Source organism: Corylus avellana, chromosome 2 (assembly GCF_965113065.1).
Source record: "Corylus avellana chromosome 2, dhCorAvel1.hap1.2, whole genome shotgun sequence".
Taxonomy (NCBI): Eukaryota; Viridiplantae; Streptophyta; class Magnoliopsida; order Fagales; family Betulaceae; genus Corylus; species Corylus avellana.
The window spans coordinates 12,706,461-12,767,408 of NC_142491.1; the positions used below are offsets into that span (position 1 = coordinate 12,706,461).

At 36.1% G+C, this 60,948-nt stretch overlaps 2 protein-coding genes across 2 annotated transcripts in view; both read right to left on the bottom strand.

The window, feature by feature from the left end:
* Positions 1-3,793, bottom strand: part of LOC148587360 (putative disease resistance protein RGA1) — a 4,931-nt gene extending 1,138 nt beyond the window's left edge. Inside the window, exons 1-2 of the mRNA XM_088512558.1 lie at positions 892-3,793; positions 451-808 (exon numbers count right to left, since the gene is read on the bottom strand). Coding sequence (XP_088368684.1) covers positions 451-808; positions 892-3,793 — 3,260 coding nt within the window. The remainder of the gene's footprint in view (positions 1-450; positions 809-891) is intronic.
* Positions 3,794-29,876: 26,083 nt separating this feature from the next.
* LOC148587361 (uncharacterized) lies at positions 29,877-59,272 on the bottom strand. The gene is made up of 7 exons (XM_088512560.1): positions 58,972-59,272; positions 56,549-57,043; positions 56,284-56,433; positions 50,318-50,404; positions 38,153-38,215; positions 37,593-38,020; positions 29,877-30,485 (listed from the first exon to the last, which is right to left on the bottom strand). Exons 1-7 carry the CDS (start codon positions 59,270-59,272, stop codon positions 29,877-29,879), a joined length of 2,133 nt encoding a protein of 710 aa, XP_088368686.1.
* Positions 59,273-60,948: the final 1,676 nt, after the last annotated feature.

Below are 60,948 nucleotides of genomic sequence, written 5' to 3' on the forward strand. Positions count from 1 at the left end.
TGCCTGAGTTTCACCAAGTGCCAATTTTCACTCCGTTTAACACAATGAGAAATGAAGCACCCATAATACATCCCCTCATCAACTGTGTTCACACAAAACTATATATCATTAGAAACGAAGAAACAAATTTTTAAATAAAAAATAATAAAAAAATTATTCTACTAACTATTGCTCCAGATATGCAAACAATCACGTATGCAGTGCCCCAGATTTTGAAAATGCTCAAAATATTTGTCCCCTATTTCTTTTGTGCTTTCAACTGATTCTACTGCTTCTACATCTGAAATTTCAAAACCAAGAAATACTGAGAGAGAAAAATAGAGAAATGAAGGTGAAGAAGGTTGGGTACTTCAATTGCTATGCAGGATTCAAATAAAACCGTGAGTAACATACCTGAATCAGTCGAAGATGCAGGGTGCTTGAATATTTTTTTCTTACTAAAGCGGATACCGCAAGTCTAACTCTGGAATTTTAGCAATCTTGACCCAATCCTCACCTATGCCTTTCTCGCATCTTTGCAATAAGATGGGAGAATCCACAATTGTTAGCCTCTGTAAAGACTTTAGCCTACGCATTCCTTCGGGCAGTGATGCCAAACTCATGCAGTGACGAATGTCAAGAACTTGAAGTGAGTTGCAATAGTGGATCCACTCTGGTATAGCCGTCAAACATTCACAATATGAAATCTCAAGTGTTTCTAGAGCTGTAGCATGTTGAAGCATCGAGGGGAGAGACACCAATTTCGGAAGTCTTGAGATGTGAAGAGAGAGGAGCCCAGTGAGGCATTGCCTTTGCATCCCATCCTCATCTGTGACAATCATATATCGTAAGGCTCAAGCTCAAAACAGTAATCAAGAATCAAGTTTTGAAGGGCAGTGAGATGTTGTATACCTGGGGAGATAGACTTCAATCTACTGCAATTAGATATCGTCAAGGACTCAAGAGAAGTGAGGTTCTGTAACGGCAACGTTTCTAGATCCTTAATGAAATTCAGTTTTATATACTTCAATTTTGAGAGAGGAGTGGATGACGAGGAGGCTGCCATATTCATCATCATCGTCTGCTGTAGTGGCTTCGAGCTAGCATAGGCTAGGTCCAACTTTTCAAGACATGGAAACATTGGCATGGAAATCAACATAGGGCAGTTAGAGATCTGTAATGTAGAAAGATTAGAAAATGAAGGACGTAAATGATGACTATCACTATTGGCCTCCGCAGATGAATGCCTCGACCACCACCCCTCAAGATTAGGGCAACCACAAAGCCGAATTTCCCTGAGGGATGGGAAAAAGACTCCTTGTATCAATGAAGATGAAGATAACTCATCGCTATTTGATATGTACTCCATAGCATACAAACATCCAAGAGAAAGATACTTGAGGGAATGTAGTTGACTCAATTGTGGCAGAGATTTGCAATTCTTACACAACCATAATTCAAATCTAACAAGATTGTAGAGGGCAAAAAGCCAATTCGGAAACCGTGAACCTCGATAGTATAGTAACGAAAGTTGTTTCAGATTTTGGTGTGGTTGGAAGCCTTTCAATGACGCTTCATCTTTAGCAGAGTCCGAATCATTGGAATCTCCTTGAGTATCCCAGAATAAATGCAAAGCATGAAGATGTCGTTTCTCCTTTAACTTCGCACCCTCACATTCTGACTGGGCATCTTTCAAATCTCTCAAATTGAAGATCTGTAACTTTCCTCTCAGGTTACGTAGTTGATCTAGTTCGCTTAACTTACCACCATCTCTATGGACTACAAATCTTGATAACGTCTGAAGTTTAGTCAGTTGCCCCAATCCACGTGGCATATAAGTCAAAGCACGACATCCATCTATCTCAAGATGCCTAAGGTTCACTAATCTTGTAATGCCACTAGGCAATTCTTTGAGTGATGAACACTTGGAGAGCTTTAGTGTTTGCAAATTTTGCAACCTAGATATAGAATCTGGAAGCTTCTTGATATCGTTGTTACCAGAAAGATCAAGATATTTTAAATACTTCAACCTCCCAATAGAGCTCGGTATAGGATCTAGATCTTTGCAATGCACATTCAACACACGCAAGAATTTGGAACTTGAAAAAATTTTAGGCTCAAAGTAATGGCCCAAGAAAAGAAATGTTCGAATCCTACTTGCTTTATATAATGAGGTTGGAGAAATTTTTACATCGTTACCAACTAATACATGACGAGTTTTCTTATCAATGTGTCCCTTCTTATGATCTAATGTGGCGATTGATGATCCAGCCACCAATTTTGCAAGCTCATGCATGAGGCCATCCATTTTGAAAAGAATTATGTTACCAAACTCATCCACTTTAGTTCCTTGAAAGAATGATCTAAAGAGTAAATCCATAAAATACTCATTACCAATATCTTCCAAGCATTCATTTTGATCATAAGATGATTGGATAAACCCTTGTGCTATCCAAAGCTTAATCAGTGTTGATCTATCAATCTCGCAATCCTTTGGAAACAAACTACAATAAGCAAAGCATAGCTTCAAATGTGAAGGAAGATGATCGTAACTCAGCTTCAAGGTTGCTAAGATGCCATTTTCGTTCTGAGGTATTTTTGAAAGTTCATTGTTCTTAAAAGACAACCACTCTATTTCTGTATTTTTGGTGGAGCCCAGTAAACGTCCGATTGTCGCTATGGCCAGAGGGACGCCTGAACACGTTTTTACTATCTCCTTCCCAAGTGCGACGATGCTTGAATGCTGCTCTGGCTCTCGTCCTTTCTCAAAGGCCATTTGCTCAAATAAAGACCATGACGCATCTTCATCTAAAACCTTCAAGGGATATGATTCAACGGTCCCAATAATCCCTGCAACGCTTTTCTGGCGGATGGTCACTGCAACGATTTCAGTGCGGGTAGTCACCAATATTCTACTGCCTCTTGCACCACCCATCAGCACAGATCTCAAGTCAGACCATTCTCTTTTATCTTCATTCCACAGATCATCCAACACGAGAAAGTATTTTTTTCCATCGATATTTTTTTGAAGTTCACCTACCAACATAACCATTTCACGGGCTTTTGGTTTCTCCATTGTTGCAGATTCTATGATTTTTGAAACAATATTTTTAACATCGAAGATATCAGAGACACGTACCCACATTTTGAGGTCAAAGTGCTTTTGGATTTGCTCATCATTGAAAACAAGTTGAGCGAGTGTAGTCTTTCCCAATCCACCAATGCCAACAATTGGAAGGACCGAAACATTCTCTTCAACGTTGGAGTCCATCAGAAGGTCTATAACAGCCTTCTTATCATCCTCTCGACCAATAATTGTTTCCGCATGTACGAAAGAACAAGTGTTCTCCCTCTTCCTAACTCGTGTCTCTTCAACCTGGCGTACCTCCAAATGGAACCTCCGCCTCTCGGCGTCGATGGCAGCTAACCTTCGTGTCATGGCTTTAATCTTGTGGGCTATTTTACAACGAAAGGCAAGCTGGTTTGATTCGGAAAAGAAAATGTGTACCTTTTTGGCCTTCTTATCACGGGTCATTAGTTCTCTTTGCAGAGCTTCAGTTGAAACCTCATCCAGCAAGTCATCAGCATCATACATGGCCTTTTCTAGCTTTTCCAGCCAACCTTTGACATCATAGTTCCCTGCAGCATATTTCTTCTCTGCATCCAGAAGCACAGCTTTAATTGGTGAAACGGTGCTCATGAGGCTTTTAACCTCATCTTTGACACCCCATAGCAGTCCGATCTCTTTGGCAGCCAGTGAGTTCAGAGTCCCAATGATTCTCTCGGCAACAACGGAGAGAATCAGTTCCGCCATTTCCTGATGGTGAGCGAAAGAATGCTCAACCTCTTGAACAAGCAGTTGAAGGGTAGAATGAAGAAAAGGTTTTACAACATAAGATATGTTTTGACAAGGGGCCGGATATCGACAAGAAATAAGACTGGTTAAGAAATAAGATATGTTTTAACAAGATATTTCTGTGATGCCGTCGATGAGATAGGCCACATTCAATGAGCATAATTAATTGATTGACCGCGACACACCACCTACTCACCCACAAGACCATTTCAAACCAGACGGCTAGTTAATGGCATTTCGAACGAAAGAAAATTGTTGACGTCAACAAGACAGTAATTAATTGACAACCCATCTTTTTAAAGGAATAGAATCCTCTCCGGTCCAACGATGGAGAGGTCAACTTTTTTTTTTTTTTTTTTAAAGTACATTTTTTTTTTATTTAAAAAAAAAAAAATTAATATGTGCCACGTGTCGACGTCTGGTTAGTTTACGTGTCAGTCCTAACGGTCAACTAACGGATGGACTAATTTGGTCACTTATCAAAACTACAGGGACCTCCTGTAATAAAAATAAAACCACAAAGAGGAAAAAATAAAGTTATAAAACTCTAAAAGGGTATAAAGTATTTAACGCTTTTTTTTTAGCAGATGTGGGAATGGAAAATTTGAAGGGAGTTTGTCTATCGGAAGATTAACGTGGGTTGTTTCTGTTTTGTTTTTTTTTTTTTTTTTTTTTTTTTTTTAATTAAGATAGTAATGTATCATATTTTTGGCCTTTAATTTTTGTAGAGAAATCTAAACCCTTGAATTTTAGACTGGAAATGATCCCAATCCAATGTGACGAGGATTGACATTTTCAAAGTATTAAAGATGCATTTACTTACTATGGTTTGCCAACGGTCTCCTAAATAATACAAATCCTTCTCAGCTTCGTCAGAAAACTATGGAAAGCAACACTAATATGATATGTCTTTGTTAATCGATCACATTTCTTAAAAAATAAATAGAAAAACAATATAATTGAGAGGGAGAAATACATTCCATCTCCTATGTCAGGTTATAAAATGAGTAAGGTTTGTAATTTGTGCTTCTAAATCACTAATTATTTTAAAAACTTAAATTTTTTTTTTAAAAAAAAAAAATCGTTTTAATTAGTTTCCTCACACTTTAGTCCCATTTACACAAATTCAGGACACAATGTAAGATTGTAATAAGTTTTTTAAAAAAAGCTGGTACTATTTATTTTGTAAGGTACAACATTAAATGTAATTAGATACAAAGTAAATTATTATATTTCTTTTTCATCAAGTAATATTTACTGTATTGTAGCTTTTTTTTAATGAATGTATAGTTGATAAAGTGAGGGAATATATAAAAAAATATTTAGTAACATGATTTTTTTTTTCTTAAAAAAATTATTTATGAGGTAATATGCAACTTATATGTTGACTTAACGTTATAAACTAAACTTCAAGATTTTTGTTGTTATTATTTTACAACCCAAATATTAAGACAAATAGGTAAATTGCATAGAACTTTTATTTATTTATTTATTTATCATAGATAAATGAAAACCCACTTCAGCATGGGATTAACTGCGCCTGTCTTTCTCCTCCATTTCCACCTACACTCTTACTTTATATATATATATATATATATGGCAAAAGCCTTTTCTTTTTTTCTTCCAACTTGTCTCATTGAACCGTTTTTAGTTGAATAATTTTAAGTGATCTATTTGTATTTTAATTGTGTCTTATTAAAATAATGTGGTTATTAAAATCATCATTTAATCAAAATTTAATAATAATCAATCACAAGCCTAATAATAATTTTAATAATCACATCATTATTAGTATAACACAAATAAATCACTTAGAATTACTCTTTCAAGCTGTTTCGGTTCATTTTAATCTTACTATATATATTAAAAGTTTCTCAATTTACGAGGTGAATATGACTGACCACCTAACTAGTTATAAACGAAAGTTAAGTGTAAATATTAATTACCTTCTCTTATGAATAGGAGTAATGCTATAAGTCTTTCTAGAGTTATTTTAAAATCATCACAAATATGATATAACTTTTAAAATCACTAATAAATTAAAAGTTAATAAATCACATCTCAAATTTAAAAATAATTTTAAAAATTATATCACATTTAAAAAACTTATAACGTTACTTTCGTAAAGATATTTCAAACTTTCTTCCCTTTTTGTTGGGGGCGCTATGAATAGGGTAGATGAATATAAGAAATTTTAACAAAATTGTGATTTATTAGTATTTTTTATTGTGTCAGAAATTGAAAGTTAAAACTTACAACTGCAAGCGAAGAGATTGCCACAGGCTAATAATTGCAAGACATCAGGCTGCGTCACCCACGTGAAAACATATCCTTCTTAAATTATTGTCAAGTGAAAATAATTAGAATATCTTCTCAAATTTTCAATTGAATATCCCTTCAAATTACTAAAAACAAATTATCAATGCCCTAGAAATTGAAATTTGAATTCAAACCCCTTTGGTCCTCTACAGCAGTTTCTAATTATTACGAGGCTCTCTGTAAATAGCTGGCAGTACTGTAAAGGAGTAGGGCCGGTAGGCAACGTCTGATGTAATTGTCAAACTCAGCGTGTCGTCATATCAAACAGTAATGCAGTTAAAAGAAATAATAAAGTTGAAAGCCCAAGAATGACAAAAATTTCTTTTAAATTGATTTAAAGAAAATATTCTTCCATTTACATAAAATGAGAACAAAATTCTTTTCAATCTATAATGGATTAAAAAATATCTAATTTATAATTAAAATTTCTTCTTAAAAATTTAATGACCACAAATGAGACACATATCTTACTAATAAAAATAATAATAAAATATTATTTTAAATTAAAAAAAAATTAATAAACAAATTAATAAAAAAAATAAGAAAAAAGAAGGCCGGCCACCCTCATTTTGGGTAAGCCACCCCCAATGGCCTGCCAGGGGGTGGCCAAACCACCCCCATAGGCCATGGGGGTGGTTCGGCCACCCTCTACCCAAAATGGGGGTGGCTTCCCCTTCTTTTTTCTTATTTTTTTATTAATTTTTTTTAATTTAAATTAATATTTTTTTATTATTTTTATTAGTGGGATATGTGTTTAATTTATGACCATATGATTTCTGAGAAGAAATCCTAGCCATGAATAGGATATTCTCCAGTCCATAATAGACTGGAGAGGATCCTCATTCCATAAAATAGTGCCAAGTGTCTAAGTATTTAATATGCACATTAAATATTAAAGGTTATTAATAGTAGTTTACTAACTAAGGTTAACCTTCTTTTTTTTTCTTCTTTTGGTTAAACATGAGACTAACGTTTTATTTTTTCACCAAGGTTAGAATTAACGTTAAAAATTGAAGACCTAACGTCAGATTAGATAAAAAACCAAAAAAAAAAAGTTAGAAAATTTTAGTAAACCTAAACAATAGGGATGTCAACCCAGTCCGGTTTCCCGGTTTTTGGCCAAAACCGAGACCGGAACCGAGGTACCCTGGTTCTTGGATTTGGGAAACCGGAACCGGGAACCGGTTCTGATTTACCGAGGTCCCGGTTCCCCTTTTTACCCAGTCCGGTAACCAGTTTTTTTAAAAAAATTGTTTTTTTTTTTTTTTTTTTGAAACCTCATGAAAACATTGTTTGCTGAAATGGAACCTCATGAAAAAATCGTAAGGTTTTATTTCAGAACCATTTAATCACCTTAATATCAAATTGACAAATACCCAAAGCTTAAAGGAAAGAGAATTTACCTTTGAAGAATTATCAATCCATTCGGCCAAACTCACTGATACAAAACTCACAAAGAAAATCATCAAGCACAAAAAGTAAATCTTCAAAAAATGAAGCACACAAAAGTAAACTAACCAAAAAAAATCCATACCATATACAAAAAGTGGGGAGGAAGAAGAGAAACGGAGGAAATATGAGAAGAAGAGGGAGAAGAGAAGAAAATGGAAAAAGAAAAAATGAGGAGAGAGAGGAGGCTCTCGGAGGATGAAGAGGAAGAAAAAAAAAAAAGAAGACGGAAAATAGAAATAATGAGAAGACACAAATAAACCTCTTAATTTAACCATGACAAAGAAAGAATAAAGTCTAACCGTAAATCTACACCATTATACAAAAAGTAAGTGAGATGAAATACCCAAAAACCCGGTCAAAGTAACTCAAATTCATTATTTCCACGCCTTTGTGTATTAAAAGACAAAATAACCCCAAATCAAATTCATTATTTCCTATACTTTTTTTTTTTTTTTTGGAAGCATTATTTCCTATACTAATTAAACTGAGTGAGCTTAATACCAAAGGGCAAAATAATAATTTAGCGCCATCAAAGAAAAATCATTGTTATAGAGGCATTGGCTCTTTTGTGTGTGTATATATATATATATATATATATATATATATATATATATATATATATATATAAAATATTAAAAAAAATTATTATTATATATAAATGCACCCGATTCCGGTTTCCCGGTTTTTACCTGGTGCCCAAAACCGGGGTTTTTGTTTTTTTTTTTACAACTGGAACCAGCTCCCCGATTTTCCGGTTTTTAGTTTCCCGGTTTCCTAGTTTCGGTTATGGTTCTCCGGTAATTTTTGACACCCCTAGTAAACAATGTGAATTCTGGCAAAAAAAAAAAAAAAAGAAAATCACATTTAAACAAGGTTAGAGAATTTTAGTAAACCTAAACAATATGAAGTTGATGAGTCATATCAGAAGCATACATTTTTTTTCCGTTCTTTGTTTCTCAAGTTTTCTGCATATGTGGCTGAAAGACTATTCCTTTAGGAGAAGAAGGAATTTTTTGGCATATACGTGAAAACTGCTATCATATTAAGGTACTCTTCTTGATATTTTAACAATTGAGTTTTTGTGTTTTGAATAATATTTTGATTAATTTTAATTTCTATTCAATTATCCCATTAACAGATAGTTATCTAACATTTTGAATTTTTTATTTTTTTTCCCTTCATTTTTTCTTGTCTTTTAATCTAACGTTGTTGTATTTTTTGTTACCCTTCAATTTTTCTTGTTTTTTCATAACTTCTATTTTTAATGGATTTTGAATTCCTACAGCCCACTCAAATTATTCCACTTAGTCCTCAATGTGGCACATGTGGGTCCTTAGAATGCAACTTATATATATATAATCCTTGTTTCCATTGGCTTAAGTTTTGTACTTTCTTTCCTCCATCTCTCTATCTCTCAGTTATAAACCAACCACCCCATCAGGTAACCTCGGTTGACCTCTTAGTCCCATCTTAAGCCTGAGTTTTGGCGTCTCTGGGCATGGTTAAGGGTTAGTTTTGGCTAAGGATATGTGATGTGAGTTCTTGGAGAAGAGCCTATGTCTAAAGAAAGTATTAGATTTTAGCTTTTGAAGATGTGGAGATCCAATTCTTCTGTTAGGTCTGGGTCTAGTTTACCACCCGATATTGTAAACGTTGAAAATTTCTCTGTTGAAGATGATAATTCGTTTAATTTCAATAAATGGAATATCCCTAAACTTTCCACTAAGGAAGTTTACACTACGTCTTGGATAAAACCCACTTGGAAAGTTGAATACTATGTTAAAACCGTTGAACAAACGTTTGCCATTGCCAATAATAATGAAAGATACCAATTGTTAAATAAAAAATTCATTAATGATTCCCTTGCTAAAAGTTTTAAATTTTTGCATATTGGGCCTGTTCAAGTTGCTGTTAAACTATTAACTAGATTTGGTATTAATGCCTCTCTTTTGTTATGCCTTCGTGATGCTCGATTTGTTAATTTCAAACATAGTATTCTTGGTATGATACAATCTTCTTTGTTTAATGGTCCCATCCATTTTGATGCTTTTCCTAATCTGACTATTGCTTTGAATGACATTCACATCGTTAAAGCTTTAACTTTGAATGTACTAACCTCTGGTTATGACATGGAAGAAGGTAGCAGATCCCTTGCTATCATCTACCGCATTTATTACAAATTATTAAAAACCAATCTGAATCCTCAAGCTATAATCAAAAACTCTGGTAGCTCTACTTTGTTAATTCAAAGTTATACTCAAGATGCTAATATACGTACTCCTAAAATGATTCGCTGGGATGAAATTGATCTTCCTAACGAATGGCTTTTGGAAAATGTATCTAAGCTTGCAAGAGTTGAAAATGACACCACTAATCTTGATTACATCCAACAGTATTTGGATGGATTTGTTAAGATCAGTTTTTCTGATTTAAATCTTTCTAACAAAATTGAAAGACCATTGTTGATCAATGAAAGAAGGAATTCTTTTGCTGGTTCAACCACCATAGAAGGACTCTAACGAAGAGATAAAGACATTGAAAAATTTCTTACTCATCCTGGTTTAAAATTAAAGAGTGTTTTTGTTGATTCTCAAATTTCTTATGCTTTTTACACTATTAAGCAAACTCCTCCTCCCACTCAAGTTGATGATGACGGAGGATCCCTTTCTTCTTCTGCTTCTGATTTTAACGGATCCCTTCCTCCTCCCCATCAATTAACTGTTATTCATGCCCCTATAAAAAATTTATTTTCCCAAATCAATTGGCTTGCTTTACAAAAAGATTTTTCCTCAAAAGAAAACCAACCATTAAGACATGCTTACCGTTCTAATTTTTTTGAAAAAGAAAGATCCCTTATCAAAGTCCGTTGGACTGAAAAAATGATTGAAGAACGAAAGCATATTTTGTTTTTTGATTTTCTTCAAAATCATTACCCCACCAACAATATTCTAAATGTTGTTAAAAAATCTTTTGTTAAAGAAAACAAAACCACTGTCAAAGCTTCTCATCCCCCTCTTGAAAATTTACAAGTCCGTACCTACGGAACGGATACTACTGTTAAAGCCTCCCCTTTTAAAACTCATGATCCTGCCCATAATGAAACTAGAAAGATCATTGAGCAAAATAATTTTGTCAACCAATCCCTTCATATCATTGGTCAACAATTGGACCGCATTGAATATAAAATTGATATTCCCATTATCCCTGGTTTTAAAACCAAAAAACCAATCATTTCTTTACCTGAAGAAAGAAAAAACCTTGGGCTAAGACCCACTAACCAAAAAAAATGTTGAAAAGATTGACAAAATGTTGTCAGAATTAAAAGCCACTCAAGCCAACACTTCTGGAAAAGCTTGTGTTAACAAAAAATTGATGAAACTTCTGATTCCGAAAATTCTGAATATTCTCAATATCCTTCTGACTTCAACATTAAAATGATGAAGAAAATTTTGAAAGCAATGATTTGGAGCAAAAACTCCAAAGAATTTTTGATAAAACCAAACCCATTAATATCACAAAAAACTGGTATTCAAAACCCACTCCTCCTGATTTACAGTTTGAAGAAAAAAAATTTAATCTCAGTTTTCCGTTTCAGCAGATAAACTCTATGAATGGAACATCGATGGCTTGTTTGAACAAGAAGTGTTAAATAAAATGAATCACATGTCTATGGTTGCTGATGCCTATGTTACTAATCACAATTTAAACCAATCAGAAATTGTTGATCTACTCTCTACTGGTTTCTCTGGAACTCTTCTGAATTTGTGGGACAAACACCTTACTCAAGAATCTCGAGAAACAATTAGGAAAGCTGTCAAGAAAGATGAAGATCATCTTCCAATATTTGATGAACAACGTGGCACAGGTGAACCTGATAGTGTTAACACATTGATTTATACCATCATTAAACATTTTATTAGAACACCTTCTAACATTACTTCTCACATCTCTAATTACCTAAATAATCTTCGTTGTCCTACTATGTCTGATTATAGATGGTATCAAGATGTTTTTTTTTTTCGTGTTATGGTTAGATCTGATAGTCAAAAACCTTATTGGAAAGAAAAATTTATTGATGGATTACTTTCATTATTTGCTCACAATGTTAAGGATGAACTTATTAACTTTAACACTTGATTAATTGAATATGAAAACTAAACTTATGGTGATTTGTTTTTTACCGTTAAAAAATTTGGCATAAAAATGTGCATCGACCAAAAAATGATAAGACAACAATTGAAGAATACTAAAAAAGCTAAATATGAAATGGGTAATTTCTGCGAACAATTTGGGTTACCTCCTGTGGCTCCCTTACGGAGAAATAGAAAAAAACCCGATAGAGTTTTCAAGAAGAGACATGCTCCATATTACAATAGTTACAAGAAAAGAAGATTTAATAAACCCGTCAAAAATTTTTTTGCTAAAAACCCAAAAAGAATACCTCTAAATTCAATAAATATTTTTCCAAAGGAAAATGTTTTAATTGCGAAAAATTAGGACATTTTGCTGACAAATCTCCAGAGCCCCCCAAAACATTGAAAAAGGAAATTAATGCTTTAAAAATTGATGACAATGAAAAAGAAAATCTTTTTAGAATTCTGCAATCCGTTAATTCTTCTAATTCATCTGATAATGAATTTTTAACAACCTCAAGTGACTCTGATTACCATTCTGCTAGTGAATTTCCTGACAATGATTTCAAAATTGGTTGTAATGATTCTTGCTGTAAAAATATCAAAACTTGCAATGTTCTCACAAAAACTGAAGAACAAGAAAATTTGCTAATCACTTTAATTTCAAGAATTGAAAATCCTGAATTAAAAGAAGATTACCTTAAAAAACTTAGGAATACGATGATTAAAAATGCTAATAAACCTAACAATGCAAAAATCTCTCTTGATGAAACTTTGGAACGATTTTCTAAACAAAAATGCAAAGAGATTACTATCTAGATTTGCAGCATGAGGTTAGTAATATCAAGAAAGAAATCATTGATTTAAAAAATGACTTGCACTCTGTTAAAACGGACAATAATGATTTAAAACAACAACTTTTAATATTGAAACTGATGTGCATAATATCTACCTAAATTAATAGGTAAATAATTCTACGTTTTACCTGCAAGTGCACAAGGTCAACATGGTAGTATATGGTGTAAGTACATGATCATTCCCACGAGGATTGCTGAATTTTCGTTTAAAAGTAAATTCCTTAAGTAAAATAAAGATTGATTGAGTTGATAATGATAAAAAGGTAAGGCTTTGATATCCACCACTAATTATATTAAGCTAATATATCAATATGCCAATGCTTTGATCAAGTTATGTCTATCTAATGTTTGTTAACCTAAGGGCATGGGTGTATACTCCTTAAGCTATAGATTTCCCTAAGCAACGAGTTAAATATGGTGTATACTCTAACTCTTTTCTTCCCTAAAGGATTTAGCATGGTATAAACTAAGTTGTTCTTTAGAAAAGCATATGTTCTATGGAAATCGACAAACACACAAGGCCTAGGGCATGTGTGTATACTCCTGATTCCCCATGTTGATTAACCCAAGAATCCGGCGTGGATATCTCTTTTTACTTATGTTAAACCCAGGACTCGGTCATCCAAATTGATTTAACTAACTAGTCCATACCACATGCATATGTTGATCAGGCACACACATATGAGGAATTCATGCAAGTAGGTATTAATCAAGTTAAATAGTATCACAAGATCATCACAAGGGCACCAATATTGAAATATTAACAAAACATAATTAGGGCTTCAATCTAGCCCTACTAAGTAAATTAGCTACACATAAAGTTGATGTTAAACATCTTCATAAAATAAAGAAAAAAAAAGAAAAGAATAAACCCGAGACTTGAACTTGAAAAGCTCCTATTCTTCTCTTTCTCCAAGCCTCCCTATTCTAAAGGCTTAAGAGTCTATTTATAGGCTTTAGAAGTCCTTGGAAAAGTAGTAAACCCTAGGAATTTCGTAGGGTTTCAATCATATTACAATTGGGAGTTGGAAAACCCTAATATGGAAATAGGGACATTCTGGCCGCCACTTGGTGTGTCTTCTGCGCACGAGTGCGATCGATCGCAACCCATGTGCCCTCGATCGTAGGTCTACGATCGATCCTTCTTCTGGCATGCATTCGATCGCTCTTGACCTGCTTTGTGTTATGTTCTCTCGGGTACTGCGCTCGATCGCAGGTACCCTGCGATTGATCGCAGTGTCAGGGAGTTCCAATTTTTCCGATCTTCTATCTTTGAGCCCAAATCACCTAGTTTTACTTTATTTTCTTCCAAAAGCCTGTACAAGCATGAAAAACACAAAAATGAATTAAAATGACGTAATTAACTAAAACCAAAGGATTAAAATATGCAAATTAAGGGCTGAAAATATGAATATTTTAGCATTTATCACACCCCCAAACTTACATATTACTAGTCCCTTAGCAATACACAACTAAAAACAAGAATGGAAAAATAGAAAATCAAAAGATAAATCCATTTTTCGTGGGATGTACGATTGCATTTAGCGTATGCAACAAGCCTTTTAAACCCCTAGGAATTCCTTAGTGGACGAGTGAAGTCTCGTGAGGGTTTTCCAGAAATGTTACCCACAAACATCATGCATAGTTCATGTTATTTCAAAAATTAAAGCATCACTTCAAGATTATGATTTTCATTCATAAGCAAGCTTAAAAAGATGAACTCCATCTTCACAATGAATTGGAATCTCAAAGTGCAATTATTTACAAAGAACATGCTAAATCATCACAAGTTTCAAATTTGTGTGCAGTGAATTAGTACAAAATTATGAGGCTTCCAAATCTTTCCAATATGCAATGTCTCTTTATTTCAGACTTCATTGAAATTCCTATTAGAATGACACAAGGGCATTTTTTTTTTTTTGGTCAGGTTGTGCAATGTTGGTTCCCTTAAGCTTTCTAATTGACCCTTATAGTGAGTGTTAAGTCAATGACTCCCAAACCAGATGGTTTTAGGGCATTAGGTGTAGAGACACCCCTAAGGACTTACTAACTAGAGTCAAAATGGCTACAAAACCAACTAACCATGACATTGATCAAATCCAAAATTTTCACCTTTTGACGTGAACACTCAGTGCTTTGAGGCAAGATGTCCAGTTACTCAGTGAAAAGCTATCAATGATCATTATTTCATATTTTCTCTTTTTCTTTTTTTATTTTGATATATATATATATATATGCCATAGTGTTATCTAATAAGTTATCCAATTTTATCCAAAATGCAGAAACACATATATCAGACCTCATGTCATACCTCACAGATTATGTGCTAATGTGCTTGTGTGATTAGATGAAACATGTGATTTTTCAACTGTCCTAAACAAGTAACCAAACTAACAGTTTCACTCATCAGATCATGTGTTCAAAATTTTAAGCTCACTGATGAATTTAAGCCACAATTCTGTTAGATCAACTCAAAATTTTAGGGCAATCATGAACATGCAATTTTTTTTTTTCTTTCAAATAAATGAACAACACACAAAACAAATAACATGAAATTGGGACAAAGTGTGTGTGAACATGTATGCCCATACCCCCAAACTTAAATGACACATTGTCCCCAATGTGTCTAAATTAAGGAAAGAGTGTACCCAGGAGATGGTCGACATCGTTCTAGAAAGCATGGCTCATAGCACACCCCCAAACTTGAATTGAAGCACACTTGTCCTTTAAGTGCTGTTCTCTTGGGTCCAAAGTCTCCTCCACACGCAAACTGATGACAATGCTGCAAAATGCTCTAATGCTCTTCTTCTAAGACACACCTTCTAATGATTTGATCAGGGCAAAATTTGAACAGATAGGGGTCATCCCAATGGTACTATCTAGATATAGACATCAACCTTTTCCTTTCGTGACTAGACATTCCTGGAGGAAAAACCTTGGCAGTTATATAATTTACAATGTCTGCATACCATGGAACTTGGACCTCTACTGCAAATAACTGCTCATCTGGAAACTTTTCACTTTATGGAAGCTCATCTTCTTCTTCCTCATGAAGTAGTCTGGATAGATGATCTGCAACCACATTCTCACTGGTCTTCTTATCTTTGATCTCAAGATCGAAGTCTTGCAGTAATAATACCCATCTGATCAATCTTGGCTTTGCATCCTTCTTGGCAAACAAGTATCTCAACGCAGCATGATTAGTGAATACAATGACCTTAGAGCCAATTAGGTACGATCTAAACTTCTCTAAAGCAAATATGACAGCTAATAATTCTTTCTCAGTGATAGAATAATTTAGCTGTGCATCATTCAATGTCCTAGAAGCATAATATATTGCATGAGGTACCTTATTGATTCTTTGACCCAAGACAGCTCCCAAGGCAAAGTCACTGGCATCACGCATGAGCTCAAAGGGAAGACTCCAATTAGGTGCTTGCATTATTGGTGCAGAAGTGAGTAGCTTTTTCAGTGTGTTGAAGGCAGTTATGCATTCTTTGGTCCATTCAAACTTGGCCTCCTTCCCTAGCAATGCATAGAGAGGTCTAGAGATCTTGGAGAAGTCCTTGATAAACCTTCTATAAAAACCAGCATGTCCAAGAAAACTTCTCACCCCCTTTACTGTCAGAGGTGGGGGAAGTTTGGAGATGACATCTATCTTGGCCTTATCCACTTCAATGCCCTTGCTTGAAATAGCATGACCCAATACAATGCCTTGTTGAACCATAAAGTGGCACTTTTCCCAATTGAGCACCAGGTTGCATTCTTCACACCTCTTGAGAACATTCTTCAAATGGTGGAGGCATTCATCAAAACTAGACCCAAAAACACTAAAGTCATCCATAAATACCTCAATGGTTTTCTCTACCATGTATGAAAAAATGCTCATCATGCATCTCTGGAATGTAGCTGGGGTATTGCATAGGCCAAATGGCATCCTTCTGTAAGTGAATGTGCCAAAAGGACATGTGAAGGTGGTCTTCTCCTGATCTTCTGGTGCTATTGCAATCTAATTATAGCCACTGTACCCATCCAAGAAGCAGTAGTGGCTATGGCCAGCTAACCTTTCTAGCATTTGGTCAATGAAGGGTAATGAAAAATGGTCTTTTCTGGTCACCTTGTTTAGTCTTCTGTAATCAATACATACCTTGTAATCAATACATACCTTGTTGGACTTACCTTGTAATCAATACATACCTTGTTTAGTCTTCTGTAATCAATACATGCCTTGTCAATAAGCTGGACATGCTCGTGAAAGCTATGACTAATCATAGCACTGCTCCTGTTCAACATGTTACACAAGTCGAGGTATGTGCCATATGTTCCCATATTGACCACACCACTAAGACTTGTCCTATGTTTTCAATTGCAGATCAGGAGACATCTCTCATCAATTAGTCTCAACATTATCATGAAGATGAGTCATCTTCAATCGATTGTCCTCAACAATACCAAGAAGAAGAAGAGTGTCAAAGTCAGTTTATGGCCAATCCTAATGAGCATTACATGGAGGAAGAATGCACCTACTATCATGCGCAAGCTGTCACATTAAGGAGTAAAGTGGTGGTTGAAAATCCAGTGGAAGAGGGAAAGGAAGAGCAAACTGAGGTTCTAGAGGAGCTACATCGGGAAAAGGAAGAGAGCACTAAGACTTCTTAAACATTAGCTCCTATTCCCGAATTAATAAGAATCCAAGAGAGAAATCTGTTAGGGCTATGTGATGAGCAAATTGAGGACATCAAGATAGATGAATTCCCTGAGTATTATTCAGTTCATGATTCCCTCCCGGATGAGAAACTGTTGGAGAAAACTCAAAGTGGTCCTCCCAGATCTATAAACACTAGGAAGCATCTTGCAACAGAAAAGATTCATTCCCTTTAGTGCAAGAGAAGGAAAGATTGGTACTTTAACTTTAAAGTACCAAAGTCTGGCTGAAGACGTTAAACTTAGCGCTCATGGGAGGCACCCCACATCATATCCTTTTTATTTCCTTGTTTATTTGTTTTTATTTTATTTATTTTTTAGTTCTTTTTGTTTTCCGTTGTTATTTAGTATTTTGTTTTGCAGGGACAAGTGTGCTTCAATTCAAGTTTGGGGGTGTGTTATGAGCCATGCTATTCCAAACAATTCCATCCATATCCCGGGTAAATTCTTTCCATGTTATAAACACATTGGAAACAATGTGTAATTTAAGTTTGGGGGTATGCGATACACTTTACATACACTTTGTCCCAGTTTCATATTGTTTGCTTTGTTTGTTTTGTTGTAAAAAAAGAAAAAAAAAAATTAAAAATTAAAAATAAAAAAAAAAAAAAAAAATTGCATGTTCATGTTTGTCTTAAAATTTTGGTTGATTTTAAAAATTGTGATTTGATTTCATTGGTGAGCTTAAAATTTTGAACCCATGATCCGATAATTGAGCTTTTCAATTTGGTTACTTGCTTAGAACAGTTGAGAATTCACATGTTTGATTTGATTTTACACAAGCACATTAGCACATAATTTGTGAGGTATGACATGAAGTCTGATGTATGTGTTTCTATGTCTTGGGTGAAACTGAATGATTTATTAGATGAATACTTTGGCATATATATATGTGTGTGTGTGTGTGTGTGTGTGTGTAATAAAAAGAAAAAAAGAAAAAAAATATATATATATAATCCTTGATAAGCTTTTCACTAAGTAACTAGACCTCTTGCCTCAAAGCATTGAGTGTTCACGTCAAAAGGTGAAAAGTTTTGATTTGGTTAATGTCATGGTTAGTTTGGTTTCGTAGCCTTTTTGACTTGAGTTAGTAAGTCCTAGGGGTGTCTCTACACCGAATGCCTTAAAACCATCTAGTTTGGAAGTCATTAACTTAATACTTGTTACATGGGTCAATTAGAAAGCTTAAGGGAACCAAGCATTGTACAACCTGACGAAGAAAAAAAAAAAAAAAAAAAGGACAAGAAAAGAAAAATATGTCATTGTTGTTCATTCTAATTGGGATTTCAGTGAACCATGAGATATTGAGACATTGCACATTGGAAATAATTGGAAGCTTCATAATTTTGTGCTAGTTCACTTTACACTGTTTTGAACTTATGATGCCTTAGCATGTCTTTTGTAAGTGGTTAAACTTTAAATTTTCAATTCATTGTGAAGATAGAGTTTATCTTTTTAAACTTGCTAATGAATCAAAATCATGGTTTTGAGTAATACCTTAATTTTTGGATAACATGGACTTTTGCATAATGTTTGTGGGTAACATTCCTAGAAAACCCTCTCGAGACTTCATTCGTCCTCTAGGGAATTCCTAGCGGTTTAAAAGGCTTGTTGCATATGCTAAATGCAATCGTACATCACACGAAAGATGGATTTATCTTTTTGTTTTTTCATTTTGTTTTTAGTTTCATATTGCTAAGGGATTAGCAATATGTAAGTTTGGGGGTGTGTTAAGTGCCAAAATATTCATATTTTAACCCTTAAACTTATATATGAAAATTTCTTAGTATTGTTAGTTTGTGTTATTTTACTTCATTTTTGTATTTTCTTCGTTTTATAGGTTTTTGGAAGAAAAGAAAGCGTTTCCGGAAAAGTTCCAAGCTTAAAGGGAAAATTGGGAAGACCTAGAAGATATGGTTAAGCTTAGCCAATTATGGTTAAGTTTAATCAAATAAAGGAAAGGGTTAAATCGAAATTTCTCAAATTGGAGTCAAATTCAGATTGGATTCAAAATTGGATTCTGCACATGTCTCAGTATTTTGATTATAACTTTCAACTCAAATATCAGATTGAGATGATTCAAGCGGTATTAGAAATCTAACTCAAAATACTACAAATCAATGTGAAATATAATTTTCCTAATTCAGAGCGCCATAATGCCAAAATCACCCCGCAAGATAGGAACTCAATTCTGGGCGAATCCTATTCCGATTTGGACTTAGGTTTTCTTTATCCTAATTGGACTACGACTTAAATATCCGAATTTCCTAGGATTACTAGGGCTTCTAGGACTCTCCTAATCCCTATATATTGACCTCTAAGCCTCACAAAACAAGACACAATTTCAAGGAGACAACTTTGGAGAGCGGAATTTGAGGTTACTTCAAGGAGTTGTTTTTGGTTCTTTTTTTCCCTTTTCATTTTAGTTTTATTTTCATTATGTGTAACTGATTCTTAAGGAGGGCTAGATTGAAGCCATAATTATGTTTATTTAATATTTCAATATTGGCGCCTTTGTGATAATCATATTGTGTTGCTTAACTTGATTAATTCCTGTTTTTTTGAATTCCTCATATGTATGTGATTGACCATTATATGCATGTGATATGAACTAGTTAATTAAATCAATTTGGATGACTGAGTCCTGGGTTTAATAAGAGTAACAAAAGAAATCCACACCGGGTTCTTGGGTTAATCAACATGGAAAATCGGGAGTAGACACCCATGCTAAATCCTTTAAGGAAGAAAAGAATTATAGTAGACACCTATGCCTAATTCGTTGCTTAGAGAAATCAATGGCTTAAGGAGTAGACACCCATACCCTCAGGTTGACAAACATTAAGTATTCATAATACGATTGGATCATTGGCATATTGTTATATTATCTAAATATGATTAGTGGTGGATATCAAAGTCTTGCCTTTACCTTTTTCATTTATCTTTATATCTTTTTATTTCTTTTTCAGAATATTAATTTAGTGACAAATTAATATTTTTGTCAATTCTAAAACAAAATCAACAATCATCGTGGGATCGATCTCGTACTTGTTGCACTATACTATCGTTTGATCTTGTACACTTGCGAGTAAAATGTACTAGATATTATCTATTAATTTAGGTAGTATTTGGCACAATATTTTGTTTTTGTTTCATTTTTAGTTGTTTTAGTGTTTTATTTTGTAGGGACAAGTGTGCTTCAGTTCAAGTTTGGGGGCGTTCTATGAGCCATGCTATTCCAGACAACTTCGTCCATATCCCGGGTAAATTCTTTCCATGTTATATACACATTGGGGACAATGTGTAATTTACGTTTGGGGGTATGGGAGACACTTTACACACACTTTGTTCCAGTTTTATTTTATTTTTATTTTTGCTGTTTATGTTAAGAAAAAAAAAAAATAAATTTATCCCAGTTTTATTGTATTTTTATTTTTGTTATTTGTAAAAAGAATATATATATAGGGATGTTCCATTTATCAAAACATAAATTATTATCAGATTCAACAGAAAAGTTTTCAAAGTTAACCACGTCCGGTGGTAAACTAGAATTAGAGCTAACAGAAGAATTAGATCTCCACATTATGACACACAAACTAAACTCAAAATCACTCACTGGGCAAAGTCTTATAGGAGCTCATCCTAGGTACTCACTCACTGGGCAAACTCTCTAAGCATGTCCTTCCTAGAGGTTAAACTATCCACACATACCGTTGGCCTAACACACAGTGCTACACATACCCTTGGCCTAGCCCACAGCTTCTTTTTCACGCCCTAACACCAACCCAGGCTTAAGCGGGACTTATAGATACCTCAACTTACTGTAGTGACGGGGTGGTAACAGACTGTATTGATGGGGTGGTGGACTACCGTCTAACACCTAGAAGCTCGACACAGAGAAAGGTTAACAGGGAGTAAATGAAAAGGAGGAGAACAAGGCAATACTTAGGGGGGTCAAGAGAGAGCAAGGTGTACATCAAGGCAGCAAAGAGATCGCAACTCTTATGGCTCTGATACCAAACAAGGGGGTGGAAGCGCAGTATGCATAAGAATGCAGGGAGTAGGGGAGAGTGAGATGTACATGTAACAATATAATAATAAAACAAAGCAGTAAAATCGTCCAAGAAGGCGGTATGACAGTTGTATAATCAAAATGAAGAACTGAACTTAAAAACAGTTGAGAAGAATCAAAACATATAATCGTTATAGATTATAAACTCTTACAAGAGTAAGTGACAGAACTTACTGAGGTAAGGGATAGAGAAGAAGAAGAAGAATATAAGGAAGTAGGGGGAATAGCAAGAAAGTTTTTGAGGATGATGGAGTCTCTCCAAAAACCTCTGCCTTACAATGGGGAAGGGGAGCCCGTTATATAGGCTAATTACAAGGCATGAAAACAAATTACAATCATGGAGAAAACAGTAAAAGAGGAATCCGCGTCACTGTGGAGTCCGTTAGTCAAAAGTAAACAGTGAAGGCACGTCTGGCGCCAATCTGGAGTAGTGAAAGTATCAATCTTGAACAGTAACTATTGGCACTGTACTGTCAGCAGATAAATCTTGAATAGTGAAGTAAACAGTGCGGCTGAACAGTAATCCTGTACAGTGTCATTCGTGACATGAACAGTAAAAGTGAACAGTGATTTTGCACAGTAACTTCAAATAGTGATGAACAGTGATCCGTTGAAGATCAAGAGAAATTTAACAATCTTGAAACCAGCCGTCATGAGCTAGTCTGTAATCTCTGATAAAATTCAGCCGTTATGGAGCTGATATAGGAATCATAAGCCGTTGAAGGGCTAATCATTCACAAGTCATCAGTCCCTAGGTAGGGATAATAATCTTGTGAGTCTTCAAAATATGGGGGAACCTGAACAGGCTTTTCTGATAATGGTTTAGACGTTTCATCTTCTTCATCATCATCAGAGTCTTCCAGGGCAGCAAGAAAGGCTTTAATCATATCTTTCTTCTTAGAAGATTTCTTCTTTGAAGAACTTGAAGAAGCCGAAGGGGAAGAAACATGAGAGCTTTCTTTTTCTTCTATTGGGGAGGAGAAAGCACTGGGGGGAATCAACAAAGGGGTAGCAACAGAAGCCTTTGGGGCAGCAAGAGCCTTTGGGGCTTGAACCATATTTTTAACAGAAAGGATAATGGAATAATTTAGTGAGCATTTATCCCACCATTTGATAAACCACCACCTTTGGATTTTGTCTTCTGAAAGGCGATAATTCCATCTCAGAATCCAAGGAATTTTGTATTTTTTGACAAAATGAAGCATAATAGGGAATTTAGCACAGTAAGAATCAACTTTGTAGTTGTTCTTGAACATTTGAAAAGCATCAACAAGTTGGAGGGGAAGGATATCAGGGAGAAGACCAAATTAGTTCCACCATTTGATGAACCAAAGGGGAAGAATACCGTAAAAATCTTTATCAAAATTGACAAACCAGGAATGACTAAAATTTGAGGTTTGATAGAGTAGGAATCTGTAAAAAGCATCAATGTAATCATAATAATTACAAGGGATGTTGATCCCGTTAAGGGACTTGGAAACAGAGGGGTGGTTTCCCCATTCTTTTTCAGAAATAATCTTCTTAAAATAAACACTATGATAAAGTGTTATTTGAGGATTACTTTTGTCAGGAATAGCTTTAAAGTAAATAGAACCAGTTTGTTTTAAAATAGCAGAATAAAAAGCCAAATTTTTCAAAGGATGTTCAGGGATCCAATGAAAATTGGGGGGAAAATAAGAGAGGGCAATATCTCTGGGGGATTGAGTCGAAGAGGTTCGATTCAATTCAATGAAAAACAGGTTTTGAGAATAGGGAAGGGTTAAATAGTCCGACGACGTCTTGTCCTGATTTGAAACTAAAAGGAATTTCTACCCATTCCCAAGTTTCTTCTGCTTTTTACTCTACTAGAAATCATCCCCAAGCGGATGACGAAGGTGGATCTGTTTCCCCTACTGCATCTGATTTTGTTGCTTCTTTCCCTCATCAGTGTAATGTTTTAACTACTGTTGCTCCTGTCAAAGATTTCTTTTCTATTATTGATTGGAAAGCTTTGCTTAAAGATTTTAATTCTGATGAAAATCGTATTTTACGGCATGCTTACCGTGCCAAATATTCTGAAAGGGAACGAAAACTCATTAAGGTCCGATGGACTCAGATGATGATTAAGTCCCAAAAACATATTTTGTTTTTTGATTATCTTCAAAAACATTTCCCTGTCGATAATGTTTTGAATGTTGTCAAAAAGAATTTTACCAAAGAAGATAAGACTGTTGTCAGATCTTCTCATCCTCCTCTTGAAACTAATCTTCTTGATGTTAATAAATGTGTTATTAAATGTGCTCCTTTCAAAACTCCCGATAAGGATCCTGTTGATAACGATAGGAAAATTATCGAACAAAACAATTTTGTTTCTCAATCTCTTCATATCATAAGACAACAGTTAGATCGGATTGAAGAGAAACTCCCCTCTTCTTCTTCTGATTTAAAAGTTTCCTCTGCTCCTTCTAAGATTGAAAAACCTCTGATTTCTCTCCCTGATTTAACGAAATCTTCTGGTTTGAAAACAACTTCTCAAATGAACCTTGAGAAAGTCAACAAACTGCTTTCTGAATTAACTAATCTGAAAAGTACTCGTGCCAGTACTTCTGGTCAGAATTTTGGTATCAAAAAAGTTTGTTCTTCTTCTGATTCTGAAACTTCTCAAGACTCTACTGATTCTGACATCAGAGTTCTTGAAGAAAACTTTGGCAAGGTTGATTTGGAGCCAAAACTCCAAAGGATCTATGACGGGTCCAGACCTTTCAACCTTACAAAGAATTTTTATTCGAAACTTACTCCTCCTGATTTAGAATTTGAGGAAAGCTTTCTCCAATCTCAATTCTCTGTCTCTGCTGATAAATTGTATGAATGGAATATTGATGGTTTATCTGAGCAAGAACTGCTTAACAAGATGAATCACATGGCCATGGTTGCTAATGCCTATCTCACTAACCACAGTAAAAGCCAAGCTGATATTGTGGATTTACTTGCTACTGGTTTTCCTGGTACCCTTAGAAATTGGTGGGATAATTATCTCACTGAACTAAGAAGAGACCAGATCAGGAAAGCAGTAAAAAAAGGTGATGACGGCTTACCCATCTTCAACGATGAAATTGGTATGAGTGAACCCGATGGTGTTAACACTTTGATTTATACAATTATCAAACATTGTGTTGGTACTCCTTCCAATATTACTTCCCGTATTTCTGATTATTTGAATAATCTTCGATGCCCGACTATGTCTGACTATAGATGGTATCAAGATGTTTTTCTTTCCCGTGTCATGGTTCGACAAGACAGTCAAAAACGGTGTTAGACGGTAGTCCACCACCCCGTCAGTACAATCTGTTACCACCCCGTCACTACAGTAAGTCGAGGTATCTGTAAGTCCCACTTAAGCCTGGGTTGGCGTTAGGGCGTGAAGAAGAAGCTGTGGGCTAGGCCAAGGGTTTGTGTAGCACTGTGTGTTAGGCCAAGGGTATGTGTGGATAGTTTAACCTCTCTCTCTCTCTCTCTCTCTCTCTCTATATATATATATATCATGTTTGTCTTAAAATTTTGGTTGATCTTAAGAATTGTGATTTGAATTCATTGGTGAGCTTAAAGTTTTGAACACATAATCTAATAATTGAGTTTTTCAGTTTGGTTACTTGCTTAGGACAATGAGAATTCACATGTTTGATCTGATCTTATACAAGCACATTAGCACATAATTTGTGGGGTATGACATGAAGTCTAATGCGTGTGTTTCTATGTCTTGAGTGAAACTGGATGATTTATTTGATGGATACTTTGGCACATATATATATATATATATATATATATATATATATATATATATATATATATATATATATCATTGATAAGCATTTTACTAAGTAACTGGACCTCTTGCTTCAAAGCATTAAGTGTTCACGTCAAAAGGTGAAGAATTTTGATTTGGTTAATGTCATGGTTAGTTTGGTTTCGTAGCTTTTTTGACTCGAGTTAGTAAGTTCTAGGGGTGTCTCTACACCTAATGCCCTAAAACCATCCGGTTTGGGAGTCATTGACTTAACACTCGTTACATGGGTCAATTAGCAAGCTTAAGGGAACCAAACATTGCACAACCTAACGAAGAAGAAAAAGAAAAAGAAAAAAATAAATAAATATGCCATTGTTGTTCATTCTAATAGGGATCTTAGTGAACTTTGAGAGATTGAGACATTGCACATTGAAAATAATTGGAAGCTTCATATTTATGTGTTAGCTCACTTTATACTGTTTCGAACTTGTGATGCCTTAGCATGTGTTTTGTAAGTGATTAAATTTTAAAATTCTAATTCATTGTGAAAATGGAGTTTAACTCTTTAAGCTTACTAATGAATGAGAATCATGGTTTTGAGTGATGCCTTAATTTTTGAATAACATGAACGCTTGCATGATGTTTGTGGGTAACATTTCTGGAAAAGCCTCATGAGACTTCACTCGTCCTTTAGGAAATTCCTAGGGGTTTAAAAGGCTTGTTGCATATGCTAAATGCAATCGTACATCCCACGAAAGATGGATTTATCTTTTTGTTTTCTATTTTTCATTTTGTTTTTAGTTTTATATTGCTAAGGGACTAGAAATATGTAAGTTTGGGGGTGTGTTAAGTGCCAAAATATTCATATTTTAGCCCTTAAACTTATATGTGTTAATTCCTTAAGTGATGTTAATTTATGCTATTTTACTTCTTTTATGTGTTTTTCATGCTTTTGTAGGCTTTTGGAAGAGAATGAAGTAAATCTAGAAGAATTGGGCTCAAAGAGAGAATTTGGAAAAAGTTGGAGTTCCTGGCAATCGGATCAATTGTAGGGAACCTGCGATCGAGTGCACTACCAGAGAAGACAAGCAGCGAGTGCAACCATGTGCAATTGTGCGGACACCAGAAGAGTCTCGATCGCTAATGTAAGATCGAGCGCACACGGGTTGCGATCGATCGCACCCGTGCGCTGGTGACACATCAGAGGCGGCCAGACTCCCTTTCTTTTCATATTAGGGTTTTCCAAGTCCCACTTGTAATAGGACTAAAACCCTACGAATTTTCTAGGTTTACTAGTATGTCAAGGACTTCTAAAAGCCTATAAATAGACATCTTAGCTTCTAGGAATAGGGGTGGAGAAAGAGGCACAAGCTCTATAAAGGAACTAAAGACTCGATCAAGAGGAATTTGAGTTTTTCTTCTTTTCCACCTTTTATCTTTGTTATGTAGTTTATATTTTAATTAGGGTTAGATTGAAGCCCTAATCATGTCTATTTATGATTTCAATATTGGTGCATTTTCTACAATTATATTTTTGTATATTTAACTTGATTAATTCCTGTTATCTTGTATTCCTCATATGTGTTTATCTGGCCAACATATGCATGTGGTATGGACTAGTTAATTAAATCAATTTGGATCATCGAGTCCTAAGTTTAATAAGAGTAACAAAAGAAATCCACACCGGATTCTTGTGTTAATCAATATGGAGAACCGAGAGTAGACACCCATGCCCTAGGCCTCATGTGTTTGTTGATTTCCACAGATTTATGCTTTCTTAAAGAACTTAGTAGATATCCATGCTAAATCCTTTAAGAAAGAAAAGAATTAGAGCAGACACCTATGCCTAATTCGTTGCTTAGGGAAATCAATAGCTTAAGGAGTAGACACCCATACCCTTAGGTTGGCAAACATTAAATATACCGGTATAATTGACGCATTGGCATATTGTTATCTTAATTAGTCTGATTAGTGGTGGATATCAAAACCCTAATCCTTTTTAGTTTTAGTTTATCTTTTATTTTATTTCTTTATATTAAATTCAATCGTGACAATTGAATTTTATATGTTTAATTAAATAGGAAATTACTTCTAAACATAATTTACCAATCCTCGTGGGAATGATCTCATATTTGCCAGTTATACTATCATTTGATCTTGTGCACTTGCGAGTAAAACGTACCAAGTATTTGCCTATTAATTTAGGTCGGTATTTGGCACAACACTTAATATAATGACAAAAGATATCTTTGCGGATTCTTAGGATAATCAACATGGGAAACCGGGAGTAGACACCCATGCCCTAGGCCTCATGTGTGTGTCGATTTCCAGAGATTTATGCTTTCTTAAATATCAACTTAGTAGACACCTATGCTAAATCCTTTAAGAAAGAATAGAATTAGAGTAAACACCCATGCCTATTTCGTTGCTTAGGGAGGTCAATAGCGTAAGGAGTAGACAACAATGCACTTAGGTTGGCAAACATTAAATATACCGGTATGATTGGCGAATTGACATATTGTTATCTTAATTAGTCTGATTAGTGGTGGATATCAAAACTCTAACGCTTTTATTTATCTATATTTCTTTTCAATATATCAATATCAATTTCGTGACAAATTTGATATTTTAATTTAGAAAATAAATTCTAAACAAAATTAACAATTTTCATGGGAATGATCTCGTATCTGATATATGGGAAAAGACCAACTTGGTACCTCTGTCACATTCTGTTAGGCCAAACTAATGGACTGCCATGTGTCACCCCCAAAAAATGCCACATGTCCTTAAAAAAATTGGTTTAATAACTGGCTGAGCCACCCCTATGGAAGGTTCGGGGTGGCTGAAACCACCCCCAAATGCCAAAATGGGGTGGCCTGGCCATCCGATAATTTTTTAAATTCTTTTAGGGTTTATCTTTTATGATTTTTTTTAATTTTTTTTTAATTTTTTAGGACAAGTGGTGCCAAATTGGCATTTTTTTTAGCACGTGGCGCCAAATATTTTTAGGACATGTGGCATTTTTCGGGGGTGACACATGGCGGTCCATTAGTTTGGGCTAGCAGAATGTGACAGAAGTACTAAGTTGGTCTTTTTCCTATAAGTCATGTACTATTTGTTATACGATTTGTAATCGAGGTGAGAAAAAAAAAGAAGGAGAACTTTAGTACTAAAAAGGTAATTAACCAAAGTTTTTTGTTTTTTTTTTTTGTTTTTGTTTTTGTTTTTTTTTTTTTTTTTTTAAGTTCTTATTTTTTTTTTTTTTTTTATTTTTTTATGTTTATACTTTACCTCCCTGAAGTAATTTATGTTTATATTTTATCCCCTGAGGACATTTTTAAACTTTTTGGTTGAAAAGTGTCAAGTGCCACACACGTGACTTAGTTTCCGTCCAAAGTGACGGCCAAAATAAATGAATGTGCTTTTTTGTTAACGTCTGAAACTTTGTGGTAGTCAAGTGTCACTTTTTAAACATTGGACATCAAAATGAAAATGGGGTGGATACTTTATGGGGGTAAAATATATTTTCTCCTAAAAAATATTGATTAGAGTACAATCACAATTATTTAGTGAAATTAACTGTTATTAAAATATTATTGTGTGACGAATGTCAGTGTAGACATGATCACATACATATTTAAGCTAATAATTATTTTTCCATTTATGTCTATGACCAAGCTCATGTAATTTCACCGAAGTTAAGTTTTCTTGTTTATTGGGCTGGTTGTTTGATTTATTTAAAATATGGGCTAAAGTGATATTGTATAGAGAATTGAGCCTGAGATAAAACCCAAAAGCCAAGGGCCCAGGGGGCAAGGTAGACGTAGAAGGCCAATGAAAATTTCTTAAAAAAGACTTGAGATAAAAACCAAGCCCATGACCCTACGTGGATGCATGGACTAGGGAAAGAATTCCCTGGCTTCCCTAGTCCATGGGTTGGTAGCATTAGGAGGTGGAGGCTAGGGTTTTTCAACTTTAGCCTACAACCCCTCCTAGTGGAGCTAGGTTTTGCTCATTCTAATCCTAATTGAATTAGAACTACCACTTATCACACATTGGTTATTTATCAACCTAGCATAATGAGCCTATAAATAGAGAAAAATCTAGTCTCTCAAATCACTCATCAAGAATATATAATTAGGTTTTACTATGTATATCTTATTAATAATCACGTGAGTATAAAATTTTTATGTGGAGAAGATCATGAGAGTAATTTGATTTATTTTCTTTTAATTGCCCCATTTCTTCCATCTAGAGATTGAGGGAGTGAAGTCCACCTGTAATTTATCGACAACAAATATATAATTCTTTCTTCTTTGGAGATCGACTATCTAGAATCATTCACCTATAGCAATTTCATTCATACAATTCCATTAACACCTCTCAACAACCAAATTACAACAATTCCATACAAAAATTAGAGAGACGTGTTACAGACAATTTGTTTTTCTTTTTTTTGTTTTTTTTTTTTAAAAAAAAAAAATATATATCGAGTACAACATAGAATTGATCAATGATGTATTTGATGAAATGATAATTGCTCTAAAACCGGGAGGAATCACAAACTATGCAGCATAAATCAAATGAAAATTTATTAGTCATCTGTCCAGGAGAAAGAAAGAAAGAAAAAAAAAAAAAAGAAAAAAAAAGAGAGAAAAGAACAGTTAATCATCAATTCCGACTAGAACGCCAATTATTTACTAAACACTAATACATCAAATAGCCGGCCGGGTGGATAGCTTAATTATACCCATCGCTTCATTTTCCTGTCGAAGATGCCTGATCCGAAAGTTGAATTAGACATGTCAACTAGAAGGGAGAATTGCATCAATATGAATACGGCAACTGGAACAATGGCAAAACAAATGACAGCAATGACAAGCCATGGCTGTCTATGTAGCATAATTAAAAGAGTAGCAGAAAAGGCTATCATCATGGTTGCGATAGAGATAAAAAGGGCGGAAAGGCCTATTAACATCTTTCTAGGCAAGGATTTAAGGAAATCATCTTCTGAATAACGTGATGTGAGGATTCCCAGAAACATCAAGACTGAAGTTGAAGAGGAAAAGAGGGACGCTGCATCGGATATTATAAAGACCATAAACGATTTTTTATCCAAGAATATTGGGTAGCCTGTAATTTGGTTGTTGCCACCTGGAATGGTAAAAGCCGCTGTAAACATAATGGTAACAATGAGAGCAGCTACAACTGTACAAGAAGTTGCTGTACCCTTCATCCATTGTTCTCCTTCTTTCATCATGTCCTTATGATTCCTTGTAAACAATTCACGGGGACTCAAACCATCTTTGTTCAAAGCTTTCCTAACTTTAGGATGGACAATGCTCTCCACCTCCTGCATTTAAACAAAATATTAGAAAGAAAGGCGTAGTTTTGTCAGCAGAGAGTACATTTGCTTGTCCCTTAGATGTAAAATAATAATAAACCTAGCTTTGAATTATGAAACTTCCACTAATTTTTGTCCCACCCCATTTAGCAGGCAACTAAATAATGCCTAGTAACTAAGATATTATTATTAAAAGAATTATCCAATATGAATATAGTATCACTACTAATATAATATACTACTGAAACTATTAAAAAATCCAAAGCCGGATTCCGGCCACCAAATCATCAAGAAATCGCGGACAGATCTGGAATTCCTCCAAAATTTGATTCTTCAAAGAAAATGACAGTCAGTTTTCGATTGATACGGTGACAGGGAATAGGTAACAGGTCTGGTATTTTTGGGGTAGTCTCATTTGATATGATACACTAACTTGTCCATTTTCTATTGAAAGGCACAAAATGCATGATTAATTTATACAAGGTCCTTAAAAAAGTTATTCTTATTTCTTTTTCCCATCTACTTTAGTAAATAACATTTTCCTATTCTTGACTAAAACCCATGGTTAATAAGGTAATTTGGTCCTTTTTCACTTTTTTTATAATATAAATATAACAAAAAATCCCACATTTCCAAAATATAAAATGCGATTAATCATATTAAATCACATTTGTATTAATATCATCACCTCCAACTAAATATAAGAAGAGGAAAAGGCTTGAATTTCTCAATGCTCATACCACCTCAACCATTTACTACATAATATAATTTTCCTCCAAATTAGATTGGAATAATTTCTTTTAATGCAGTCTATAAAAATGACGTGTCCTTGAGCATGTAAAAATCACATAAGTTTTTAATAGTAGGAACAAAGTTGAAATAATTTCTATTAAAAAATATGTACTTTTCACATGCTATTGAAAAAAAAAAAAAAAAAAAAAAAAAAAAACACGTCATTTTTATAGACTGAGTTGAAAGAAGGCCTTCCAACCCAGCACATGGTATCAAAATTCATAGACAGGATTTACCACAAACAATCTCAGGTTACTATTTTTTTCAACTTTATCTCATTTGATTTATTTAACTTTTTGTTTATTTGTTTGTTCTGTTCTTAGACTAGGTTTATTTTAAGGTAAAATATTTTCTCCAAAATGTTTTATGCACTCTCTGGGGTTTGGTGGACATGAGAAAATTTATGTTGCATTTGTTTAGAAGTAAAATAATTTTTTTTTAAAAAAAAAAATTAGGTGATTTTTTTTTTTTTTTTGAGAAAAATCATTATTTTATTATTTTTTATTTTTGGTTGAGGCCTTCAAAAAATATTGGAAATATTTTCAATTGTTACGTTAGTATGAAAAGTATTTTCCCGCAGCAGCTAAAAAATGACAATTTATTCAAAAGAGTTTATTAATTAAAAAAAAAAAAAAAAAAAAACAATTTCATAACGTTCCATTAACTACAAGTGTTTTAAATACAACTATGCAAGTGTTACCCTTTTTAGGAAACATTTATGTTTGAAAAACAGCCCAAAAACTCAACTTCAGGCTGAACTTTTGATGGGAGACCACCGAACGTTCGAGCTCAACCATTATTGTGAACATTTGATGACGAACCTTAGAATCATTGAGTATTGACCAAACGTTCAACATGCAAACCTAGAACCATTATATAATAGTATATCGAACGTTCAAGTATAGTACAAAATGTTCGATGCTAGTCTGAAAAGTAATTTTAACTTATTATCCACTTTTTTAGACCAAGCCACTCCACTCCTCCAATAAATACCACCTTTTTCTCTCCTCAAACTCCACCCTTGCACCAGAAACCCTAACCCTAAAGTGAAAAGACTTTAGAGAGAGAAGGCGAATATTTTGAAGTAGTTTGTCATCTTCAAGTAGTTTGTTCCTTATTTTATTTTCTTTCCCCTTTTCCACAGAAATAATGAATCGTGTGGTGCCAGCTTGTCTAGCATCATCACAACAATCAAGGACGACAACAGTACGATAGCCTTAGAGGCTACCAGACTTCCACTATAGTGTGAATCTCACTTTGTCTAATTTCAACATACAGTACAACGTTTTGGTTAAAAAAAAAAACACAAGTTTTCTTTAGTTACATTTGGTGCCATTGGATATTTTTACAGAATGTGTGCTGTAGTTTTGGATCCGTTGGGAAGGGGGCAATTGATGGGGTGGTTGACCACGACTTGGACAAACACTAAAAATAATGATAGGGTTTTCTATTATATTTTTATTGTGTTTTCTTTACATTTCAAAGAATATAATTGTCCAGTATAACTACTAGAATAGGCTTTCATGGTGTAGCCTATTTAAAGGTATATTTTGGCTTTGATGTTTCGGAAAATTATATCAGTTTAATAAAAATTCAGCAAATTAAGCATTTGGCTTTTTACGAACGAGTTTTTCTTGTTCGTTCTATATCTCTAAGTATTTCTCTATTACGTGGTGAGCTTTGTAGTGGTTCTATATCTTACAATGATTTTCGTTGAGTGGTGATATGTTTTTTGAACTCTATATCCATTAACTGGATTTCTTTTTAGTGAGTTATGATCTTAACATTATTTTTATAGTGTTCTTGCAAGATTTTGGGTGTGTTCTTCAATGTATTTTTCATCAATTTTTCTGCCCTAAAAGATGTAGAAGCCAAGAGTGGGTAAGTATCAGCATTTAAACTTTTCCGCCTTTTAATTAAAAAAAAAAAAAAAAAAAAAAAAAAAAACAAATTCAGTATTTAAACCACCGATTGGCAAAACAAAGCTGCCTACACCCTCCAATCCACCCAATATAACTTATTTTAAAAATAAAAGTTTTTGATAACAACTCTCTATTCTAGAATTGATGCAGATCAGATCCCGTTCGAACACCTTCCTGGTACTGTGCTCGATCCTGCGATCGAGCGCACACGCTCGATACCCCCTAGTACTGCGCTCGATGCTTGCGATCGAGTGCCCATCTACGCTCGATCACATCTGTGATTGCGCTGAGTGCACACGGGAGTCTTATGTTAATTTTCACGTTTTTATTTGCTTAAATCGACTTTATTTCGTTATTTTATTAGGATTAGGGTTTTGAGAGTCTATATTTTGTGTTTCATTAGGTTTAAGAGTCTTGGGATTATAAATACATGCTTGTAGCCTTGTTTATTATTGATTTTGATTAATGAGAATTACTCAGAGTTGAATTTATTCTTCTTTTTTCCTTCAAAACCTAGAGAGTATCTAGCTTTTGTCAAGAAGATTGCTTAGATCATTGATAGAATCAAGATTTAGAAGTATTTATCCGCTACTTATTGTTGTGATTCATTGCAGCCCACTAAGTTACGCTGCATCAATTGGTATCAGAGCTCAATTACTTTCCATGAATGAGGATGAGTGACCATTGTGCAGATATGAACGAGGTGCATGTGTGCACGGAGGCAACACGTAAGGAGCAATCGGCAATTCGTTTATGGCACATGGGTGGTGGGCCGAACGGTTGTCGTCGCCAACCAAGACCGCAGTTCACGGAGGCGGAAGGCAAATTTATTGATGAACGTTGGTAACACATGGGGGATCGATTCAGGGCTATGAGGGATCAAATTGGAGACCTCACTACCCAAATATCCAACTTGTGTGGTCACATTGGGAATGGATCTTGAAACCCGTTCGCGAAGCGCCGAACGCAGGGACGTCAGCACCTTGCGCAAGCTCATGCCATTCGGCGGGTGAGTAGGTTCAAACTCAATATTCAGGAATTCCAAGGGGATCTACAACCTGAAATTTTTTTGATTGGGTGTTGGCTATTGAAGAGGTTCTTGAATTCAACGGGGTGCCCGATGAACGACAAGTCTCTTTGGTAGTACACACATTCTGAGGAAGAGTTTTGCATGGTGGCAACTTCTAAAGCAAAGTAGGGTGCAGCAAGGCAAATTGAAGATCAATAATTGGGAGAAACTACCAATGTCCCTGCTGCAATATGATGAGAGGCTATTACCACTAGGACATCGGCAAGCCTACTCGACTTCTCACTGCTGGTTGAAAAAAAGGGTAGGGCTTGGACGCCCCCTATTTTTTTTTAAAAAAAAAATTAGAAAGAACGAGGCCTTACTTATTCTGTTCAGGGGGGATGAAAGACAAATAAAGGGGTCAGGGGGCTTTTTGATCGGAGAAAGGGAGGGGGTGTGGTTGGTGTGTCACTGGGTCGGTGGGGGAACCCGTAGGAAGGGGGGACGACCCGCCAAGTTGAAATATATGCGAGTCACTTTCTTCCCCCATAAGTATACCATGGGCCGACAGTCACAAAATTGGAGACAAGGGTCTATGGTTGTGACAAAGAAAATAGAAAAGTCCTACAAAAAAGAGGTGTTTAGGGAAACATGGATTCAGGCGGAGAGTCCACGGCGGGCCAATTTGACCCTTACTCGCCAACCTCAACTCCATCAACCCAATTTATATGTGGAGGGGTAAGGTGAACCTATTGATGAGGACTTCCAAGAATCTGAGATCCTTAATTAAGAGTTTGAGCATGAAGATGTTGAAGATCCCTCACAAGGGCTTGTAGATTGGGATTCTCCACCAACCTATGATGATGATGTCATTGAGGAAAATCCAGTTTAAGGACCTTTGGCAACCGACCTAGAGGAAGAGTACGAAGAATTTGGGTTTTTTTCCCATGTTTGGCGACCTCTACCTCGAAGAAGATGACCAATTGGAAGAGGAAGAGCCCACGGATGACATCGCCGATTATGAAGAGGTTGATGAAGACTTTTTCAGGTGAAGTGCCTAATTTTAATAGTGAAGATGGTGATTATTGATAAGTGCCAAATACTCTATATTTAGATCCCTTTATTTACATTCGTTAATCCCTTAGCTGTGTCGTTATTTAATGTTTTGTGTTTTTAGTATTTTGTAGGTCGTTGAAGAAAAAACACAGCTTTAAAGGGAAAAATACAAAGTTTGCAAGAAAATATACTTTGAGAAGACCTAGATGATGTGGTTAAGTTTAACCAAATCCAAGAAAAGAATAAATCGGATTAAAGATCAGATTGAATAAAATTTCGGAATTCTACATACGTCTCAGTACTTTTATCATAACTTTCTGCTCCAGTATCTGATTGAAGTGATTCAAGTTTCATTAAAAAGCTAACTCAAAATACTACAGTTCATTGTGAAATATAATTTTCCTAATTCGGATGTTTACTATACCAAAATCGCCTCACAATAAAAGAACATAAATCTGGACGAATCATATTCTGATTTCAGATTTCTATTTTGACTGAGAGACGGACTTCCGAATTATCTAGGTTTAATAGGGCTTCTAGGACTTCCCTAAGCCTATAAATAGACCTATTTGTATTCAAGAAAATATACAATTCCAGAGAGCAACATTCTACAGTTTTTCTCTTTTTAGTTTAGGTTTTCTCTAGATTTAGGTTTTATTTTTATGTGGAGCTAAATTTTCAACTAAGGTTGGGGATGAAGCCTCACCGATGAAGAACATCAATACTTTCAAGTAAGTTTTTACTTATCTGATTTTATGGGGTTTAATATTTCAATTGCTTTACTTCTTTTCAATGTGTAGAGTGATTCTCGGATATCTTTTGTGATTCAAGGATACACTTGATGATTTAAGATAATTTCACATAATTAATTGCTTGATTTTATTTTCCTAAATAATTGGATATCCTTTGTGATTTGTTCTATGGATACATTTGGTGTTTCAATTAAGATTGAATATCTTTTGTGATATACGGATACATCTGATGATTTAATTGATATTAGATTCCTCTTGTGTTTTGTGCAATGAATGGATACATGGGATAACTTTGATTAATTGTTTGAAACACAGTAAAACATATCTAAGATTTTAATTGTGAGAACTTGAGATTAATACTGATAAACATGGAAGTATGTTGTTATGATTCGGTGAGTGTGAATTCTCAAACATTAGTATTTTATCTCTTAGTTTATTTTAATTAGTTTATATTTGTCTTTTAATTTTTAAAACCAAAATCAAAACCCTTTTGAAACTAGATTAGGATTTAATTAGTTTAGATATAAATTGCTCTTTCAAAAATACAATTCTCTGTGGGATCGACCTCGCACTTGCAATCCATTAACTACAATCGATTCGTGTACTTGTGAGTTAAATAAATTTGCACAACAATTATGTTGATTTCCTTGGTATGGAAGATATTCTAAATTCTCCTAACAATGATTATGGTGAGTTTTATGTGGATGAGGAAAATTATATGTTCACAAGGGAAACAATGGCTGACCCATTCTTGAGTATTTTCATGGCACGTGGAAGGGAAAAGGAACGAGGGAAGAACGGCAAATCTGAAGTGTTGCCAAGTGGTGTGTGGGGCTTTCTTGACAACCATCAAGGTATTCCGATGATAAGAAGCGTCACGCTTATTTTGGAGTGTTGCCTTGTCTTGATCTTGAGGAGGGGCGAGTGGAATGAGTTGACTGGACATCCGAAGGATCGTGGAAAGAATCAGCCGAATTCGAGGACGAATTCTCTCCAATGTGGGGAGAATGATGCAGATCAAATCCCGTTCGAACACCCTTTGATACTGCGCTCGATCCTACGATCGTGCGCACACGCTGGATACCCCCTGGTACTGCTCTCGATCGCACCTGTGACTGCGCTTGAGCGCACACTGGAGTCTTATGTTAATTTTCACGTTTTTATTTACTTAAACCGACTTTATTTTGTTATTTTATTAGTGTTAGGGTTTTGTGAGTATATATTTCATGTTTTATTAGGTTTAGGAGTCTTGGGGCTATAAATACATGCTTATAGCCTCTAGAAAAGCAATTTGTTGTTTATTATTGATTTTGATTAATGAGAATTACTCAGAGTTGAGTTTATTCTTCTTTTTCCTTCAAAACCTAGAGAGTATCTAGCTTTTGTTAAGAAAATTTCTTAGATCATTGATATAATCAAGGTTTATAAGTATTTATCCGTTGCTTACTGTTGTGATTCGCTGTAGCCCACTAAGTTATGCTGCATCAAGAATCTCAGGAATTTCTCACGTATACTGGTTATTTATCAAAAAAGGGGAACTATACTAGAGAAATATAAAATGAGAGATATAGAGTGAGAGTATCACCTTAAACCACTGTAGTTCTCTTTGCATTTGCAAAGCTGCACCTGTGATGCGGTTAAGCAGAGGGGAAGCTTCTGACATCCCTGCCATATGTAAAATGACATTACCGTGGATATCGCTATCAGATGTCATAACGTTCTTCAATTCAAGCCCATAGATAAGGCTAAAGAGTTTGGCTTGGCGATGTAAGACAGCAAGAAAAAATATGTTTCTTGATTGTCCATCAAATCTCCGCAGAAGATCTGAATTTTCTTTCACAATATGAAAAAGAAAATCAAAATTCCCATTCTTGATAGCACAGAAGATGGCTCCATCAACGCAACCTTTTTGCCTCTCTTGCATATTTGAACTTGATATCACTTCGCACATGCGACGCAAAAGCGCATGGCATTGGGCGTGGATCAACTTGATTTTATATAAATGCTCAATTCCTTTGTCAGAAGTTCAAACGAAGCTATGTAACTAGATGAAACTATAAATAATAATAATAATAATAATAATAATAATAATAAAACAAAATGAATAATAGGAGGTTTCAAAAACTAAATTAAGGAATAGTATACCGAAGAAGTCGAGTAGTTTTGAAACCCAATGGCGCAATCGAGAAAGCACTGCAACAGGAAAAACTAAATTTTCTCACATATACACATTAAAAAGCTATAAACAATACATAATTAACAATATATTTGTTATACTAATTTGTTACCTATCTAAAAATATATTTGTTATACTAATTTGTAGTTTGTTCATATTCCCATGACTAGAATCATTTTTTCAATAAGTGATAAGGAATTTCTGTTTAGAATTAACTACATTTATAATCCTCCAAGGGATAGAAAGTGATTGAGTTCTCTGACGAGGGTCCATCTAATGATGAGGCTGCTTGTAACGCTTTGAGGAAAATTAACGGGTAATTAATCCCACAAACTCATTCCCATTTGAACCAAATGGAAACACAAGGGGACATTTAACTCTCATAGTAAAAGAGAGTGTATGCAGCGGAAGACTTCACGTGAAAACAAACAAGATAGCCAATAGATAATCACCAAACTTAGACTAAAGCATCAAATGATGACATAATAAATATACATCTAATGTTTCGGTATAAGACCAGTCATCAAAGTGCCAACGTTAAATATTACAAACTAAGGCTGAAAGCACTAAAACATCGAAATACAAAAGATAACCAAGATAAAATCTAAGTCATAATAAAGCTTAACCAACAAACATCAAGGCCTAACTTTTAGGTGGTAAACTACGTGATAATCTCGATCATGTCATGGCACATATCATCACTGCCATCCCACATGTTCTTCAACCACACAAGATCTAACTCCTCAAAGATGATTCTGCAAAAATATTTGATATTATTCTACTTTATTATGTTTCCTTACATATTCTAGGGTTTAGTCTAGGGTTTCTTGCCCACTATTTATTCTCTCTATAAATAGAGAACTATGTAAACATATCATTATATAGAAGATAATGTACTACTCAATACAATGTCGTCTTTATATACTTCTGCTCTCTCCCTTCTCTCTCTCCTTTTGCTCAATAATATATTTAACATGCTATTAGAGCCACTTTCTTGTGGCCTCAAAAAATGTCATTGACATTTCCTGGCGCTCCCTCAGACGACCTCTGTTCTGGCCGTCCGAATGCCGCCTCAAGCCTCTAAAGCTGCTATAAATCTCTTCCACGCCTTCACTGCAGCCTCATCTGGAAAAGTAATCCCAGAATCAAGCTTGCAAGGTATAGATCTGCCGAAATATGGAAGATCAGCCGCCAACGGCACCCCACGCGCCGCCACGCGCCCACCGACAGTATCTCCACGCGCCGCCACCGTGACTCCTTTCGGCCAAACAACCACCAAAAGTTGTTTCACAACCCCAGATGGTGGATTTGTGCAATTTCAGCCTATTTCGGTGTTGCACGCGCTCCCACGCGCCTCCTAGAGAAGCTGTCGGCTATTCCTAGTACCGAAGGATCAGTACACGCACCGGCAAGCTCCGACAGCATGTCCCCACGCGCTCACACGCCAGTTCTTGTTTCGGCGTGTCTCTGACACGTGCCACATGCCAGCACGTGCCGATAGCTCCTGCAACACGCCTCACGCGTGTCAACCTGGTCCAAAACCGTCGACCCGGTCCAGCGGGTTAGACCTGGGGCACTTATTTTTTTTAGGTCACGCCATCTTCAACTGGTCCACGGGTTCGGCCAACTTGGCCCACTTAACCGACCCATCTTTGAGCTCAACCCGCCGCCACGGATCTGCCAATCCAATCCATCAACTTGATCAAGCAAGTCTTATTCCAATTCGGTTTCACAACCCGGACCGGCCCAATATTTGTTCTAACCAATCCATATGGCTCAGGCCCATTAGGCCCCGCCCGTCAACCCGACACTACGGGTTAGATCCGGTTCCTTCTCTTGGTTCAGCCGATTAGGCCAACTGAATCAATTCACCCGGATCCAGTCCAACCCGGTTTACTAGAAACCGGTCAACCCAGTTGTAATATGGGCCTACCAATTCAGCCCATCAAGTTCAATCCAATAATTCTCTAGCCCAAGTGCATGGCTCAAATCATTCACAACCTAGCTACCACCAACAGCCACTGTTGGCAGCCACTCCGGCGACTTTTTCGGCGACAAAAAAAATCATGATTTCCCTTTCTTTTTCCCAAACTCAAGCTTACACCTTGAGTTTGAGGGGAGATGTTAGAATATTTGATATTATTCTACTTTATTATGTTTCCTTACATATTCTAGGGGGATTAGTCAAGAGTTTCTTGCCCACTACTTCTTCTTTCTCTATAAATAGAGCTATGTAAACATATCATAATATAGAAGAGAATATACTACTCAATACAATATAGTCCTTGTATGCTTCTGCTCTATCTTCTCTTTCTCTCCTTCTGCTCTCCAATATATTTAACAATATATTTAACACTAATTATGTCCTCCAGACGGATAAAACACCTCGTAGGATCCGTCCTTCTTAAACAACTCAATTATAAAATAATGCATGTTTTACAGGTGGAAAGCAACAAGCGCAAGTCTACAACTTAGTGAGTAATAATATACTTGAATGAAACATTATTTATGCAGTGAACTCAGTTGTTAACAAACGTCTATAAATCACAAGCAGGAATAAAATAAGCTTCTCAGTTTAAATATCAAATAACATGAGCATACAATATAAATATAGTATATGATAATCAAGAGAAACAAGTTATAGTTCAACTCCATATAGTTTATTCAGACCCTTAACCCCATCCCACTTAGGTTGGTGTTGTCCCGTGGGCCTTGTAATACAATACAGATGCCCTGGATATTACTGCATACCGTCATATACTAGTAACCCCACCGAGTACGACCTTAGGTAGCTCACGCTACTAGAAAAGGTGTATTGATGACTCATCCTTCCATTGTATGCCCGTCACAAATAACCATTAAATTCAAGGCCAAACAAAAAAAGTAAATTTCTTTCACCATAGGGCTAGTATTTTTAATAGTAAGCCCATGACCATTACGATGGATTTGACTTGTTTTTCTTTTGGCAAGTAATAGTCATGTTTTATTAAAAGCGTAAGGTACCTCTACGTACACTGGAAGTATGAAAGCAGAAACATGGATTTGACTTGTTAATACATGTTTGATATTTTGAGTGAATTAGAATTGATTGTTTCAGCTTATAATAACATGTATTTAGGATGGTTTGCACATTATTGCATGATATTGCTTGGCTTGTCATTTGGGATGCTCAATGGTGTTCGACAAAATGCCTCAAAAGAGTTCTTTATTTGAATTTGGGTCCAAATCATCTTAGTTTCAATTATATATATATATATATATATATATCAAAAAGCGCAAGCGCCAGTTAACAATAAGTATACAAGGGAACCATGCCCAAAACAAAAACCCAACATAAACCCAAAAATCAACCAAGAACCAACCCTATGCTCAGAAGAGCATCCCAAAAAAACCCCCAAAGCACAGAGACAAACCCATCAACAATATTGCTACAACACAATATTGCCCATCATAATAGTCTTGCTCCTAATTGTTAAGTGTCAAAATATTCATATTTTAGCCCTTAAACTTATATGTGTTAATTCCTTAGTGTTGTTAGCTTATGTCATTTTATTCCTTTTCTGTATTTTTTTGTGTCTTTGTAGGCATTTGGAAGAAAAGGAAGAAAACCTGAAAGTATTGAGCTTAAAGAGTAAATTTGGAAAAAGTTGAAGTCTCTGATAGTGCGATCGATCGCAGGAGATCTGCGATCGAGCGCACTACAAGCAGGAGAACTAGACGAGCGCAAGGCGTGCGCTCGTGCGCGCAAGCAACAGTCTCTCGCACCTGCGATCGAGCGCTTAACACATACGATCGATCGGAGTCTTGTGATCAAGCACACATGGGCTGCAATCGATCGCACCCGTGCGCTGGAGAACAATGAGCTGCGGCCATAATGCCTTTTCCTTCCATATTAGGGTATTCCAAATCCCACTTGTAATAGGACTAAACCCTACGAATTTTTTAGGTTTACTAGTGTAACAAGGACTTCTAAAGGCCTAAAAATAGACCTCTTTGCTTCTAGGAAAAAGTGAGGAGAAAGAGACACAAGCTCTGGAGAGAAACTGAAGGCTAGATCAAGAGGAGTTTTGGTTTTTTTTCTCTTCCACCTTTTATTTTTCTTATGTAGTTTATATTTTACTTAGGGCAAGATTGAAGCCCTAATCATGTCTATTTATGATTTCAATATTGGCGCCTTTGCTACAATTATATTTTTGTGTATTTAACTTGATTAATTTCTGTTATCTTGAATTCTTCATATGTGTTTGTCTGACCAACATATGCATGTAGTATGGACTAGTTAATTAAATCAATTTGAATGATTGAGTCCTAGGTTTAATAAGAGTAACAAAAAAAAATTCACATCGAGTTCTTGGGTTAATCAACATGGGGAACCGGGAGTAGACACCCATGCCCTAGGTCTCATTTGTTTGTCGATTTCTACAGATTTATACTTTCTTAAAGAACAACTTAGTATACACCTATGTTAAATCCCTTAAGAAATAAAAGAATTAGAGTAAACACCCATGCCTAATTTGTTGCTTAGGGAGATCAATAGCTTAAGGAGTAGACACACATACCCTTAGATTGACAAACATTAAATATACCAGTATGATTAGCGCATTGGCATATTGCTATTTTAATTAGTCTAATTAATGGTGGATATCAAAACCCTAATCCTTTTTAGTTTTACTTTATCTTTTATTTTATTTCTTTATATTAAATTCAATCATGAATATTAAATTTTATATGTTTAATTAAATAGGAAATTACTTCTAAACATAATTTACCAATTCTCGTGGGAATGATCTCGTATTTGCCTACTATACTATCGTTTGATCTTGTGCACTTGCGAGTAAGACGTACAATTATTTACCTATTAATTTAGGTAGATATTTGCACAACACTAGTCCCAGGCCATGCGATCAAAATACTAAGGTCCTCTTTCACCTCATTTAGCCGCTCAACCTTTCGATCCTCCTCTTCATTGCCGTCCAACAGTCCTTCCTCATGTGCTACCTAATTTTCCAGCGAAAATCCTCTTCCATGTTCTTCAAGAGTTGCAAACGATCATCGTCCTTTAACTCTTCGTTGTCCATTAACTTTTCTCTCATCCACTCAATCTACCATTTTTGGGATTTGGACAGTTGCAAACTGGAATCGAGAACAAACCCATCCAACTCAGCCTCACCTCCGGTGAGACAAGATCCCGACTTATACAAAAAAGTCGTACACAAAGAAGATGGAGAAACATGCTCTGAGGAAGGATTTGCACCGGCAAGCAACCAAGAACCCACCTTCGGAAACTGATCCAGAAGCAGATCCGAAGCAGTAGGATCATCAGTATTGGAACCCACAGCCAGCAACTCAGTATTAGGAACCACCGCTGACCCAGGAAGCACCAACACCGATGACCCAGATGCATCAAAGAAGTCACCGAACGTCATGCAAACTATCCCAGACAATTCCGGCTTACAAGTCGTGATAGAGGAGATGTTCGGATGCTCTAGCCCCATAGACGAAGCTGTAACCAAACCGTAACTAGAGCCTTGATTTGGACCCGAACAAACAAGAGGAGCCTCACCCATATCAAAAACGGCCTTCAAATTGTCGACCCAGACAGAAGTCGAACCTTTATCCGGGACCGAACCCCGATCCAAATCCGGATGACCCGATCCAACTCAGATTGAACTTGCCCTAGAAGCCGCTTCATCCTTTGATTACCGAAAGAGCCCTTCTTCTTCTTCGGACTCCAAGTCGCAACAGCCGCCGCTAGGGAGCTGGATAGAGATTCCATCGCATAGCAATCCACTGCATATTGCATCCCTTCTCCATCAGACACTGACTCAGAGCAACTCGACACAATGGAAACAGGTCGAGAAAGCTTGAGGAAAGAAATTTCAACCTAGCAGCTTTCTCCTTGATACTGGAACTCGTGCGAAGCACTTTCGCGAACGACCGCCCAGGATTAACCCCTTAAGAAGAAGCACCCAACATGTTCCCCTCCACATTTTGGACCACAGATTCCAACAATCCAGTCTTCTTAACCTGTACCGCCACCAACTTCCGAAGATCTCCCACAAAACGCCGCCATCCCTGCCCATAACGACCCTCCGGGAGCCAGATGACTCCCTTACGACCACCCTCGGCCAAAACGGACATCTCCAGGAACCTTCCTGCCTTATTATCTCCCCCATGAACCATCGTGACCTTTTCTCTCTCACGGTAAGACTTGGCGATGTCTTCCTTTACCTGAGACTGACTCGCCGCTTCCACCGTTTCCACCAACCAAGAGGAACATTCATTGCTCGCAAAAATAAACCCCATAAATCCTTTTCTCCTTTCCTCCAAACAAAGGTCAGGACACCTATCCTTTGCCGATAAGCAACAGGATTTTGCTTCAAAGGAGAAGCCACGTTCCATGCCAAAATCGTCGGACCCTTGCGCGCAACGCTTCCAGCGCCACCGCTAGGGTTGAGAGGGTTTTGAAAACTGAGGATCAATTATAGACATTGATAAAGCATGAAAATGGCCACCGCTATATTGCTCCATTAAGTTGTGTGATCAATTATAGACATTGATAAAGCATGATTATGTGCTTTTTGGTTAAGGCTTTCAAACGTTCATAAACATATTTTTGGTTGCTTTGAAATTCATGTGAGGTGTGATTACTTGGTGGAATTCATGTGCGTATGTTATTGCTTGAGTTTGGCTTATTTTCCAAAATTGCATCAAACTTGGTTTTAATGCTTTGACATTTATGTTCTTATAGGCTTTCATCATGCATTGCATATCATGTGCATTCATTCTTAGATTGAGGAGTTTTGAGTGTTGGTGAGGAATGTCTGATAGGTAGAGTTTACCTAAGATTGATTGTTGGTAACACACAAGCACAGTCATTGGTTGTGCCTCACCTTGGTTAGATAATTAGCTTATGTTCTTTTTGTGTGCATTGGATGGTTTGCTTTTGTGTTGCATGATATGTGTCCTTCAACCTTGTTGCGAAAATCCACTATTTCCACTTTGTGAAAATACCATGAGATGCTAAATAAAAGAAACAAACAAGCAATCACAAACACAAGATTTATGTGGTTCCCTTAATGTGAGGTACGTCCACCGAGTTACAGAGATTTCACTATACTTGAAAGGAAAATTACAAGGAGGCTTATCTCACTCTTCTTACAAGAGAAGTATCTCTCTACACTTGGAATGGTATTTTCTATCACTCACTTGGATAATTCAAGGCTTGAAATCCATATATTTATAGCCATATGAAGTCCAACATCCTCCTTGATTTAAGGAGGAAAACATGCAAAAGAAAACCACCATGTTTTCTTCCATGCTTTACTCCACAAAGATTTCTTCCATGTGTGTCAAGAGACAACATAATGAGTTATAATGAGTCATTATGGCTAGAATAGGACCTAGGCTCCATATAGCATAACAATCTCCCACTTGGGAGACTGGTTTGAAAGCTAACATCATCCTCCACATGCCTCCAAACCATTATTGCCACTACTGCAACTCGTCCACCTATCCTCAAGCCCGAAGACCAACTGAAGCTGAGCACAACTTTAGTTTCTCAACTGTCACTAATTTTGTCAACATGTCTGCCAGATTCTTTCTTCCACTAATCTTCTCGAGTGTCAACAGTTTATCTTCGAGAAGAGAACGAATAAAATGATACCTCAACTGGATATGCTTCGTACTCAAATGATACGCCGGATTTTTCGCAAGAAAAATGGCGTTCTAACTATCGCTGTGTAGAACTCCCTTTTCATTCTTCTTACCCAACTTATCCAAGAATCCCTATAGCCAAACCATATCCTTTCCAGCTTCAGTCACGGCTACATATTCAACTTCCATTGTGGAAAGAGCAACAATCTTCTACAACTTTGAGACCCAACAAATCCCTGTATCACCAAGAGTATACACAAACCTTATAGTACTTTTTTTGCAATCAAAATCCCTCCTAAATTGGCATTCATGTAACCCTGCAACTGTAAACCTGCTGCAATGAAGCAAAGGGATGTATCTGACGAACCTCTCAAATATCTCAGGATCCACTTAACTGCTTCCCAGTGTTGCTTCCCCGGATTACTCATGTATCTACTTATAACTCCAACTGCATGGGCAATATCTGGTCTTGTATAGACCATAGCATACATTAGATTGCTGATAGATGAGGCATATGGTACCTTTCTCATGTAGGCCTTCTCCACCACCGTCTTCGGTGATTGTCCCTTGGTTAGTCTAAAATGACAGCCCAAGGGTGTGTTTACTAGTTTAGCTTTTGACATGCTAACCTGTTGAGGACCTTTTACACATAGTCTGATTGTGAAACATAAGAGTACGTTTGGCCCTGTCCCTATTGATTCTCATACCTAGGATTTGTTTTACAGCTCACAAATCCTTCATTGCAAAACGCTCTGACAACTGCTTCTTAAGATAGTTAATCTCCATACTGGAACTTGCCATAAGCATATCATCCACATACAACAATAAAATGATATAAGAGTTGTCAAAACTCTTCACATAACAGCAATGGTCAGCAATACACCCCGTGAACCCGGTACTACACATGAAACTATAAAACTTCTTATACCATTGTCTTGGAGCTTGTTTCAGGCCATACAAGCTCTTCTTCAGTTTGCATATCATACTCTCCTTCCCATGCACTATGAATCCCTATGGTTGATGCATGTAAATCTTTTCCTCCAAATCACCATGAAAGAACGCGTCTTCACATCTAACTACTCAAGATTTAGATTTTCAGTTGCCATAATCGCTAGTACCATTTTGATGGTTGTCATATTTACTACCGGGGAGAATATATCGGTATAATCAACACCATTGTTTTACTGGAATCCCTTCACGACCAGCCGAGCCTTATAGCGCTTGCTACCATGATTCTCACCTTTTATCCTGTACACTTGTTATTTAAAGCCTTCTTTCCTGCTAGAGTTTAGTCAACTCCCACTTCTATTTAGTCATCAATGAGTCCATCTCATGCTTCATGGCTAACTCCCACTTGGTTGAATCTTCAAACTGCAAGGCTTCATCATAAGTCTCTGGCTCACCGCCATTAGTCAACAGAATATAGAACAATGATGGTGAATAATGTTGTAGAGGTCTGCTGCTTCTAGACGACCTTCGGACAGCCATTGTCGGTATACTATGTTCAATATGTTTATATGCTATTTCTTCAACTTCTGGACCTCCCTCAGTTTTTGGGTTCTCATCCACTTCAGAATTCCTTCTCTGAGCTGCACTTCTAGGAATCTCTTCTAGATTGATGAATTCAGGCTTCTTAGCCTCTGACTTTGTACTTACTAGTCCTTCACTTGAGTCATTCTTATACACAACCATCTCATTAAAAGTAACATTCTTACTTCTAGTGAACTTCCGGTTTTATTCATCCCAAAACCTATACCCGAATGCCTTATCCCCATAGCCAATGAAATAGCATGTTTTAGACTTAGCATCTAGCTTGCTACGAGCATCATATTCAATGTAAACATACAAAACACAACCAAAAACTTTCAAGTGATAAAGATTTACCTCATGTCTACTCCAGACTTCTTCAAGTAGTCTTTGGCCCAGAGGAACTCATGGTCCTTTGTTTATCAAGTAAGCAGTAGTGTTTACTGCATCCGCCTAGAAGGTTTTTGGCAACCCAGCATGCAACCTCATACTTCTTGCACGTTCATTGAGGGTCCTGTTCATGCACTCAGTCACGCCATTCTACTATGGTGTTCTCAGGATAGTTTTCTCCATCCTGATCCCATTTACCACACAAAATGGTTTGAAACCCCCATCTTCGTATTCTCCCCCATTGTCTGGTCTTAGGCACTTCAATCTCAAACCAGTTTCTATTTCTACCATGACCTTCCACTTCTTAAAAACTTAAAATACATCAGATTTAAGCTTTAAGAAGTAAACTCATACCTTCCTGCTTGAGTCATAAATGAATGTAATGTAGTACCGCGAGCCTCCAAGAGATGTCACTAGAGAGGGACCCCACAGATCTGTGTGTACCAACTCCAACTTCTTAGGTTAAAGTACTTTGCCAACTTTCACAAAACTGACCTTCGTCTGCTTCCCTAGGATGCAACCTTCACACAAATCAGTCTCAACTGGCTTTAGTTCCGGTAGTTTCCCCTTTGACTATCACTTGAGGACTTATTATGAAAGCCGATAGACCACTTATGGTAATTAGTGCCTCCAAGTGAAGTTACAAACTTAATGATTTAAGATGATTTCGTGTAGTAAGATATAGCTTAAATCTACTTGGTGGCGGTGATAAATATAATGTAATGACTACAATTAATCTGGTAATTAATTTTTTTTTTTTGATAAGTAATGTTGTATATATCAAAAGCGCAAAAGGGCACAACCATATTACATAGGGAGTATAAAAAGAGAGCGCCTAGTTAGAAGGAGAGAAAAAATAAGAAACTCAGAAAAACTAATTACTAACGGAGCTAACCAAACAGCTGTCCAAGTGAATAGTGGTTATTTAATAGATGTTTTGGTTATAATGATTAATGTTGATAGTTTCAAAGAAAAAATTAAATTTCCACTGCTTTAATCTCGATTTTTGTTTATTGTGACACCCCAAGTTAATGACTAGTTAATTAATTTGGGACGTTACATTAGGCTTAACCAGGGTTACACCCAATCAAAGGAAGGCACTTGTTCGAGGCCATACAATGGGAAAATATTTTGCATAAGAAAGGAAAGATAATCATCCCCGGTGGGCCAGTGCATACACCATACTCTATCATCCTTGCATTACACTCTTCTCCCAGCTATCACCCTCTTAGAGAGATTTCTTTATCAACGTTTCTAAATTGAAGCACTGGAGGTATCCCGCCGGCACTACTGAAAAGTCTTCGATCTTTTTTCCTCTCTGCCTTGCAAGCAATGGTAGAGCCACATGGGGACTAGTGGGGGATGGCCCCCACCATACTTAAAAAGAAAAGGAAAAAATTGAATTTTTAGGAGAACTCTTGTAGAAATGAGCTTATAGCCTCTTCGAGCGATTTTTCCCCAAGCTTTTTTTTTTTTTTTTGTTTTTTTTGTTAGACAAAGTCGGTCTTCTAACTCTTTTATGTGTCTTTTAACTTATGTGTAAAATAAAACCAAGAGGACACAAGCTTTCTTTCAAGTCTTTTAACTTTTGTATACGAATGGTGATTGTGTAAGTAATTTGTAAGGATAAGTAGCTCGAAGGCTTGCTTTCAAGCCAAATTTTGTTAGGTACAAGTGTACATTGTTATAGCTAGAAGGTAGAGAGCTGACATATTCGAAACAAAAAGAAGTCCAAAGAGCACGTTAGCTCTGTTTATTCCTTTTTTTTTTTTTTTTTTTCTAGAAAACTTCGTTTACTCCTATACTACTCTCATTTCTTTTAGGCAATACAACCACAAAATTGAAAGTTTGAAACTGTAAATCACTCCGATCTCCAGTTTATATGTTCATCTCCGCACCACATAAAACTAGTAAAGCTATGAACTTCCAACTTTTTTTTATCAGTGTCTTTTTCTACATACTCTTTTTTTGCTCTTTGTTTCTAAACGCCAATTGACTCTCTTTTTAGGCTTCCCTTCATTCATCTTCTTGTTCTTGAGTTTTGGAGTTTGAATGAATGCACAACTACGTTTTCACTAGTATCTATTTCTCTACTTTTTTTTTTTTTTTTTTGGTTCTATTTAGAATTGTGTTTATCCTATATTTCATATACAGTAGAACATACTATAGTGTATATATATATATATATATATATATATATATATAATACACGAGTACCAGTATGCAACATGAGAATTTTTTCTTTCACATATTAGCTTAATCATCATTTGCTTGATTTTCTTTTTGCTGCCTATTTCTTAATCTTACTTAATGCCGCGCTGCATTATATTTGATGTTTACTGGGTAATATTGTGTGGAAGGCGAAAGTAATTTCTGCGTTGATGTTGCAACACAGAAAGAAGAATTGATAGCTATTCAAATACTGTTTTCCACGATAAAAATGAGTCACAGTTTCATTAATTAATCTAATTGCATAAGAAAAAAATGAAGTTGCCCAAAATATGATTTTCATTGTCACAAGCTAGCCAACATTGGAGAAGAAAGTTTAGGCAATAACATACCTGATGCCTGATTGCTTTGGCGCTTTTCTAATTTATCAAGGTTCAAACGAACTTCATCGGTGGCGCCAAACGATGGAATGCGTATACCTTTCAGCAAAAGAGGCCATTGATTCTAAAGTAAGAAGTTAATCTCACATGAGCGATTTTCTCTTAAGCCACACAGAGTAAAAAAATAAAGCTTCAGTATACCGACCAAATGATAATTAAAAAGGCATTTTTAAAACAAATAATATAATACAATTGGCTCCATCCAGCGCTTAAAAGGTAACACAAATAAAAGCAGATATATGATGTGCAAATGCGACCGCCACAAAAACACAATTTTACGAAATAAATTTCCCTTACGTTTTTCTATTGACACATACAATGAACCCGATCTACACTTTGTGTTCTTGGAAGCTTCATCTTTTTCCTTCTCTTTTTTTTTTTTTTTTTTTTTGTTGATTCACGATATATGTAATGTACTCATTCATAACATCCTGAGGCTAATTTCTTATACAGATGGGATAATAAAGTGATAGCTCAGAAAAAGAATAAAGTGATAAACCTAATTTTTTCAGATTAATTAGTTGGCTTTTATTTTTATAAAATTTATGAATTTACAATTACAATTTTTTTTTTTTTATAAGTAATAAAAGATTTTATAAATAAAAAAAAATAAAAAAAATAAAAAAACATAAGGCGCCTCTAAGTATACAGGAAGTATATACAAGAAAACAAAGGTAGTCCACAAAAGACCCCCATAAGAGAACCCTAAAACCCAAAGAAGCCCTAAACCCACAAACATACCCCTAAACCCCAAAAAGAAGCCCTAAACCCACAAAGCAGTCCTAAACCCACAAATCATTTCAGCCTTTACCCAAACTAGAGCCACTATCTCTAGCCTCAAAATTAATGGAGCATTCCAAATTTTTGAGCTCCATCTTCCCTTAGTTGTTGAGGCAAAAACTCTACCTTCACAATACCGATCCTCTTCAATAACCAAAAGAAGATCCTTAAGTCTTTTCTCATCACCCCCAAATGTCAACCCCATAGTGGGAGTGGCTCCCATCGCATTAAGCACCACCTCGGAATAGCCCTCAACCCCGACCAACGGAGTGGCCGCCACAGCCTCGGCCATCAACTTCTTGTTCAGCTGCGCACCTATATTGTCCTTAACCTTCCGAGAATACCTTTGTTGTGACTTGGAATCAGAAGGATATATAAGTGCTCAACACTCCGACATCAGAGGAAGAAAGAGAGGCGAAGTCTCTCACCCAGCTCAGCCACCCCTGAGGAAGAACCACCAAAAAACTCTAGAGCAGAACATAAATAGTCTTCCTCAACAGCCACACAACCTTTACATCAGGTGAAGAAAGAGAAGGTGAAGAAGCGGTACTCGGTCCAAAAAAACCCCGCCAAATAAAGCCCTTCGCTGGAGGAGGTTTTCAAACAGCCTTAACGGTAGCTTCCTCCACTGCCGAAGTTTCAAAACTCACCGAATCCTCCACTGTCTCTAGATCCAAACACTCTGAAAGCTGAGAAACAGCTCGTCAAACACACCACCGCATAGGCGAGACCATCACTGGGTTTGTCAAAGTTTTTGTTATTTTTCAATTCAGTTTAAACTATCAATTAAATTTCAGTCTTTCAGAGTTATTTATCTATTTACTTATTTGAGGCAATTAAGGTATTTCCCTTCCCTATATGTTATTTCCTCTCTTTTTGAATTCCCTTTTTAATATTCAATTCTTAGTTTTTGCTACTATCATACGCTATCAGAACAATGTTAGTTCTATTCAGCGTCACATTGTTATCAACCTAGGAGACATTTAGACAATTTTTTGATGTCCTTTCCTGCCAAAGTGTCTAAATCAGCCAACACATTTGCATGGCATGGTCATGGTTTGCATAAGGACACTAGTGAGCATACTCGAGCAACACGTGCCCAATATAAAATTGATGCCGACACATGTAAGCATGTCAAGGTATTCAACGTAGAAAATAATATCATGGCCCATAATAGACTCGAATGGGTTCGTCTTGGACCCCTTCGACAATTGCAATATAATGGTGTTTGGCTTCTGGCCTAAGGGTGTCCGGGAGACGAGAAGTAGTTTCTGATATGGATTTCGACACACCAATTTCGGAAAGGTTCGCAATCGAATTGTTTTCCGTTGTCGGTTACAAAAGCATGTGGGATGTCGTACCGACAAACGATTGCTTTCCAGAGAAAATTCCTTATATTCCCAGTGGTTATAGTGGCTAACGCTTCGGCGTCTGCCCATTTAGTAAAATAGTCAACATCAACCACGACAAACTGACACCCTCCTTTTTCCGTTCGGAGTGGGCCCACTAAGTCAACCCTCCATTGTGCGAAGGGCCATGGGGCCGAAACCGGGCTTAATTCTTCCGGCGGATTGGCTAGTATTTTGTCGAATCGTTGGCATTTGTCGCAATGTTTTATCATTTCATGAGAATCTTGATTCATTCGCAGCCAATAATACCCTGCTCGGATAGCTTTGTGAGCTAACATTCTTCCTCCCAAGCGGCTGCCGCACACCCCCTCGTGAATTTCTCTGAGCACGTATGCGGCTTCATCCTTTGATAGGCACTTGAGCAGAGGGAAGGTGTAATCCCTCCAATATAGGACATCGTCAACTAGTGTGTAACGTGCTGCTTAAATGTGAATCTTCCGTGTTAACTTGTTGTCGGATGGCAACTTGCCCTCCTTGAGAAATTGTAGAATATCGTGGCCCCAATCTGGACATTGCTCTTTCTTCTCATTGCACGCCACTTGATTTGTTTGGCAATCGAGGGTTCGGCTAGCTCCTGGATTGGGTGATCAACCGATATAAGTTCTTCCTCGGTAGCGGAGCCCATACGAGTTAAGGCATCTGCCTGCGAGTTTTCCTCTTTGGGTACTTTTGTAAAAGTTATTTTGTCGAAGAATTTTCATGATCTCTTTTACTTTTGCCAAATATTTCTTCATCTTGCTTCCCCGAGCCTCATACTCTCCTCGAATGTGTCCAACCACTACCTGGGAATTACTTCTGACCTCTAGGTTTTTTACTCCTATTTCCCTCGCCATGTTCATTCCTGGGATCATGGCTTCATATTCAGCTTCGTTGTTGGTGGTGTTGAATTTCAATTGCATAGCTGCTTAACATTTTTCACCGTCAGGCCCTTCGAACACAACCCCGATCCCGCTGCATTTTCGAGAATGGCATGCAACGTCAGGTGCATCTGATAATTCTCCAGATGCTCGATTGGATCTCCGACTCCATTGTAGCTCGGGATTTGTGGTGTTTTAAATTTGTTGGGAAGTGGGTGATCGATTACTTGCTTGGTGAAGGGCGTCTCCGTTCCAACAAAGAGCTTGCTTACCACGGCAGTCTTATACTTCTCCTTCTTCTCCATAGCCTTCAGTTTAGTCTTAAGTTCTGCCAAAGCTTTGTCTGCTTCCCCTTGCAGAGCTGTGATTGGTTGTGGTTCTGCCGTTTTGCGGGAGTTTTCGCCTCGGCGAGTATGGCTGAGCGGGGGAGGGCGACTCTCACCTTGTTGGCTGTGACCGTCAAAATGGAGGTCCCCGCAATCGGAGTGATGACCGTGATTTCTTTGCCCATCCGACTATTCAGCCTGATTGATTTGAGATGGAGATGAAAATTGGAGTCGCAGTTCTTCATTCTACTGGATTAGAAGCGCCATTTGTGCTACGAGAGAAGCAATGCGCTCCTTGTCACCGGCGTTCTGGTGTGCCAGTGGTTCTTCGGTTGATCTAGGCCGATGGTTTTTCGGTGCAGGCTCGGCTTCTTGATCTCGTATTCACCATTATTACAGATATTGTTTTTGTAAGAACGGCTTAGTTATTCCCACAGACGGTGCCAAATTGTTGAAGCAGTTTCCGGTGTGGTGAACTTAAGGGAATCCAAGTCTCCGAGCTATGCCTTTCGTTGTTCACCTTTCTATAAGACTTGCAAAACTAGAGCACACGTTAAGAGGACGCGCCGGGTGTTGGCCGGCGGTTTCTCCTCTGATGCTTAAGTCAATGTGTATGTAAGCTTAGTATATGTCTTAGTGGTCCTTCGTACCTTTGAAGTGAGGCCTTTTATAGTTGATCATGCAGAGGTGGTTTATGATGACCGAGTGGATGATCCGGGATTTGGGCGTAACGGCTGGTAGAGTTAATATTCGTGTCTCCTTCCTTTATGATCGGTAAGAGGCCGTTACGTATATTAACTAGATTCCGAGGATGGCATGTATCTATCAGGAGTCTTTAAGAGCAGGATCATAACCGTTTCAGTGATCTTGTTATGTGCGAGCTGTCCGCGTAACCGAGTTATATCCTGATTATGATAGAAACATCTGGATGTTAAGTGCAAGAGATTCATTGAGGCCCAATATTTGGTCTTTGGCTGTTCGAGAGTGTAAGAGACGACGCCGTATCCATTGCTTTGTGCTGGGTCGCATTCAATGAGCCCATTTGGATGTACCGGGCTTTCTCGGATCATTGGGCCTTCGACCCATAGGTTCGGGTGATGGGTTTATATGTAACAAACAATATTCATTTATTTATAGTGATCTGTGTATGACATCAGTGTCACTGGTACTGATGCTTTTCTTACCATGTACTTGATCACTAACATGCAACAAGAGTTCCCACTCAAGGACCTTGGTCCTCTACATTTTTTCTTGGGCATTCAACTACACTGCATTGCAGCAAGTTCGCACTTGAGCCCATTGCAATTATGATTGAGCACGTTGCACTGATGATAGGCATTCCACTTCAGGTTATGCCGTTCTTTTTTGGGAATTGTTTGGTATCTTGGAGTGCCAAGAAGCAATTCGTGGATTCTAAGTCAAACACTAAAGCCGAATCTAGGTCCCTTGCCATTGCTGCCACTAAACTTTACTAGCTTCAAATGTTATTCAAGGAAATTCATCCACTTCTCTCTACTCCACTTATTTAGTGTGATAATGTTAGCATTATCGTTGGCTTCCAATCGAGTGTTTCATGCTTGTACAAAACACATTAAGGTCAATTATCATTTTGTTTGTGGAAAAGTTGTTAAATGCAATCTTCTTATCAAGTTTATTTCCAAGGATGATCAACTTGTAGTTATTTTTAGGGAAAACTCCACTTAATCCCTTGCATTTCTATCACTTTTGTAATTACCTCCCTAAAGTTTAAAAACTCTTAGTTTAGTGTATTGAACTTTCAATTTTTATATACTAAATTAAAAGTTATTAAACTTTGTGGGGGACATTGCAAAAGTTTTCCCATATTTTTACAAAGGGTCTTTCCTCCTCTTGCTTTACTCAATTAAAATCCAAGTTGATGGAGTGTTCTATCCCCTTCACCTTGTGGAGGAATGTTAGACAATATTCTGCAGCTGGCATTCCAAACAGAGTTGGTGCTGCAGGATACGAAATTCAAGCTGCAGATTGTGGAGATCACAACAATTAAGCTACAAATTGTGAAGCTAATCAGCGGAAGGTTGAGGCACTTTGCAGCTAATTTACACGGAAAGAGCGTGCTATACCAAATTATGTGAAGAGAAATGATAAAAATTATTCTTTCAATCCTCTCCATATAATAAATGAATGAATTCACCTTTGAATTTGAGTGGCACTCACATGAGTCCACAAATTCAACTTGCCGATCCATTGGATTTGCAAAAAGAGACGATTGAAAGAATAATGTGTAACATACCCTCTATGTGAAAAAATGAAAACTTGCAGGAAAGGCACCTCATTCTTCACAAGGAAACCAGATCATGACTCCAATAGGAAACTGATCTTCTAAGGGAAATTGTTGAGCTCGCTTTATTATTTTTAAATTCTTTATGTTGTAAATTAGCGTTCACTAGCTGTATATAATGCTATGAGAATTTCAATGTAAAGCATGAAACAAATTCTTCTTTGAATATCAAAATTTTCAACCAGAACAATTTAATGAAAAGCAAACGAGAGAGAGTGGTACTAACAAGCGTAGATCCATCGTTTCCAAAACATGAGCTGATCTCCAGTCGGGAATTCATAAGGCATAGCGGACAACGCGTACAAAGGAGAGCAATTTTCTCTGTCTATAGCAAGGGTCAAACGTGGACAATGCTGGATTAGATCCAAAGCAATATCTGTTTTTTTTGTGCCAGAATACAGAAAAACATTGAACAAGAAGGGATTTATATTGCGAAGATTTCAAATAATTAGAAATAACAACCGATGGATAGTTAGACGAAGAGTTCTTACCTAAACTTCTGGTATATATAGCCTGGGTAAAAAGTGTAGCGCCATTGATGCCTTTTTCTGGCTTCAAATCTTCCAATGGAGTTTGAAGATAGAGATAGCGAGCCAAGTCTGTATACCCAAGCTGAATAGCCATAACAACTGGAAGTATATTTGACTTATTTCCAATGCTGACCAAGTTCTTGTTCTTGCTAAGCATACACTCTGCCATCTTCCGGTTTCCAATAAAAAGTGCCTCAAATAGAGCTGTATTTCCCTGGTCATCTTCTATTTCCAAAGCTTTTTCCCACATTAGCCCGATCAACTGCTCCACTATATGCAAATGTCCCGCAGCAACGGCAATATGAAGAGCCGTCTGGCCCAAAATTGTGATTTTTGCATTTACTGCATCTGGTTGGAGCATAAAGAACTCTATTGCATCGTTCAACTCACCACTCCGCAAATCCTTGCATAAGGCCAAATACTCACCATGGTGTGTGCTCTCGTCGTTGTACATCCCTGCCAAGTTTTTCTTGTCACTATCGGATCATATTTTGAAAATTTTCATTATAAAAGTAAAATTTATTTGCACAAGAAAAATGTAATAACTCTTTTATAATTTTTTTTTTATAACTTTTGATACACATCAGCATGAGATTGGAGGGACCTTTGTGTTTGAATGATAAAGAAAACTCTGTTCATTATTCTTTCTATATATATAGTATGCTATCTTAATTTTTATACTTAATTAATTTTTCTTTAAATATATTTGTAAATTAAAAACATTATCTAAGAAATATCTATTGTGTTCAAAAACTAAATGTTCAGCCGGAACAAAAGGTTATGACCATTTTCAAGATTGATGTTTGGTATAGTCGTGAGATTTGGTGACTTGTTCATCGCTTACCAGTTTACCAAAGTATCTCCTCTTTTGATTTCATTAGTGGCCTTGTTGGACTTGCTTTTAGGGGCCAGATCATTGAATCATGATTTTGGGGACAGCTCCACAATCCACTCCGTTAAATGAGTTTTCTTTTTCTTTCTTTCTTTATGTCCAGCTTTTCCTTTTCTTTTTCTTTTTTTTTTCTTTTTTTTTTTTTTTTAATTTACTTAGGAACTAGCACATTTTAACTTTGCTTTTAGTTTTTTTTTTTTTTTTTAATAATTACTTATTAGGAAAATTAAATTTATCCCCCTTTAACTATCAAAAAATTTGCAATGTCCCCGTAATGGTACAATTTTTACAATGTCTCACTTAATCTACCATTAGAGTTGTATGATCTAGAATGATAAAAATATTCATGATAAAAAAAAAATAAAAAATAAAAAAAAAATAAAAAAATCAGGAAATAAAATCTATTAAAAAAAAATCAGAAATGTTAACAGAAAAGGTCATAGTAATTCAGAATATATATATATATATATATATATATATATATATATATTTGTTATCAGTGTTATTTTTGTCATTTGAGCGAAGAAAGGGGACAACACAAATAGTGCACGATTGGGGGATATACAAATTGGTTGGTAGTTATAGAGCATAAATGTACTTAATTTTTCCTTAGAGCATTCCCAATGAAAGAGCCAAATGACACTTTCATCTAAAATGGCTCCTTAAATTTGTAAAATAAGCCTTGCATTGGAGAAGGAAAAAAAAAAGGTAAAATTGATATTTTATTAGATTCACAAAAAAAAAAAAAAAAAAAAAAACCTATATGTAGAGGCACTTTTGAATGAGCCATTTTAGTTTTTTTATTATTTCTCACCTGTTTTCACTTTTTCCAAAATTTTCTCCCATTATTTCTCTTTCACGTCTCCCTTTTTCCAAAAATTTATCCTACTACCTCTCTCTTCACATCTTTTTTTTCCCAAAAGTTGAAAAATAGGATATTAAATAAAAATACAATTCTTATAAAAAAATAATATTTAAATGATATAGATAAAAATATAACTAATCAGATGTCGGAGACATTTAAAAATTCATTAATTAAAGTAGATAAAGTGAGTTTTGGGGAGTCATTTTGCATAAAAATTTGGCTCATCCATTAGGAATGTTCTTATTTGTTCTTTGGGGTTTGCAATTGTATTAAACTAATCGTGGAGTATCAAAATTATCATGAAAATATTTAGGATCCAAAATGATTAGTGCAGTCTAACAGTTGGACGAAATGGGTTACAATGCACACATGAATCCATATCATACCCAATTGTAAGTTGCATATGGCATAGTTGCTTGCTACCATGAGAATCTTTAGGATACTTTTAGTACCACAAAGATGAGTTTGACACAAGTGCAAACTTGATGGATCAAAATCAAATGAGTAGTTTTTCCTTTTTGTAATATAAGTTTTATCATTTATTTGCATTTTATGCTTATTTTACATTGATAATGTTTAGCCTGTTTAGGCATGTGCATTCCATAGAAAGGATAGGGAGAGAAATACCTGAGACAGTATTTTCCGGGACATCGTACTTTCTTTCCAAAGTTCTCCAAGCAAATTTGGCGGAACTAATATCCTTAATCTTTGAAAATGCGTCCGACCCGCATGAAATCTGGATCAAATGTAAAGCCATGGAATTTTTCTTCCTCCAAGCCTTATCCTTCGGAGGTTCATAGGTACCTTCCACAATGTCCCAAAGACATTGAGCCATTAAATAGGTTTTTACCCGAACTCTCCAATCCACATAATTATCTTTATCAAGAACTTCAAGAACAGCAGCACACGAGACAGCCTTTGTCTCCATGTGTAATCTGTTAGTAAATCCGAATGGTTTTAGGAGCATAATAAAAAACAATAAAAGGAAGAGCACAGTAACACAAAATTCAATAGAAACTCTGCTTGTCAAAAGTAGGCACTGTACTTCCCACTTTTATGGCATTACCCAATCTTCTTCGTTCTTTAGCTTTTTTAGATTTTAAAGAGAATTACAATCTTGACCGTTGTTTTTTAAACCATAAGAAAGCCAAATCCATGATATTCAGATCTTGCATATGACCGCCAGATATCTGGCGGTAAGAGGGGTGCCAGATCTCCCCCTCTCTCTGCCTCTATCTCACTCACTGCAAGATTTGATGCAAAAGATGAGGTAATTACTTACAGTGCTAGACGGAATCAAATGTCTTCAAAAACCGGGCTCCTCTCCCTGTGTGGTAGTGTCACCGGTAGAAAGACTAGAAGAAACGACTGGATTACAAAACCAAACAATAAAAAATAAAAAGGGTACAACTGGATAAGAGCATTTCCTGTCCCACCAAAATCATTTTTTAGTTATTTTAATGAGTCAATTTAATAAAAGTGATTAAAGTTATCCACTTTTAACCTCACATTTTTTTTTTTTTTTTTAGAAAAAAGGATAATTCCATAGAAATTTTAATGACCCTGCTTAGCAAGTGCAAGAAGTTGAATACTACAAGGGAAATCATGACTACGTTTGACAAAGGAGTGGGTCAGACCAGACTCAAAAACTCAAAAAATTCTTTTCAAAATCAATTTCAATATTCTTACTTTTTACATTATATCAATCACTTTTTATTACTATTCAAATAAAAAAATCACTACAAAATAAAATGTTTCACTTTTTTATACAAAATATTCTTACTTTTTTTTCACATCAATCAAATCTGCTACAGTTCGATCCACTTCCTTTTTCAAGCTATTTGCCAAACATGGCTGTGTTTGGGAAGGGGCTTGAAAAATGGAGTGGGCCGGTACTATAGTAGATTTGATTGATGTGAGAAAAAAAATTAAGAATGTTTTGTATGAAAAAAAAAAAAATTTTATTTTGTAGTCATTTTTTTACTTGAATAATAATAAAAAAATATTGATGTGATGTAAAAAATAAGAATGTTGGGATTGATTTTGAAAAAAAAAAAAAAAAAAAAAAAATTGGGGACTTTGGGTCCTTGGGTCTGGCTGTGTTTGGCAATAAAATGGAAAAAATGAGTGAAATGGTACTGTAGTAGATTTGATTGATATAAAAAAAAAAAAAAAAAAAAAAAAAAAAGAAGAAGAAGTAAGAATGTTTTGTGTAAAATAAGTGAAAAAAAAAAAATATTTTGTAATGATTTTTTTATTTGAATAGTAATAAAAAGTGATTGATGTGATATAAAAAATAAGAATATTAGAGTTAATTTAAAAATAAAAAATAAAATAAAATTTGGGAATGAGGTTTGATCTGGTCCATCCTCTTGGCAAACACAGCCCATAAGTCCAAAAATGCTCCTCCTCACTGGAAAGTGCCAGTTTTGCAAAGTTGTGTGCCACCACATTCGCCCTACGTGAGATATGTTGAATCTTCAATTCCATGCAGGCTGCCAGTTGTTGTTGTGCCTCATACTGTCATAACACCACTTGGCCGTAACATCCCAACCCTCCCCCTTCATACCCAAAAGCAGAGACAACCTCCAAGGTATTTTATCC

Excerpts from the sequence above, each read along its gene's own strand:
- LOC148587361 (XM_088512560.1), bottom strand. The coding sequence starts at position 59,272 with ATGGAGACAAAGGCTGTCTCGTGTGCTGCTGTTCTTGAAGTTCTTGAT. Across the intron at positions 50,405-56,283 it reads GAAACGATGGATCTACGCTT|GTATACGCATTCCATCGTTT; the intron begins GTTAGTACCACT and ends TTTTGCTGAAAG. Across the intron at positions 38,216-50,317 it reads CCAAAGCAATCAGGCATCAG|TTTTTCCTGTTGCAGTGCTT; the intron begins GTATGTTATTGC and ends GAGAAAATTTAG.